Below are 72,089 nucleotides of genomic sequence, written 5' to 3'. Positions count from 1 at the left end.
CTGGGGCCAACCGTCACGCGGAAGGCTTAGCGGCAGGGGATTCGGTGGTCTGGTCCAGGGAGACGGCAGTGGCAGGCTTATGGGACTTACCACAAGATCCTCTTGAAGTGGTGGAGACTAGAGATGTGCACTTGAAATTTTTCGGGTTTTGTGTTTTGGTTTTGGGTTCGGTTCCGCGGCCGTGTTTTGGGTTCGACCGCGTTTTGGCAAAACCTCACCGAATTTTTTTTGTCGGATTCGGGTGTGTTTTGGATTCGGGTGTTTTTTTCAAAAAACACTAAAAAACAGCTTAAATCATAGAATTTGGGGGTTATTTTGATCCCAAAGTATTATTAACCTCAAAAACCATAATTTCCACTCATTTTCAGTCTATTCTGAATACCTCACACCTCACAATATTATTTTTAGTCCTAAAATTTGCACCGAGGTCGCTGGATGACTAAGCTAAGCGACCCTAGTGGCCGACACAAACACCGGGCCCATCTAGGAGTGGCACTGCAGTGTCACGCAGGATGGCCCTTCCAAAAAACACTCCCCAAACAGCACATGACGCAAAGAAAAAAAGAGGCGCAATGAGGTAGCTGTGTGAGTAAGATAAGCGACCCTAGTGGCCGACACAAACACCGGGCCCATCTAGGAGTGGCACTGCAGTGTCACGCAGGATGGCCCTTCCAAAAAACACTCCCCAAACAGCACATGACGCAAAGAAAAAAAGAGGCGCAATGAGGTAGCTGTGTGAGTAAGATAAGCGACCCTAGTGGCCGACACAAACACCTGGCCCATCTAGGAGTGGCACTGCAGTGTCACGCAGGATGGCCCTTCCAAAAAACACTCCCCAAACAGCACATGACGCAAAGAAAAATTAAAGAAAAAAGTGGTGCAAGATGGAATTGTCCTTGGGCCCTCCCACCCACCCTTATGTTGTATAAACAGGACATGCACACTTTAACCAACCCATCATTTCAGTGACAGGGTCTGCCACACGACTGTGACTGAAATGACGGGTTGGTTTGGACCCCCAGCAAAAAAGAAGCAATTAATCTCTCCTTGCACAAACTGGCTCTACAGAGGCAAGATGTCCACCTCATCATCATCCTCCGATATATCACCGTGTACATCCCCCTCCTCACAGATTATCAATTCGTCCCCACTGGAATCCACCATCTCAGCTCCCTGTGTACTTTGTGGAGGCAATTGCTGCTGGTCAATGTCTCCACGGAGGAATTGATTATAATTCATTTTAATGAACATCATCTTCTCCACATTTTCTGGAAGTAACCTCGTACGCCGATTGCTGACAAGGTGAGCGGCGGCACTAAACACTCTTTCGGAGTACACACTTGTGGGAGGGCAACTTAGGTAGAATAAAGCCAGTTTGTGCAAGGGCCTCCAAATTGCCTCTTTTTCCTGCCAGTATAAGTACGGACTGTGTGACGTGCCTACTTGGATGCGGTCACTCATATAATCCTCCACCATTCTTTCAATGGGGAGAGAATCATATGCAGTGACAGTAGACGACATGTCCGTAATCGTTGACAGGTCCTTCAGTCCGGACCAGATGTCAGCATCAGCAGTCGCTCCAGACTGCCCTGCATCACCGCCAGCGGGTGGGCTCGGAATTCTGAGCCTTTTCCTCGCACCCCCAGTTGCGGGAGAATGTGAAGGAGGAGATGTTGACAGGTCGCGTTCCGCTTGACTTGACAATTTTCTCACCAGCAGGTCTTTGAACCCCAGCAGACTTGTGTCTGCCGGAAAGAGAGATCCAAGGTAGGTTTTAAATCTAGGATCGAGCACGGTGGCCAAAATGTAGTGCTCTGATTTCAACAGATTGACCACCCGTGAATCCTTGTTAAGCGAATTAAGGGCTCCATCCACAAGTCCCACATGCCTAGCGGAATCGCTCCGTGTTAGCTCCTCCTTCAATGTCTCCAGCTTCTTCTGCAAAAGCCTGATGAGGGGAATGACCTGACTCAGGCTGGCAGTGTCTGAACTGACTTCACGTGTGGCAAGTTCAAAGGGCAGCAGAACCTTGCACAACGTTGAAATCATTCTCCACTGCGCTTGAGACAGGTGCATTCCACCTCCTATATCGTGCTGAATTGTATAGGCTTGAATGGCCTTTTGCTGCTCCTCCAACCTCTGAAGCATATATAGGGTTGAATTCCACCTCGTTACCACTTCTTGCTTCAGATGATGGCAGGGCAGGTTCAGGCGTTTTTGGTGTTGCTCCAGTCTTCTGTACGTGGTGCCTGTACGCCGAAAGTGTCCCGCAATTCTTCTGGCCACCGACAGCATCTCTTGCACGCCCCTGTCGTTTTTTAAAAAATTCTGCACCACCAAATTCAAGGTATGTGCAAAACATGGGACGTGCTGGAATTTGCCCAGATTTAATGCACACACAATATTGCTGGCGTTGTCCGATGCCACAAATCCACAGGAGTCCAATTGGGGTAAGCCATTCCGCGATGATCTTCCTCAGTTGCCGTAAGAGGTTTTCAGCTGTGTGCGTATTCTGGAAACCGGTGATACAAAGCGTAGCCTGCCTAGGAAAGAGTTGGCGTTTGCGAGATGCTGCTACTGGTGCCGCCGCTGCTGTTCTTGCGGCGGGAGTCCATACATCTACCCAGTGGGCTGTCAGTCATATAGTCCTGACCCTGCCCTGCTCCACTTGTCCACATGTCCGTGGTTAAGTGGACATTGGGTACAGCTGCATTTTTTAGGACACTGGTGACTCTTTTTCTGAGGTCTGTGTACATTTTCGGTATCGCCTGCCTAGAGAAATGGAACCTAGATGGTATTTGGTACCGGGGACACAGTACCTCCAACAAGTCTCTAGTTGGCTCTGCAGTAATGATGGATACCGGAACCACGTTTCTCACCACCCAGGATGCCAAGGCCTCAGTTATCCGCTTTGCAGCAGGATGACTGCTGTGATATTTCATCTTCCTCGCAAAGGACTGTTGGACAGTCAATTGCTTGGTGGAAGTAGTAAAAGTGGTCTTACGATTTCCCCTCTGGGATGACCATCGACTCCCAGCAGCAACAACAGCAGCGCCAGCAGCAGTAGGCGTTACACGCAAGGATGCATCGGAGGAATCCCAGGCAGGAGAGGAATCGTCAGAATTGCCAGTGACATGGCCTGCAGGACTATTGGCATTCCTGGGGAAGGAGGAAATTGACACTGAGGGAGTTGGTGGGGTGGTTTGCGTGAGCTTGGTTACAAGAGGAAGGGATTTACTGGTCAGTGGACTGCTTCCGCTGTCGCCCAAAGTTTTTGAACTTGTCACTGACTTATTATGAATGCGCTGCAGGTGACGTATAAGGGAGGATGTTCCGAGGTGGTTAACGTCCTTACCCCTACTTATTACAGCTTGACAAAGGCAACACACGGCTTGACAAATGTTGTCCGCATTTCTGTTGAAATACTTCCACACCGAAGAGCTGATTTTTTTTGTATTTTCACCAGGCATGTCAACGGCCATATTCCTCCCACGGACAACAGGTGTCTCCCCGGGTGCCTGACTTAAACAAACCACCTCACCATCAGAATCCTCCTTGTCAATTTCCTCCCCAGCGCCAGCAACACCCATATCCTCCTCATCCTGGTGTACTTCAACACTGACATCTTCAATCTGACTATCAGGAACTGGACTGCGGGTGCTCCTTCCAGCACTTGCAGGGGGCGTGCAAATGGTGGAAGGCGCATGCTCTTCACGTCCAGTGTTGGGAAGGTCAGGCATCGCAACCGACACAATTGGACTCTCCTTGTGGATTTGGGATTTCGAAGAACGCACAGTTCTTTGCGGTGCTTTTGCCAACTTGAGTCTTTTCATTTTTCTAGCGAGAGGCTGAGTGCTTCCATCCTCATGTGAAGCTGAACCACTAGCCATGAACATAGGCCAGGGCCTCAGCCGTTCCTTGCCACTCCGTGTGGTAAATGGCATATTGGCAAGTTTACGCTTCTCCTCCGACAATTTTATTTTAGATTTTGGAGTCCTTTTTTTACTGATATTTGGTGTTTTGGATTTTACATGCTCTGTACTATGACATTGGGCATCGGCCTTGGCAGACGACGTTGCTGGCATTTCATCGTCTCGGCCATGACTAGTGGCAGCAGCTTCAGCACGAGGTGGAAGTGGATCTTGATCTTTCCCTAATTTTGGAACCTCAACATTTTTGTTCTCCATATTTTAATAGGCACAACTAAAAGGCACCTCAGGTAAACAATGGAGATGGATGGATACTAGTATACTTATGGATGGACGAGCGACTGCCGACACAGAGGTAGCTACAGCCGTGGACTACCGTACTGTGTCTGCTGCTAATATAGACTGGATGATAATGAGATGAAATCAATATATATATATATATATATATATATATATATATATAATATCACACTAGTACTGCAGCCGGACAGGTAGATATATTTATTATGTAATGACTGATGACGGACCTGCTGGACACTGTCAGCTCAGCAGCACCGCAGACTGCTACAGTAAGCTACTATAGTAGTATGTATAAAGAAGAAAGAAAAAAAAAAAAACCACGGGTAGGTGGTATACAATTATGGATGGACGAGCGACTGCCGACACAGAGGTAGCTACAGCCGTGGACTACCGTACTGTGTCTGCTGCTAATATAGACTGGATGATAATGAGATGAAATCAATATATATATATATATATATATATAATATCACACTAGTACTGCAGCCGGACAGGTATATATATTTATTATGTAATGACTGATGACGGACCTGCTGGACACTGTCAGCTCAGCAGCACCGCAGTCTGCTACAGTAAGCTACTATAGTAGTATGTATAAAGAAGAAAAAAAAAAAAACCACGGGTAGGTGGTATACAATTATGGATGGACGAGCGACTGCCGACACAGAGGTAGCTACAGCCGTGGACTACCGTACTGTGTCTGCTGCTAATATAGACTGGATGATAATGAGATGAAATCAATATATATATATATATATATATATATATATATATATAATATCACTAGTACTGCAGCCGGACAGGTATATATATTTATTATGTAATGACTGATGACGGACCTGCTGGACACTGTCAGCTCAGCAGCACCGCAGACTGCTACAGTAAGCTACTATAGTAGTATGTATAAAGAAGAAGAAAGAAAAAAAAAAAAACGGGTAGGTGGTATACATTATATATATATATATATATATATATATATATATATATATATATATATATATAAAGCTGGTGGTGATTATTAAACTGGTGGTCAGGTCACTGGTCACACTATCAGCAACTTGCAAGTAGTACTCCTAAGCAGACAATCACAATATATATTATACTGGTGGTCAGTGTGGTCACAATGGCAGTGTGTCACTCTGGCAGCAAAAGTGTGCACTGTACGTTATATGTACTCCTGAGTCCAGCTCTCAGACTCTAACTGCTCCCCACTGTCAGTGTCTCCCCCACAAGTCAGATATACATTATACAGTCACACTATCTATCACTTCAGCAAGTAGTAGTACTCCTCCTAATGCTCCCCAAAATTACTACTGTGTCTCTCTCTACTCTAGTCTCACTCTCTTCTCTATAAACGGAGAGGACGCCAGCCACGTCCTCTCCCTATGATTCTCAATGCACGTGTGAAAATGGCGGCGACGCGCGGCTCCTTATATAGAATCCGAGTCTCGCGATAGAATCCGAGCCTCGCGAGAATCCGACAGCGGGATGATGACGTTCGGGCGCGCTCGGGTTAACCGAGCAAGGCGGGAAGATCCGAGTCGCTCGGCCCCGTGTAAAAAAAAAATGAAGTTCGGGCGGGTTCGGATTCCGAGGAACCGAACCCGCTCATCTCTAGTGGAGACCCCTCGGCCCCTGCCTCTGAACCTTGCCACACGAAAGGACTGCAAGGAGGGTCCTGTGTAAGAACGTCTAGCAGGTGGCGCAGTCAATGACAGATAGGTCGACTTACCCGCCGTTGCTTGGGAGATCCATTTATTTAGTCTACAAACAGGGCATCACCTGTAAAGGGAAGATTTCTACAACCTTTTTGGAATCAGCGTCTGCCGACCACCGATGTTACCACAGAGCTCTGCGCGCCGAAACAGCCATAGCAGAAGTGCGGCCATTTATCTTACACAACTCCTTAATAGCCTCACTTATAAAATTTGCAGCATCCTGTATATGTTGCAGCAGAGTAATGACCTCATCCCGGGGCAGAGAGTCTAAACCGTCAATAACAACATTAGACCACTTGACTACTGCCCTGGAAATCCACCCACAAACAATTGTGGGGCGTTGTGCTGCGCCAGCTGCCGTATAAATTGCCTTGAGTGTGGTCTCAATTTTACAGTCAGCTGGATCTTAAAGGGATATAGCCCATGGTACAGGCAGCACCAATTTCTTAGACAGTCTGGATACAGACGTATCGACTGACGGGGGTGGGGGGTTCCCATAACTTTCTGTCCTCAGCTGGGAGGGGAAAAGTAGTTAAAAACCTCTGAGGAATTTCAAATTTTTTATCATGGTTTAACCAAGCCTCCCTGGTCAGGGAGTTTAATTCTTTAGACACAGGAAACGTGGCTGAGGTTTTGGGCTTTACATTAAAGTACAACTCTTCATCGGGTTCTGCCTGATCCGGTATGTGAAGGACCTCTCTGACGGCAAAAATGAGAGCCTCCACCCCAGGGGACAGAGAGCTGTCCTCATCCATATCATCATCATCATCCACATCGGGCTAATCAGAATCAGACTGGAGCACCTGAGGAAGTGAGCGTTTATGTGAAACCACTAGAGGGGGCTGAAAAGCCTTTCTGGTATCTGCTGCTTTGGCCACACAATCAATATAGAGTGTCTCTCTTTTTTAGATGCAGCTAATTCTGTATTTACATTCTGAATCATGCTTTTTAAAACTATCCAGCCAGTCAGGTGCCTGTGAACTGTGTCCCTGTGGAGATAAGGAACATTGTTCACACACGAGTGACCCCACTGAAGACGGGGTTGAGTTACAATCAGCACACATAACCATGTCAGACATCTTATACAACTGTAATACAGCGCAGCCCACTGACCAACACCTCCACACAGACCCTAGAGAGCCCCTGGAGTGACACTGAGGAGAGGACACAAGCACACAGAACACAGCAGTAAAATGTGTAACGTACGTGTATGACCTGACAATAGTGCCGCTGGCGTGCTCCCCCCTTCTATGGCCCCCTGGTACCAGTACACAGTCTTGTAGCAGCGTGGGTCACCGGAGGAGCAGCGTACATGCAGCCTGAATGATCCGCAGCAGCAGGAAATGGCGCCTTCCCGCCTCAGGTCCCACTCCGGGAAGCTCTGTCTCCTGTAATGGCGCACGGTCCATGAGTAATAGATTATACTGGCCACGTTATTTACACATTAAAAAATGTATACAGTGCACACAAAGCCTTCAGTGACAGTGAGCACTGTGGACATCAGCCCTGAGCCAGTTTGTCCACGGCAGGCACCGCAGCTCCGGACCCGTGACCACCGCGTGACTTGCTGCCAAACTGCACCGGGGACCCACTTACCGCAACTTGAAACTTCGGCATCTGTTAGAGCGTGGCGGCTAGCTGCTGGTGTGGGCACACATACTAACGATGTGTGATCAGTACCTCAGGAGCTCAGTGTCCTGTCAGCTGGGATTACGAACCATTAACCCTCAGGAGGTTGGTTCGGCACCCCCTCTAAGTCCCACGAAGCAGGTAGCCTGTTTGCCAACCAGTACTACCTGAAAATACCAAAAATAAGATTTTACTTACCGGTAAATCTATTTCTCGTAGTCCGTAGTGGATGCTGGGGACTCCGTAAGGACCATGGGGAATAGACGGCTCTGCAGGAGACAGGGCACTTTAAGAAAGAATTAGGATACTGGTGTGCACTGGCTCCTCCCTCTATGTCCCTCCTCCAGACCTCAGTTAAGGAAACTGTGCCCGGAAGAGCTGACAGTACAAGGAAAGGATTTTGGAATCCAGGGTAAGACTCATACCAGCCACACCAATCACACCGTATAACTCGTGATAACCTTACCCAGTTAACAGTATGAACAACAACAGAGCATCAGATAACCCTGATGCAACCATAACATAACCCTTATTTAAGCAATAACTATATACAAGTATTGCAGAAGAAGTCCGCACTTGGGACGGGCGCCCAGCATCCACTACGGACTACGAGAAATAGATTTACCGGTAAGTAAAATCTTATTTTCTCTAACATCCTAGTGGATGCTGGGGACTCCGTAAGGACCATGGGGATTATACCAAAGCTCCCAAACGGGCGGGAGAGAGCGGATGACTCTGCAGCACCGAATGAGCAAACACAAGGTCCTCCTCAGCCAGGGTATCAAACTTGTAGAATTTTGCAAAAGTGTTTGAACCTGACCAAGCAGCTGCTCGGCAAAGCTGTAATGCCGAGACCCCTCGGGCAGCCGCCCGAGAAGAGCCCACCTTCCTTGTGGATTGGGCTTTTACTGATTTTGGAAGCAGCAATCCAGCCGCAGAATGAGCCTGCTGAATCGTGTTACAGATCCAGCGAGCAATAGTCTGCTTTGAAGCAGGAGCACCCAGCTTGTTGGATGCATACAGGATAAACAGCGACTCAGTTTTCAACTTTAGCCGTTCTGGCTACATAAACCTTCAAAGCCATGACTACATCTAGTAACTCGGAATCCTCCAAGTCACGAGTAGCCACAGGCACCACAATAGGTTGGTTCATATGAAAAGATGATACCACTTTTGGCAGAAATTGCGGACGAGTCCGCAATTCTGCCCTGTCCATATGGAAAACCAGATAGGGGCTTTTATGTGACAAAGCCGCCAATTCTGAAACACGCCTAGCCGAAGCCAAGGCTAATAGCATGACCACCTTCCACGTGAGATATTTTAACTCCACGGTTTTAAGTGGCTCAAACCAGTGTGATTTCAGGAAACTCAACACCACGTTAAGATCCCAAGGTGCCACTGGAGGCACAAACGGGGGCTGAATATGCAGCACTCCCTTCACAAACGTCTGAACTTCAGGAAGAGAAGCCAGTTCTTTTTGAAAGAAAATGGATAGGGCCGAAATCTGGACCTTAATGGACCCCAATTTTAGGCCCAAAGTCACTCCCGACTGTAGGAAGTGAAGGAAACGGCCCAGCTGGAATTCCTCTGTAGGGGCATTCCTGGCCTCACACCAAGCAACATATTTTCGCCATATACGGTGATAATGTTTAGCCGTCACGTCCTTCCTAGCCTTTATTAGCGTAGGAATAACCTCATCCGGAATGCCTTTTTCTGCTAGGATCCGGCGTTCAACCGCCATGCCGTCAAACGCAGCCGCGGTAAGTCTTGGAACAGACAGGGCCCCTGTGGCAACAGATCCTGTCTTAGAGGCAGAGGCCATGTGTCCTCTGTGAGCATTTCTTGCAGCTCTGGATACCAAGTCCTTCTTGGCCAATCCGGAACAATGAGTATTGTTCTCACTCCTCTTTTTCTTATGATTCTCAGCACCTTGGGTATGAGAGGAAGAGGAGGAAACACATAAACCGACTGGAACACCCACGGTGTCACCAGTGCGTCTACAGCTATCGCCTGAGGGTCTCTTGACCTGGCGCAATACCTCTGTAGCTTTTTGTTGAGGCGGGATGCCATCATGTCCACCTGTGGCAGTTCCCATCGCCTTGCAATCTGCGTGAAGACTTCCTGATGAAGTCCCCACTCTCCCGGGTGGAGGTCGTGCCTGCTGAGGAAGTCTGCTTCCCAGTTGTCCACTCCCGGAATGAACACTGCTGACAGTGCTCGTACGTGATTCTCCGCCCAGCGAAGAATTCTGGTGGCTTCCGCCATCGCCACCCTGCTCCTTGTGCTGCCTTGGCGGTTTACATGAGCCACTGCGGTGATGTTGTCCGATTGAATCAGCACCGATTGGTTGCGAAGCAGGGTTTCCGCTTGACTTAGGGCGTTGTATATGGCCCTTAGTTCCAGGATATTGATGTGAAGGCAAGTCTCCTGACTTGACCACAGACCCTGGAAATTTCTTCCCTGTGTGACTGCCCCCCACCCTCGGAGGCTTGCATCCGTGGTGACCAGGACCCAGTCCTGAATGCAGAATCTGCGGCCCTCGAGAAGGTGAGCACTCTGCAGCCACCACAGAAGAGACACCCTGGCCCTGGGGGATAGGGTGATCAGCCGATGCATCTGTAGATGCGATCCGGACCACTTGTCCAACAGATCCCATTGAAAGGTCCTCGCATGGAACCTGCCGAAGGGAATGGCCTCGTATGACGCCACCATCTTTCCCAGGACTCGCGTGCAGTGATGTACCGACACCTGTTTTGATTTTAAGAGATCTCTGACCAGTGTCATGAGTTCCTGAGCCATCTCCGTCGGGAGAAAAACCTTCTTCTGGTCTGTGTCCAGAATCATGCCCAGGAAGGGCAGACGCGTCGTAGGAATCAGCTGCGACTTCGGAATATTCAGAATCCAGCCGTGCTGTTGTAACACTTCCCGAGAGCGTGCTACGCTGATCAGCAACTGCTCTCTGGACCTCGCCTTTATGAGGAGATCGTCCAAGTATGGGATAATTGTGACTCCCTGCTTTCACAGGAGCACCATCATTTCTGCCATTACCTTGGTAAATATTCTCGGTGCCATGGACAGACCAAACGGCAACGTCTGGAATTGGTAATGACAATCCTGTACTTCAAATCTGAGGTACTCCTGAGGAGATGGATAAATGGGGACATGAAGGTAAGCATCCTTTATGTCCAGAGACACCATAAAATCCCCCTCCTCCAGGCTTGCGATGACCGCTCTGAGCGATTCCATCTTGAACTTGAACCTTTTCAGGTATATGTTCAGGGATTTTAAATTCAATATGGGTCTGACCGAACCGTCCGGTTTCGGTACCACAAACATTGTCGAATAGTAACCCCTTCCCTGTTGAAGGAGGGGAACCTTTACCACCACCTGCTGGAGATACAATTTGTGAATTGCAGCTAACACTATTTCCCTCTCTATGGGGGAAGCTGGCAGGGCCGATTTGAGGTAACGGTGAGTGGGCATCACTTCGAATTCCAGCTTGTATCCCTGAGACACAATCTCTATAGCCCAGGGATCCACCTGTGAGTGAACCCACTTGTGGCTGAAATTTCGGAGACGCGCCCCCACCGGGCCTGGCTCCGCCTGTGGAGCCCCAACGTCATGCGGTGGATTTTGTGGAAGCCGGGGAGGACTTCTGTTCCTGGGAACTAGCTGTATTGTGCAGCTTCTTTCCTCTACCCCTGCCTCTGGCAAGAAAGGACGCACCTCGGACTTTCTTGCCTTTTTGTGATCGAAAGGACTGCATTTGGTAATACGGTGCTTTCTTAGGTTGTGAGGGAATATATGGCAAAAAATTTGACTTTCCAGCCGTAGCTGTGGAGACCAAGTCCGAGACCGTCCCCAAACAATTCTTCACCCTTGTAAGGTAAAACCTCCATGTGCCTTTTTGAGTCGGCATCGCCTGTCCATTGCCGAGTCCACAGGACCCTTCTGGCAGAAATCGACATTGCATTTATTATAGAGCCCAGTAGGCTAATGTCTCTTTGGGCATCTCTCATATATAGGACAGCGTCTTTTATATGCCCCAGGGTCAGTATTATAGTATCCTTGTCCAAGGTATCAAGTTCCTCAGATAAGGCATCTGTCCATGCAGCTACAGCACTACACATCCAGGCCGACGCAATTGCCGGCCTTAGTAGGGTACCTGAACGTGTATAAATGGACTTCAGGATATCCGCAGCATCTTTTAGGGTGGCCGTATCCTGTGACGGCAGGGCTACCCTCTTGGATAAGCGTGTTAAAGCTTTGTCTACCCTAGGGGAGGATTACCAGCGTAACCTGTCCGTTGGCGGGAAAGGATACGCCATAAGCATCCGTTTAGAAATCTGCAGTTTCCTATCTGGAGATTAACGAGCCTTTTCACATAACTCATTTAACTCATGTGAAGGGGGAAAGGTCACCTCTTGCCTTTTTTCCCCATACATATAAACCCTCTGGTCAGGGACTGGGGTTTCCTCTGTGATGTGTAACACATCTTTCATTGCTATAATCATGTAGCGGATGGCTTTAGCCATTTTAGGCTGCAACTTTGCATCATCGCCGTCGACACTGGAGTCAGAATCCGTGTCGATGTGTCAACAATTTGGGATAGTGGGCGCTTCTGAGACCCTGACGGCCTCTGCGCTGTAGGATCAGGCATGGGTTGAGACCCTGACTGTCCCAAGGCTTCAGCTTTATCCAACCTTTTATGCAAGGAATTAACATTATCATTTAAAACCTTCCACATATCCATCCAATCGGGTGTCGGCGCCGTCCCCACATTCATTTGTACCCGCTCTGTTTCCACATAGCCTTCCTCGTCAAACATGCCGACACAAGTGTACCGACACACCACACACACAGGGGATGCTTTATTCGAAGACAGTTCCCCCATAATGCCTTTTGGAGAGACAGAGAGAGAGTATGCCAGCACACCCCCCCGCGCTATATGACCCAGGAATCACACAGTAACTTAGTGTTAACCCAGTAGCTGCTGTATATATTGTACTTGCGCCAAATTTATGTGCCCGCCCTCTCTTTTCACCCTCTTTCTACCGTGATTCTGCAGGGGAGAGCCTGGGGCGCTTCCTCTCAGCAGAGCTGTGGAGAGAAAATGGCGCTGGCGAGTGCTGAGGAAGAAGCCCCGCCCCCTCAGCAGCGGGCTTCTGTCCCGCGTTTTGTGTGTAAAATAATGGCGGGGGCTCATGCATATATACAGTGCCCAACTGTATATATGCTGCTTTTTGCCAAGAGGTTCCCAATTGCTGCCCAGGGCCCCCCCCCCCCCCTGAGCCCTGCACCCTACAGTGACCGGAGTGTGTGGGTTTAGTGTGGGAGCAATGGCGCACAGCTGCAGTGCTGTGCGCTACCCTCATATGAAGACTGGAGTCTTCTGCCGCCGATTTCGAAGTCTTCTTGCTTCTCACGCCGGCTTCTGTCTTCTGGCTCTGCGAGGGGGACGGTGGCGCGGCTCCGGGATCGGACGACCAAGGGTGCGTTCCTGTGTACGATCCCTCTGGAGCTAATGGTGTCCAGTAGCCTAAGAAGCAGGACCTATCTTCTAGTGAGTAGGGCTGCTTCTCTCCCCTCAGTCCCACGTAGCAGAGAGTCTGTTGCCAGCAGATCTCTCTGAAAATAAAAAATCCTAACAAAATACTTTCTTTTTTAGCAAGCTCAGGAGAGCTCACTAAGGTGCACCCAGCTCGTCCGGGCACAGATTCAAACTGAGGTCTGGAGGAGGGACATAGAGGGAGGAGCCAGTGCACACCAGTATCCTAATTCTTTCTTAAAGTGCCCTGTCTCCTGCGGAGCCAGTCTATTCCCCATGGTCCTTACGCAGTCCCCAGCATCCACTAGGACGTTAGAGAAATAAAGTAAAAATAAAGGAAACTCTCCGGAGCTCGAGAAATGCAACCGGCTCCTTGGACACATTTTATAAAAAACAGAGTCTGGTAGGAGGGGCATAGAGGGGAGGAGCCAGAACACACTAAAGGTTTTTAAAGTGCCAGGCTCCAGTGGACCCAATCTATATCCCATGGTACTAAAGTACAGAACCCCAGTATCCACTAGGACGTTCGAGAAAGATGGTTTTGTAACCTTTTCCAGCATGATGAACATCAGCAAATCTTCTTCAAGGTCCTCAGAAATCTCCTTTGCTCATGGCATGATACACTTGCACAAACATGTGTTGTGAAAAGACTTTTATACTGTAGCTACCTGCTCTTTTAAAAAGACAGGTTGTCCACTCACACCTGATTGTCATCCCACTGATTGAAAATACCTGACCTGAATTTAACCTCCAAAATATCTGCAAAGCTTAAAGGTTCAAATACTTCTGCTACTTCACAGATATGAGATATTGGATAATTTTTCCTCAATAAAAAAAAAAATGGCCATGTCTACTTTTTTTGTCTCATTTGTTTGATTTGGTTCTCTTTATCTACTTTAGACTTGTGTGAAAAGGTAGTTTTAGGCAAATTGCAGCAGAAATCTAGAAAATTCTGAAGGCTTCACAAACTTTCAAGCACCACTGTAGGTGAGATATCGGTCAAGGAAAGCGTTGGGGAGGAGCTTAGGGTTTAAAAGTTTTGTGGGAGGGGCAACTGGTGTGGACCAATCTAATAAAGAAAGGCTCTGTGTTAGTTTATTGCTAGAGGTGGAAAGTGGATGTTTATTTGAATTTGATCTTGATTTTTAAACGGAGGACAGAGATACCAGGAAACTTTCTGAGCATCATCTGCGAGGTGCCCAAGTCAAAGTCTATGGGGTATATAAGATTAGTGTTGAAAACTGACGTCTGTCGAAAAGACAGCAGTTTTCGACTTTTTAAGGTTGAATCGTGATTCGACCTATTCAATCCCTACAGTTTCTATTCGACAAGTCGTGGAATTCGACTTGTCGAATAGTACGTGAATTGGCGGTATAGCTGCCGATTCACGTACTTTAGAGTGAAACGGGGCCAAATTTGACCCCGTTTCTGACCATCTCAGTACGACATAAAAAGATGTCGGACTGAGATGTGGGACCCAGAGGAGAAGAGCCGTGAGCAGACAGGGGAGAGAAGCTACAGAACAGCAGCAGGATGTCTCGCAGCCGCGCCGCTCACGGCAGCGTCCACTCGGCTCAAGCAAGTGAGGTCACGCTTGCTGGAGCCGAGTGGACACTGCCATGAGGTCAGGCGGCTGTGAGACATCCTTCTGCAGCTCTGCTCTCCTTGGGCTGCCCGCGGCTGTCCCCGCTGGTCTCCCCCTCTCCGGTCCCTCATCTCAATTCAACTTTTTTAAAGTCGAATTTAGAGATTGAACAGGGGTGGTCTGATCCATTCGGACAAATGCATGTCGGAATGCATCCGTCCCTAATTGAATACACCCCTTATATTTGAAAATACATAACAGAATAAAGTTTTCACTCCACTGCTTCTGTACCAACAGTAATACAGCAATTACAAATTTAACAAATCCGGGTTTATCAGGTACAGCATTATATTACCACTCTTGCATAGACAGGCCTCTCTGGGACAACAACGTAAAAGCTATGAAACCCGATCGTATGCTAGGTTTTTTCGTTGCGCTGCGATCAGGTCAGAATTGCGCATGCACCGCAAAGCGCAGGCGCATCGTACGGGTACAAAGCAGATCGTTGCTGGGCGATGGATTTAACGAAGAATCCATTTGCAGGGGCGATCGCAAGGAGATTGACAGGAAGAAGGCGTTTGTGGGTGTCAACTGACAGTTTTCTGGAAGTGGTTGGAAAAACGCAGGCTTGTCCAAGCAGGGCTGGTGTCTGACGTCAACTCCGGGCCCGGACAGGCTGAAGTGATCGCAGCGGCTGAATAAGTTCTGGGCTACTCAGAAACTGCAAAAAACTTTTTTGTAGCGCTCGGCGGCACATGCGATCGTACACTTGCAAAGCTAAAATACACTCCCCTAGAGGCGGCGACTATCTGATCGCAGCGCTGCAAAAAATAGCTAGCGAGCGATCAGGTCTGAATTAGGCCCTATGTGGTGCCAAAGGAACCTCACTTTGCCATCCGCTGAGTAAGAGGAAGCAGAGATTAAACATTACTGTCAAGAAAAAAACCTGAAGATTCCCCCAGCACACTATAAAGATTTAGTAATGATATTTACATCCTATTTGATGATAGCAATGCAGAGATCTCCGTTAAATACATTTGTAAACAAATGGCTAGGCCATCAGCCACTTCAAGGCATCTGATATGATGGACTATGAAAATATTACCCACTTTGGGTCATACATTTATGTATTTCTACATGATAATGGCGCATACATTAATATATTTCTAAATATATTAAGAAAGGTCCTCTTAGATGAAACAGCAGCAGAGAAGCCACAAGATTTGTGAATGAATAATCAGAATCTTTTACAAACTAAAACAGCAGTAAGATTTTGTTTTTCTTTAATGATCATATTGTACTATTACTTATTAGGGTGCAGTGTGACAGATCTGCACAAACACTTAATAGTATATACACCAAGAGCAAAGTTAGGTGATGTGTGAGACATCAGAAATTAAACACTTCGTTGACGTCTGTAGACTGAAAAGTTCTAGTAAACCACACAGAAAGAAAAACCACCTCCCATCACTTCTTGCTGGAGATTACAGATTCTGATGTTGTTTCCGGATAAGACTATAAATTATAAAGGACACCCATCAAATTCCTCAGAGACACAAAATAATTTGGCAAAAGTAGTCTTATTTATTTACAAATGTGAATAGCCCGATTTTAAATAAAATCATGGTTATGAAACGCGACGTAACAAAAAGCAATGATTTATTGGTAATATTCTGACTGAAACATTAATTCTCTTGAAGACAACACTTGTCCCGGTGACCCAGAATGTCCCATCGTCTTTCCGAAATGAGCGCAGTCTTCTCAGTGGCTTTCTCCTTTCTTTCCTACAACCTATAGAGGCAAAGAAAGTGTTGTGAGTGTTTAGTTATGGCTATTTAAAAGAACAACAGTCTGCATTGAGGGGGAGAAGCTGATAGATCACAATTCAGCCAGAATGAAAGGCTATCCTACGTTCTACTGTGTCATTAATATCATTTTACATATAATGTAACTATGGGCCGCACCAATTCCAAAACTAGAGAATGCGATGTTTGGGTCAACCTTGTCTTATTGATGTCCATCTGTCTCATCATGATTGTAAATCGATCCTACAACGGCTCAATCACATCTTCTGTTTGCAACAGTGCACAGCACAGCTAAATAATTTAGGGGGGGGGGGGGGGGGGTTATTCAGTAAGGAATGCAAAATCTGCTAAAAAGCAGAATCTGCATGCTGGGGGCCACCCTGCTGAAGGCCTCCCTGCATGCAGAATGGCCTGGTCAGTGGCTGCGACCTCATTTTCATTGGGGCCGCAGCAATTGTGGACGACCCCTGCAGCTGCAGCTAGGCTACTTATGCAGGAGGTCTGCCACTATTTTTTTAGATCGGAGCGGCTGCGTGTGACGTCACTGAAAATGCTGCTGACCCGACCCCGCAACACTCTGTTGTCGCCAGCGCGCGCCCCTACCAGTCAATCAGGCAGAGGCATTCGCAGCCAATGCAATCACAATGTAGTTGGCAGCCACACACGTACAGGACGGTACATGCACGTGCGCACTTCCGCCGCCGGGGTTATTGCGTGTATGTGGAAAGACCTGGGCTCAGCTAAACTCTTGGGGGCATGAACACTCAAGTTATTTTTGTATCTTGGATCTAGATTTACGAAGGTGCATCTCGGCCGGCTGAAGTTTGAAATATGAATAGGCAGTGATTTAAGGGCGAAACGCGCCATTTTTTTTTTTGCACTAATTTTAGTACCACTTCAAATTCCGAGCTCAAATCCAAGATGCCCTTTGATCTTATTCTTATGGTCTATCTGAGATATGTACCATGACCCGAGTGTAACCTGCCAGTCAGTTTGCGGGGTTCAACAAAACCCGGGGACCAGGTCACCATAGCGACCAGATTTTGCTGCCTGGCCCGACATTATGCCAGGTACGCGGTAAGGAGGGCGTCGGGCAGCCATGAATATAGACAGCGCTGGTTCGGAATTTCAAATGTCAGCCAATCAGAGCTCACGGACCGGCAGCTAATTAGGAGCAGTGGCTCCTGATTGGCAGCTTAGCCGAGCGCTCCCAACTAGTTTGCGAGCCGGAGCCACATTTAAAATGGAGGCTGTCCTGTCCCTGGCCACCCACCGCTCTATCCAGCTGTCTCCATCCCGTCTATACCCTGCTGCTGGGTCCCCGTCCGGTAGCTGTTCCGCAGCACGTCTGTCTGGGAGCTGCACTCCATGCATCTCCCCTGTGAATGGGCTGGTTTTTAGAATTAAGAGTGTCTCTCGCTGCATCATCCACGGTGAAGTACCATCATAACAAGTCCGCAGCCCACAGTGAGTACCAGTACTGCACAACCTCTGTCAATGTTTTTTTTTTTTTTTGTGGACCTGGCTTTTTCAGTGTTTTATTTTTATTTTTTATAATGAGTTGCTCAGTAGTGTGTGTGTGTGTGTGTGTGTGTGTGTGTGTGTGTGTGTGGGGGGGGGGTTGTTTGATTGCCCGGGAGGAATAGTAGCTGCACAGCAATGTGGGTGGTGGGATGTTACAGCTTTGTGTGTTTTTTTTATTTTATTTTTGGGAATGGTGCCTGGCCCCAACACTTTCATCCTGGCCCCTGGATTTTAGAAAAAGTTGTCAAGCTCTGCTCTAGAAGTATCAGTTCTTGTATATAACATTAACGAAGAGCAGATAAATTAAAAACCTAAAATTAGTGTTTCCTTGTCTCAAAAACTCCTTTGTTCACCTCTTAAGCAAAACTATTTGTCAAGTACTTTATGGTGGTTGTACTTGGCCAACAGGAGTATAATGCAATGGTAATAAAGTAACCTAGTACTGGAGATAAGAGGGGAGACACTATTGTGAATATTGAATAATCCAAGATGTTGGGAAGCGGTGTGCGACAAAGTAAAATGAGCAATGTACCAGCATTCCGACTGCACATTGTAAGATAAGTGAACTGTCCTCTAAGAGATGGAAGGACACAGAAGACTGAGGAAGCGTTCAGAGTTGGGAAAGACAGCGATGAGGGTGCAAATGAGTAAGGGGGTTGGGTGATCAGATTAAATGAAAGTGCGGACACAATATAGTATTGAGGGGGATGGTAATAAATATGGAGAACATATAGAAGGTGACATGAACTGAAAGGGGCGACACAACGGGCTTATATAACAGCAGTTCCCCCATACTTACTCTCTTGAAGTCGTTCATATTTGTAGCCTGTACCGGGGTCCCAATAAAAGTAAAGTATGAGATTCTTGTAGCCTCCTCATCACCCTGATTGGACTGGACAAATAGCTGAAAGATAAATGATTAACAGCCAGTTAGGAAGACACTGGGGGATAAATATGATAAATATGGTGTGAACACACTTTTGTGGGATCAGGTGGCCGAGCAATAAAAGACATAATTGAATTAGTTGGAATATAAATTAGCCAAACAGATTTCACGGATCTCGCAAATTGAAACTGTCCTCGCAATGTCATTCTGGACCGGCCACCTGTGTGCAGCTAGCCAGAATGGGTTATTTAAAGGCTGCTGGATATTAAAAAGCTGCACAAGGAGAATTGGAACTTGCAAATAATTTGTCTATGAGATCCTGGGAAATGAAGCCAGCTAATGACACACTGCGCATCACCAGGGGGGGGAGAAAGTATTAGAAATTAAAACCTTCAAACACTAGATTTTACTGTTTAGGATTTTTTTTTTTTTTTATTAACCCCTCTATACCGGGTATGTGTTATCCATTCTTTTCTAAGCAAATATTCATAAAAATTTAATCCAACTTTATTATTATTATATTGGGAGAAAAAAGAAACTGTCCCAGGTTTTGTTATTTTCATAGAGTTTGTGCAATCAATATGACTTAAAGGACATTTGGAAACGCTAATGTTTGTAGGAATATAGGGGAGAGTAACCTGGTAAATCATGGGGGTAATTCAATTGTTATCGCCCCGATCCCCAGCATTAACGTGCTGATCATGCCTATTAGTGTTGGGTTCAACTGCGTAAAGCGGCTAAACCCAACTAAACGAATAGTCGCGATCGGGAAAAGTGCCGTCTGGCACTCGGCACAGATTACCGTTCGATTTGGGCGTTGGGCGCCCAAATGGGTCACTTTTCATACATTTGAGCTCGCCACCCCTGGCAGGTGAGTTGAAATATAGACGCCATCCGCTGATCGCGCCTAAATGGAGCTACAATTGAATAACTCCACTGGGCGCCATCTAGTGGCTGCCGTCCAGAAAAACATTTGGGTTTCGCCCAAAGTGTCTAAAACATGGCGGGTAAGACTGAAAATGGTTCTCCCAGCCCATGTAAAGCCCACCATGCGTTACACTCACTGCGAGTGCAGTTTCAGGCTAGTTATGTAGAACTTTATAAAGTCAAGTGGTGCACAATACACAAGGTTTTCTTTTCTAGGCCAGATTCTTAAAATTGCTAACCTTCCTGTATTTCATTTTGGTAACATAAAGTGTTCCACTCCAGCTAATGACAACTGTATGTAACATGTATCTGCCCTCCAGCGGTGCAGTTAGTATCACAGTTGTGTAACCGCTCAAAGATGATACACTACTGCTATCCTGTTTTCGTAGAGTAAGGCCGGCTACACATCAGAACGATGCGTAGCCGGGGATCCGGTCTGAAGATTGACACTGTTTAGGTCGACCACTATAGGTCGGCAGTCACTAGGTCGACAGGGTTGGAAGGTCGACGGTTTCTAGGTCGACAGGTCGGAAGGTCGGAAGGTCGACGGTTTCTAGGTCGACAGGTCAAAAGGTCGACATGAGTTTTTCACATTTTTTCTTTTCTTTGAACTTTTTCATATTTAACGATCCACGAGGACTACGCTTGGAATGGTAATCTGTGCTGAGCGAACCGGTAGCGGAGCAAAGCACTTGGCCCGCAGCATGGCGAGCGAACACGGTGCACTAAGTCAGCTTCCCGGTCACTATACGCAGAAAACGACACAAAACCCCTCAAACAAAACACTTATGTCGACCTAGCACATGTCGACCTACAAACCCTTTCGACCTACTGTCGACATAAACATGGTCGACCTAGACCTGTCGATTTGATGATCCACACCAGTGTAGCCGACCAAACCGGCGGGTGTCGGGACCCTGCATCGGCAAGTGCATACACACTTACCAATGCAGGGAGACGACAGAATGACGGAGCACGCCACATGCATCGCTAGCGATGTCTTCTGATTGAACTTGCAGCAGGGCCAACCAGAACACATCGCTAACAGCAGCGGAAATCACGGGTACACACTACACGAGCCGGCTGGAAACGACATATCGGGCAGAGATTGCCCTAGTGTGTACCCGGCCTTATATAGATGTTTGAGAATACTAGGGTGAATTTCTGGCAAAACTCAAATAACATTCTGTACTCACCAGAACAAAGCGAAAACTATATAAGGCTGAAATGCATTTTACTGTAAGACTGGATTTTTGTATTTAACGTTAAATGCTTTTATTGCAGGTCAGTTGGGAGATACTGGAATAGCATGGAAGTTTATCACAAAGTTTGAACCGGTCTCCCCTCATTACCTCACTGGCTGTCAGGGAGCTGCAGTTTACTCTTATGAAGCCCCAGAGGACAATCCAGGAGTATAGAGCGAGGGGGAAAACAAAAATAACATTCTCAAAGGGAAAACTCCTAATGAGAACAACAGTAAATTATACAATGAACAATAACTAAAAAACACAAGCAAAGACCAGCGTTCACAAATGGAATACGAAAAAGGATTTAACACATGTACAAATATCCCATTACCCCTTTTATCCACTGGGGACACTGAATTCTCTAAATATATCCAGAGAATGAAGAGAGCCCACTCCTTCTGGAGACTTATCTGGGGCTAAACAAAGATCACAAAGGACTAATTCAGATGGAACTTAAGAGACCACCTTTGGCTGAAAGATCTAACAACTTAATGGAAATTAAGTAAAGACAAAAAGAGAGAGACCTCAGCTCCACAATTTTCATAGCGGAGGAGAGAGCTAACATACCAGATAAGGAAGGTCTACGCCAGAGGTTCTCAAACTCGGTCCTCAGGACCCCACACAGTGCATGTTTTGCAGGTAACCCAGCAGGTGCACAGGTGTATTAATTACTCACTGACACATTTTAAAAGGTCCACAGGTGGAGCTAATTAATTCACTTGCGATTCTGTGAGGAGACCTGCAAAACATGCACTGTGTGGTCCCCCGAGGACAATGTTTGAGAACCTCTGGTCTACGCCACTGAACCCAACACACCGAAAGAAGGTTGCTGCTATGCCATTGGCACCAGATTGAGATCCCATGGAGCTGTTGAGTGCATAGGTAAGGGAGTATGGACGCTGCACTTGCAGCACTCTGTAAGATGTTTGCACTTCAGGTAAGAGAACCACCATTTAATTGTAAACGACAGCAATTGGATCATTTGAAAAGGAGAGATAGGAAACCCCTAAACTCACAACAGGCAATGTAAATCTTCTAAACACTGTAGTAATTCTTGGCCAAAAAAGGCTTTCGAGCCTCGAGCGTGGTCTGAACTAAATAAACCGGTAATGAATGGGCCTTCACTTACAAGATCGGGTTTTAGAGCCAGAGGCCACACCAGGCCTTTTCTCATGCTTAGAATGTCGGTGTACACATCGCTTGGTGCCAAGTTCATTGCTACCAGAATTACTATTTTTTCCTTTTTGAGGACACATGGAATCATTGCTACAGGAGAATACACGAAATTCAAACCAAAGCAGAAATGCCTACGGATCCCTGAGCACAGAATCACGCCTTGTGGTTTAACCAGGATGCTACCATGTGAACATTTAGTTGTCCGCACTAATCCACCAGCTCTTGAGACAATTCTGGATGGAGGGACAATTCCCTGGGGTGAAGGATCTGTGTGCTGAGAAAGTCACCTTCCCAAAATTATAGTAAAGAGATACAAACCACTGTGGCAGCTGGAAAGTTCTGCTCCACCTAACATATGATCCTGCAGGTTCCCCTCATGGTGGTCCTTGATGAGTTATGTAAGCAACATTAGTGGCATTGTCACTACGGCCCTTTCTCACAAGAATTGCTGTCCGCTGACCAGCGCAATAAAAACAGCTCTGAGCTCCAGTAGGTTCATTGAGAGCTTTTACTCATCTGGAGTCTAAAGACCTATAACAGACATAAGAATGATGGTCCAATAGCCTTACAGGCTGGCCTCAGTCATCAGGATCATTCAGTCTCACATGGAGACAACCACTGTTGAGACGGTTGCCTGTCAGTCACCAGCTGAGCGCAAGATGCACCTCTGGGGATAGTCTCAAGATCTAAGACACCCAGAACCAAAACTGCATCTTTCTCAGGACCTTAATGCAAAGTCAAATTCATGCATGGCTGTGATCCCAACAGGGACCTCACTAGTTCCTGCAGCGAGTAAATAGTCTCCTCCAGTAAGATGGATGTTGAACAGACAGAATGAAGTCAGGTTGCTTTGCATTGGTGCTATAACTTGCAAACAGGAAACAGGGGAAGGACAATTGCTGCTCCACTTCAATGGGCACTGGCAAACTGCGTGATAACTTGGGTCATAAATTTGACCAAGGCTGGGTCCGCCACTTCAGGGGGTGCAAGGACACTGGCCGGCCCCTTCACAGATAGAACACACACTGGTCATCCACCCTAGACTAGGCATGAGTGAATTTAAAATGGCATCTGGAGCTGGGAAAATGCCCCATTCCAGACAGAAAAGAGATGGAAGGAATGGATAGGACAGGCGCAGCTGAACAATCCAGTAAGATACTGAGTTGCAAAAGACAGGCCAGAGCCCACCACAAACCTAACATCCAAACACAAATTACCACTTACTTGTAAGGCAGAAGGGAAGGAGAAGCTGTTGCTGTTGACTGCTCCCAGAAAACAACTGTGATGTATGTTGTGATGGGCTTGCCAAGTGGGAAGCCATACCAGGGAGATGTGACCTCATACCAGGGCCCAATACAGCAATTCAAAGAATGGTCCCTCAAACCATCTCCATCCTACATTACCACACCCTAACCCTGCCTCATATCTACCTATCTCCACCATGAATGAGCTGAGCGTTGCCTACAAAACCCAGCTCCCCGGTCCTCCACTTAACTTGCGGGTGGAATTCCGGGGCCAGCCTGATGCATGTTGAGTATCCCATATCCAAAATGCTTGGGACCAGCAGTATTTTGGATATCGGATATTTCCGTATTTTGGAAGTCTAAGCACAGAATGCATTTATGGTTCATATACACCTTATACACACAGCCTGAAGGTAAGTTTAGCCAATATTTTTCATAACTTTGTGCATTAAACAAAGTTTGTGTACATTCACACAATTCATTTATGTTTCATATACACCTTAAACACACACAGCCTGAAAGTCAATTAATACAATATTTTTAATAACTTTGTGTATTAAATAAAGTTTGTGTACACTGAGCCATCAGAAAACAAAGGTTTCACTATCTCAGTCTCACTCCAAAAATTCTGTATTTCAGAATATTCCGTATTTCGGAATATTTGGATATGGGATACTCAACCTGTAACTGGATTGGTGTGGGGCGACTGGGCATTATTTATGGAGTAGGTAACTAATACTTTCCCTTAACCCCCAGTAGGTAATCTCATTGCAGGAGCTGGCTGCCAGCAAGAGGTGCCGATCGCTGCACCTAAGGAGCTAGCCCCAATCATCTGCAGCTATGGCTGAGGAATGCCAGTGGAAAAACCAAAGGACATCTCGCACAATTTTTATTTGTACGTAGTTCGTATTTAGAGAACCAACAAAATTGCATACAAGTCCCCTAATTTCATGTGGGGCAAAATGTCTGGTAGGTGGTGCTCCCTAGAGTCAGAATATAGTATTGCAAAATGTGAAGAAAAAAAAAAAGACTGAGACTCTCTAAATTGTAAATGCGTGTGTATATATGAAAATATACTTTTTAATAAAGGCTTTAAAATATTGTGTCTCAGACTATCATTTTGTCTACCCTCCTGAGAACACTCCTAATAACAACAATTACACATGTAATAGTACAGTAAGACTTACATAGATAGCTCTCTTGTACTGGCAACGAAACATGAAACAAATGGAGATGTATTCACTCTCCAAATACTATGTCAGTATCAATGTAAAAGAATGGATGGCGAAAATGGGAGAAGTATAATTTACAGACGGATGGGATCCCGGTGCTCGAAATATCGGAGCCGGGACCGATAGGGGTGTTCTCCCCTCTGCCCAACCCTCCCTCCCTCCCTCCCCGCAGCCTAACACTAACCTCCCCCCGTAGTTCCTTAAACCTACCCCCCCCACCCCTTGCCTAAACCTAACACTCCCCCCGCTGCCCTCCCCTCCCCACAGACTGCCCTTAAACCTCCCCACCGCAGCTTAAATCTAACTCCTTCCAAACCCCCCCGCGGGGCTTACCTACATGTGTTAATCACCCATAAATAAAGTATACTGCTACAAGAGTAGTAGTGTGAAACAAGGTATTTTGAATTCAATACAACATATAATAACCTGCAATAAAATCAACATCTCTTAGAAGATATAATCAACCTTTAAACACTCATCACCAGTGTCTTATCTCTATACTCTTAATATATAGTAATAAGGATTATGTGAGCATGGTGAGTATGGCATAAAGAATTATATATCAGAATCCATACAGCTGCCGCCACACTTCTGCTTTTCATATGTGTGCTACTGAAAGCAGTGAACATCTGAGTGAGTGTGCAGGGGAAAACCGCCAGATTCTAATGAAAAATAGAGAAAGAGATTTATACTAAAAAGGGCAACAGGTGTGGTATACAGTATCCCTGCAAAAGCAGATCCAATCTCTTTCCTTATTTTTCATCAGAATCTGGCCATCTTTCTCTGCACTCTCACTCAGATGTTCACTGCTTTCAATAGCTCCAAGGGGCACTTCACAAAATCAAAAGTTCCCCACTGCCTAAAGGGTATACACAGGGGTAGGTTTTTAAGCTTTGTTCATTTACATTTAAAGTGCATAAGCTCCCTGCACTGCACCCAGTCGGATATCATAAAACTTATGCCTTAGCTGGTAGCCGGCACCCTAATTTAAAGGAACTCACCGTTACACTGTTTACATTCTGAAACTTTACATAGCGTAGCTGTATAATGCTCTCCTCTTTAATATCATCTGCTGTCAATTCAAAGGCTTGAGTGGGTTCACTCCTCATTGCTTCATCAAAGTCCATCGACCGAGGGAGGTTTATGAAGATTTTTACATACTTTGGACCTTGCCCTGTACAGAGAAACAAGACGTTTTTAATGAATATCCTTACACTCTACCAGTCTGTTGTCAAGTTGAAACCTCCCAACCACTTGCATGAAACCAGACCCGGGTCAGCCATTCCTAACTATGCAATGCAGAGAGAACACAATGTTTATCAAGGTTAGACGCAAGCAGATAAAATACATTAAAAGACAAACTATACACTCAGCACTCAGAATGAAAACACTTCAATGTACTTCCAAGTAAGCAGCGACAAAGGATTACAAGGTCTAAGTGCAGCCAGCATGGAGGAGACTGAGACTGAACGTGGCGTTACAGGGACAAACAGCGCAGGGAATTATAAAGGGCTCTCCCCTTGGCTTTGTTTATGCAATTAAATTTTTTAAACGATTCAAAGGGAATGTCATGCTTTGATGCAGGATGAAAGCAAAAAAAAAATAGCTTGCACATCTTTAATGAAATGAACATGCAGTGAGAGGCGCTCCGTGTCTTTTATACAGAAGTTGGCATAAAACACGCAATGGGTGTTAATGTCTGAGTCTATGGAAGCGGTCGTGCCCTACTTCTCCAGGTGCCACGTGAGCAGTCACCTGGATACTTGGGGTTTTGGAGTTACCCTGTCCTCATCTGCACAGATTCCTGGTTCTGGTATCTTATCACGCCACAATTGTAGAGGGATCGGTATGAAATACCTCCAATCAAAATGCCAACACCAATTGACAGATGGTCAAAATCCCGACGTGGACAAAATACCAACATTTAAAATACCGACAAGGTCAAAATACCGACATGTAAAATGCCGACAGGTCAAAATACAGACATGCGGTTTTTGTGTGTGTATGTCGACATAAGTCAACATGGACACCATATAAAGTGTACAGCGTCCCCTCGCATGGGTCGCTGCGCTCGGCACACTATTATATTCCTCCTCCAGGTCCACTGGGATGGTAAAGTCTAAACAAGTCGGTTTCAATGAAAAAAAATCATGAAAAACTCATGTCGGTATTTTGACCTGTCGGCATTTTACATGTCGGTATTTTGACCTTGTCTGTATTTTAAATGTCGGTATTTTGTCCATGTCGGTATTTTGACCTTGTCGGGATTTTGACCATCGGTAATTGGTGTCGGGAGTTTGAACGTCGGGATTTTGATTGGAGGTAAACTGACTGCATCCCATTGTAGATGCTAAACTGCCGACCAGCACATCTAGGGGGAGATGTGTAAACATTGGAGAGAGAAAGTACCAGCCAATCAGCTTTTACATGTTATTTTTCAAACACAGTCTGTAGCTTGGATGTTAAGAGCTGATTGGTTGGTACTTTCTCTCTCTCCAAGGTTTGATACATCCCCCCCCCTTTAGAATGTGCTAATCCTTGTAGGGTTGTCCCTGTCTGATGTTCCCTGGGTGTAGCATTTTGGGGGGAAATTTAGTGTAACTGTTCTTCACAGGAATATTGAAAGGACTCGTTAAAAAAATACTTAAATCAGCTGAGACTTATGTTCTCTAAGGGGGTATATTTACTAAAGTGCGGGTTTATAGAAGTGGAGTTGTTGCGCTTAGCAACCAGATTCTAGCTATTATCTTCTAGAAGGTGCTAGATAAATAAGCAAAATCTGAGTGGTTGCTATGGGCAACTTCTCCATGTTTATAAACCCGCACTTTAGTAAAATAAGAATTTACTTACCGATAATTCTATTTCTCGGAGTCCGTAGTGGATGCTGGGGACTCCGAAAGGACCATGGGGAATAGCGGCTCCGCAGGAGACTGGGCACAAAGTAAAAGCTTTAGGACTAGCTGGTGTGCACTGGCTCCTCCCCCTATGACCCTCCTCCAAGCCTCAGTTAGGATACTGTGCCCGGACGAGCGTACACAATAAGGAAGGATTTTGAATCCCGGGTAAGACTCATACCAGCCACACCAATCACACCGTACAACTTGTGATCTGAACCCAGTTAACAGCATGATAACAGAAGGAGCCTCTGAAAAGATGGCTCACAACAACAATAACCCGATTTTTGTAACAATAACTATGTACAAGTAATGCAGACAATCCGCACTTGGGATGGGCGCCCAGCATCCACTACGGACTATGAGAAATAGAATTATCGGTAAGTAAATTCTTATTTTCTCTAACGTCCTAGTGGATGCTGGGGACTCCGAAAGGACCATGGGGATTATACCAAAGCTCCCAAACGGGCGGGAGAGTGCGGATGACTCTGCAGCACCGAATGAGAGAACTCCAGGTCCTCCTCAGCCAGGGTATCAAATTTGTAGAATTTAGCAAACGTGTTTGCCCCTGACCAAGTAGCTGCTCGGCAAAGTTGTAAAGCCGAGACCCCTCGGGCAGCCGCCCAAGATGAGCCCACTTTCCGTGTGGAATGGGCTTTTACAGATTTTGGCTGTGGCAGGCCTGCCACAGAATGTGCAAGCTGAATTGTACTACAAATCCAACGAGCAATCGTCTGCTTAGAAGCAGGAGCACCCAGCTTGTTGGGTGCATACAGGATAAACAGCGAATCAGATTTTCTGACTCCAGTCGTCCTGGAAACATATATTTTCAGGGCCCTGACTACGTCCAGCAACTTGGAATCCTCCAAGTCCCTAGTAGCCGCAGGCACCACAATAGGCTGGTTTAAGTGAAATGCTGAAACCACCTTAGGAAGAAATTGAGGACGAGTCCTCAATTCTGCCCTGTCCGTATGAAAAATTAGGTAAGGGCTTTTATAGGATAAAGCCGCCAATTCTGAGACACGCCTGGCTGAAGCCAGGGCTAACAGCATTACCACTTTCCATGTGAGATATTTTAAGTCCACAGTGGTGAGTGGTTCAAACCAATGTGATTTTAGGAATCCCAAAACTACATTGAGATCCCAAGGTGCCACTGGAGGCACAAAAGGAGGCTGTATATGCAGTACTCCCTTGACAAACGTCTGAACTTCAGGAACAGAAGCCAGTTCTTTTTGGAAGAATATTGACAGGGCCGAAATTTGAACCTTAATGGACCCTAATTTGAGGCCCATAGACAGTCCTGTTTGCAGGAAATGCAGGAAACGACCCAGTTGAAATTCCTCTGTAGGGGCCTTCCTGGCCTCGCACCACGCAACATATTTACGCCAAATACGGTGATAATGTTGTACGGTTACATCCTTCCTGGCTTTGATCAGGGTAGGGATGACTTCATCCGGAATGCCTTTTTCCTTCAGGATCCGGCGTTCAACCGCCATGCCGTCAAACGCAGCCGCGGTAAGTCTTGGAACAGACATGGTCCCTGCTGGAGCAGGTCCTTTCTTAGAGGTAGAGGCCACGGGTCTTCCGTAAGCATCTCTTGAATTTCCGGGTACCAAGTCCTTCTTGGCCAATCCGGAGCCACGAGTATAGTCTTTACTCCTCTCCTTCTTATGATTCTCAGTACTTTTGGTATGAGAGGAAGAGGAGGGAACACATACACTGACTGGTACACCCACGGTGTTACCAGAGCGTCCACAGCTATTGCCTGAGGGTCCCTTGACCTGGCGCAATATCTGTCCAGTTTTTTGTTGAGGCGGGACGCCATCATGTCCACCTTTGGTTTTTCCCAACGGTTCACAATCATGTGGAAGACTTCTGGGTGAAGTCCCCACTCCCCCGGGTGAAGATCGTGTCTGCTGAGGAAGTCTGCTTCCCAGTTGTCCACTCCCGGAATGAACACTGCTGACAGTGCTATCACATGATTTTCCGCCCAGCGAAGAATCCTTTCCACTTCCATCATTGCCCTCCTGCTTCTTGTGCCGCCCTGTCTGTTTACGTGGGCGACTGCCGTTATGTTGTCCGACTGGATCAACACCGGCTGACCCTGAAGCAGAGGTCTTGCCTGACTTAGGGCATTGTAAATGGCCCTTAGTTCCAGGATATTTATGTGAAGTGACGTTTCCATGCTTGACCACAAGCCCTGGAAATTTCTTCCCTGTGTGACTGCTCCCCAGCCTCTCAGGCTGGCATCCGTGGTCACCAGGACCCAATCCTGAATGCCGAATCTGCGGCCCTCTAGGAGATGAGCACTCTGTAACCACCACAGGAGAGACACCCTTGTCCTTGGAGACAGGGTTATCCGCTGATGCATTTGAAGATGCGATCCGGACCATTTGTCCAGCAGATCCCACTGAAAAGTTCTTGCGTGGAATCTGCCGAATGGAATCGCTTCGTAAGAAGCCACCATCTTTCCCAGGACCCTTGTGCATTGATGTACTGACACTTGGCCTGGTCTTAGGAGGTACCTGACTAGGTCGGATAACTCCTTGGCTTTCTCCTCCGGGAGAAACACCTTTTTCTGTACTGTGTCCAGAATCATCCCTAGGAACAGCAGACGTGTCGTCGGAATCAGCTGCGATTTTGGAATATTTAGAATCCATCCGTGCTGTCGTAGTACTACTTGAGATAGTGCTACTCCGACCTCTAACTGTTCTCTGGACCTTGCCCTTATCAGGAGATCGTCCAAGTAAGGGATAATTAAGACGCCTTTTCTTCGAAGAAGAATCATCATTTCGGCCATTACCTTGGTAAAGACCCGGGGTGCCGTGGACAATCCAAACGGCAGCGTCTGAAACTGATAGTGACAGTTCTGTACCACAAACATGAGGTACCCTTGGTGAGAAGGGCAAATTGGGACATGGAGGTAAGCATCCTTGATGTCCAGAGACACCATATAGTCCCCTTCTTCCAGGTTCGCTATCACTGCTCTGAGTGACTCCATCTTGAACTTGAACCTTTTTATGTAAGTGTTCAAGGATTTCAGATTTAAAATGGGTCTCACCGAGCCGTCCGGCTTCGGTACCACAAACAGCGTGGAATAATACCCCTTTCCCTGTTGTAGGAGGGGTACCTTGATTATCACCTGCTGGGAATACAGCTTGTGAATGGCTTCCAATACCGCCTCCCTGTCGGGGGGAGACGTTGGTAAAGCAGACTTCAGGAACCGGCGAGGGGGAGACGTCTCGAATTCCAATTTGTACCCCTGAGATACTACCTGCAGGATCCAGGGGTCCACTTGCGAGTGAGCCCACTGCGCGCTGAAATTCTTGAGACGGGCCCCCACCGTGCCTGAGTCCGCTTGTAAGGCCCCAGCGTCATGCTGAGGACTTGGCAGAAGCGGGGGAGGGCTTCTGTTCGTGGGAAGAGGCTGTCTGCTGCAGTCTTTTTCCCCTTCCTCTGCCCCGGGGCAGATATGAGTGGCCTTTTGCCCGCTTGCCCTTATGGGGACGAAAGGACTGAGCCTGAAAAGACGGTATCTTTTTCTGCTGCGAGGTGACTTGGGGTAAAAAGGTGGATTTTCCAGCCGTTGCCGTGGCCACCAGGTCCGATAGACCGACCCCAAATAACTCCTCCCCTTTATACGGCAATACTTCCATATGCCGTTTGGAATCCGCATCCCCTGACCACTGTCGCGTCCATAATCCTCTTCTGGCAGAAATGGACATCGCACTTACTCTTGATGCCAGAGTGCAAATATCCCTCTGTGCATCTCGCATATATAGAAATGCATCCTTTAAATGCTCTATAGTCAATAATATATTGTCCCTGTCCAGGGTATCAATATTTTCAGTCAGGGAATCCGACCAAACCACCCCAGCACTGCACATCCAGGCTGAGGCGATTGCTGGTCGCAGTATAATACCAGTATGTGTGTATATACTTTTAAGGATATTTTCCAGCTTCCTATCAGCTGGTTCCTTGAGGGCGGCCGTATCAGGAGACGGTAACGCCACTTGTTTTGATAAGCGTGTGAGCGCCTTATCTACGCTAGGGGGTGTTTCCCAACGCGCCCTAACCTCTGGCGGGAAAGGGTATAATGCCAATAATTTTTTAGAAATTAGCAGTTTTTTATCGGGGGAAACCCACGCTTCATCACACACCTCATTTAATTCATCTGATTCAGGAAAAACTACGGGTAGTTTTTTCACACCCCACATAATACCCTTTTTTGTGGTACTTGTAGTATCAGAAATGTTCAAAACCTCCTTCATTGCCGTGATCATGTAACGTGTGGCCCTACTGGAAAATACGTTTGTTTCCTCACCGTCGACACTGGAGTCAGTGTCCGTGTCAGTGTCTGTATCGACCTGAGGTAACGGGCGTTTTATAGCCCCTGACGGTGTTTGAGACGCCTGTACAGGTATTAACTGATTTGCCGGCTGTCTCATGTCGTCAATAGTCTTTTGTAAAGTGCCGACACTATCACGTAATTCTTTCCATAAGACCATCCAGTCAGGTGTCGACTCCCTAGGGGGTGACATCACTAACACAGGCAATTGCTCCGCCTCCACACCATTTTCCTCCTCATACATGTCGACACAGCGTACCGACACACAGCACACACACAGGGAATGCTCTGATAGAGGACAGGACCCCACTAGCCCTTTGGGGAGACAGAGGGAGAGTTTGCCAGCACACACCAGAGCGCTATATATATACAGGGATAACCTAAGTGTTTTTCCCTAATATAGCTGCTGTATATATTAATATGCCAATTTAGTGCCCCCCCCCTCTCTTGTTTTACCCTGTTTCTGTAGTGCAGGACTGCAGGGGAGAGTCAGGGAGCCTTCCTCCAACGGAGCTGTGAGGAAAAAATGGCGCTTGTGTGCTGAGGAGATAGGCTCCGCCCCTTTTTCGGCGGCCTTTCTCCCGCTTTTTTGTGGAAAACTGTCAGGGGTTAAATACATCCATATAGCCCAGGAGCTATATGTGATGTATTTTTAGCCATTTAAGGTATTTTCATTGCGTCCCAGGGCGTCCCCCCCCAGGCGCCCTGCACCCTCAGTGACCGGAGTGTGAAGTGTGCTGAGAGCAATGGCGCACAGCTGCGGTGCTGTGCGCTACCTTATTGAAGACAGGACGTCTTCTGCCGCCGATTTTCCGGACCTCTTCACTCTTCTGGCTCTGTAAGGGGGCCGGCGGCGCGGCTCCGGGACCCATCCATGGCTGGGCCTGTGATCGTCCCTCTGGAGCTAATGTCCAGTAGCCTAAGAAGCCCAATCCACTCTGCACGCAGGTGAGTTCGCTTCTTCTCCCCTTAGTCCCTCGATGCAGTGAGCCTGTTGCCAGCAGGTCTCACTGAAAATAAAAAAAAACCTATTTAAACTTTTACTCTAAGCAGCTCAGGAGAGCCACCTAGATTGCACCCTTCTCGTTCGGGCACAAAATCTTAACTGAGGCTTGGAGGAGGGTCATAGGGGGAGGAGCCAGTGCACACCAGCTAGTCCTAAAGCTTTTACTTTGTGCCCAGTCTCCTGCGGAGCCGCTATTCCCCATGGTCCTTTCGGAGTCCCCAGCATCCACTAGGACGTTAGAGAAATATAAACCTAAGTCTTTGTTCCTGTAAGGACAGTGCCCCTTGCTGTACCCAGACACCCCCCACCCTACCCCCTGATGTATTGATTGTTCCGGAGGCAGTGTTGGACCTCTCCGACTCTAGGATGGCTGTTGTATTGAGGGTTGGACAGGCTCAGCCGATTGGCTCTGGCACCCATATAGGAGATATGTGCAAATTCAGTTACATTCTCCTGTACAGGAAAGCCTGGTCATTCTAAATTATATTAAAACAGTTAGTGTAAACCACTGCTCTGATAAATACCCAGCACCAATATCTAGTCACAGCGTGTATAATACTGGTGATATTGGGAAAATGATGGCAATGGAGGAAAAGACCACAGACCTTGTTCCGCTGTAGTTCTAATGGCTTTCCCATATAACCCATAGACAGAGAAGATGTTAGATACCCTAATTGTACACAAATAAAACTTACCGTCTTAAAAAATAATTTGACACAAACTTTTAATTCTTAATATATAAGAGAGAAGCTCAGTATATATGTAAACAGCTAAATGAATATATGTAAAATATCTTAAAATCTGTTCTGATGCGGCTAGCCATCGGGTATCCCTGGTACTGGGAGAGTCGGTAATGAGGTCCCTGCAGATGTTACATTTGCTGTTATATCCCGGCTGGAATGTACGGTTATAAGGGAAGGGAAGAACACTTTGAAGCCAGTCCTATTTATTTCACCTCAGCAACTTATTACCTGAACAGCAGCACAAGGCCTACAGTATCAGGGGTGAATATGAGAAAGAACTCAGGGGTCAACCAGTCAAATCTCTTATAAAGTCTAAAACCAGTGTGGAACCCCCTGGTGCGCTGCAGCACCACTGAAGGGTATAAGTGCATTGCAGGTTGGCCATGGCTATTTGGTAATGCTCTACTACGTGGCAGAGTTTCACCTTCAGGTAGCACAGGGGTGGGGAGTGGAGGTATGTCAGTGCACTGCTGCTACTGGAACATCCTTCAGATCTAGCTCCATGACTGGAGATGGCTAGACCTGCTTCCGGTCACAAGATGGGCAGAGAAGAACTTCATATGAGCACGGATTCTGCTACGTGATCCCAGTGGGGCTGAGTCGTACCGCTAGGGCAGGGGAGGCCTGATCTGTGTCTGCACCAGATCGCATAATAACAGACAGAAGGGTAGTGACATTGCCGAGGGAGACGCAGAGCCTAATTCAACCTCCATGCACCTCTGTAGCACCCCCTGTACACATACACACAAAACAATAGAGATAATAGAAAACAAATGTCTGTCACAACCTCATTTTGCATAGGTATCATGTCCTGCTGTGATTATATTGTGCAGAACATGTCTCCTCAAAGCAACAAAATTCATAGAGCTTTACATTTTACCTGTATTCTAATAGTATGACTTCTAAAGTAAGAACATTTTTAATCCAATGCCAGTATGGGGGTCGTCTCGCAGTGACTAGTGGAGCAACAGAACAGCCATGAAGATAGAAAATATCTTGGCCAGGGCTTTCCAAATGCACAAAGACTCATGACTGTGAAAGAACAGGGACAACCAAGGTCACAGTAGAGAGGATTATAGCCCTCTGATTACTGACAATCCCAGGAAGATTATCCGCAGTGAAGGTGTAAAGTTGTCTGTCTACTGTATTTAAGACCCCCCCCCAAAGGTATATTCTTTATTCAGACCAAGTGGCCAATGTGAGCCCCTCCTTAATCAATCGATTGTGGAGGAATGGAGAAGTCATCCCATGGACCAGAAAAGGACAGACACAGGGCCAAATGTTATAGAGTGAGAGTTTCAAAAAGTGAGAGATTTGGTAAGGTTTTGCAGGTTTTTTTTTAAAGTGGCAATCATTTACACTGCATGATCAACCTGGTTTTGCAGTGTAAATGATTGCCACTTTAAAAAATAAAAAAAAAATAAAAAAAATTATGAAAAACCCTACCAAATCTCTCACTTTCTGAAACTCTCACTCTATTACATTTGGCCCACAGTCTCAATTATTGTAAACACTCAAGGAGTTCTAGACAGGCTGAAAAACAGAGCTCAGAACTGAACATTAAATCTGAAGAGGCACTGTGGTATCTCCCTGGAACCAGCCAGAAGTGATGTCGAGGCACACCCTGATCTTGTGCTGTTTCATGGAGTCAAATTCAAAGGGGAATCTGACTCTGAAATCTCATGCTTCCAGATTGTGGGAAGCATGAGATTTCTGGTAGCAATCTGGAAGCATGAGATTTCAGAGTCAGAATGGGTAAAAGAGAAGCCATCTCTAGTCATCACAAAGGAAGGAAATGCCTTGATGGAGATTTAGGAGAACTATGACGGTTCGCTAACCAGGTCTTCTCACCCAAGCATCTGTGGTGGAACTGACCAACCACACCCAAAAGAGAAGCAGACAGGCTCACTGTATGGGGTATCCGGTGTGGGCGACAGGCCAGTCAATAAGAATTTTCCGCTGAGGCCTTGGGAGCTGGACAGACAGTAGCAAAAATCTGCAGTAATACTAGTTTTCGACAATGTGCAAACACAGATAGTGTCACACATACCCAATAATACAGATATTCAGATGATCACGCTTCACTGTTTGGTAATTCTTCTAGTTATGAATATAGAGCTTCCAGGTGGTTCAAAATATGGTAAAAAAAACAAAGTAATCACAGTGCTTAATTTATCTAGCCGCCAGTGGGTGAAGTGCTGTTGCAACGGTGTGGAAATACCAGCAACACACAAACTCACCCCACCCCAACGGATTTTGTATGCATCTGCGCACAAAAATCTGCAAGTTGGGGGCAATCGTAAGTGTGGCGTATGGGCATACTTAAAGGCAGGGGGGGCCGACTCGCAGATAATTTAATGGACCCCCATAGTGTAGTCAGCAGGTAAAACGCTGTGCACATACTGTTGATTGCACGCTATCAAATAAATATTGGAGCTTCAAAATCCCAATTCCAATGTCAGCCTGAAGGAATCAACTCCCGTCAATGTGTTCTTCAAATAAATCCGCAAAAAGAATCAAACATAGTCTAAAGCCGGGTACACACTAGACGACATTTGAAACAAATTTTTGGATAAAGACCATTTGTTTACAAGAGGTTCTTACAATGGTCCAGTGTGTAGCCACTACATCACTAGCGATGCGCGCTCCCGCTGCTCGCTAGTGACATCCACCGTCATCTCTACATGCAGCCCAATCTGGGGATGTCGCTAGTGATGTCACGCTGGCGAATGCAGCACAGCCCTGTTCCTGGCATTGGCAAGTGTTACCAATATCCCACGTTGCTAGTGATCCATCGCAGCAAAGGTCCAGAGGAAGAATGGGTCAGTCCGTTCTGCCCTGAGGATCTAACTCCGCTTGGATCGTTATTGAGACAGAAATTGCAATTTTCTCAATCCTGCTTCTGCTAAAAATCGCATGTGAAGATCCGCCCAGAAAGGTAAGACGCCCACCGATGCAATTGCAAAATTGCGGATGCAATCACAGGAATCGAGTACCATCAACAATTGCGCTTGACCCAGGTCTACGCAGAATAATGAGGATGCAGTCACCGAAGCCATATTTTTAGACGCAATCCACTGCAATTGACGTCAGATACATACCCCAAAAACGGCCATGATCCGCCTGCGTTTTTTTTCAACCACTCCCCACAAATGCCACGTTAACACCCGCCTGTCAATCAAATTGCGATTGCAATTCACTAAATTGCAATCGCAGTGTTGCCTACACGCAATGTGTTCGCAGCACATACGCAGTTTGCCGATAATCGCCTGATTTGCAATGTTGCAACTGAAGCTGCATAAGGCCCTGAAACGGCACTGAGATTGTGTAACAGGGATATAACACGGATTTGCAGTACACACAAACTTACTCACCATTATCTGGACCATGGAGTTTCATGGAGTACAACTTAACGGGCTGGTTAAAAGCTACAGTGATCAGGAGCTGTAAGAAATATATATAAAACCATTATTTGCCATTTTAATAATACGCGTAAAAATACACATTTAAAAGAGAAAGACGTCACTGAAAGTAAACGGCGTATCCATAGACCGTAAGACGACGCTACACACAGGACACACCACCAAATTGTTTGTGCACTTTTTCAGTATTACCAAACACCTTTACAATGAGTACAGTAGTGTACTGAGGTTTACAATGAGCCACTGTATACATTTATATTTACTAACAATTGCCAACACTGGCTGCAACCTCGCTTCTCTAGAGACAGAACACAGATAACACAGGCAATACCATGTGCTAGACTGCCAAAGCTCCAATCAGCACACAGGCAGACAGCGGCATTGTCAATGTGAAGCTTTAATCCTGACATGTACAATAGCTGACGTTCTATCATATTGTTGGACCTTTAAGGTTTAGGAGCACTGAAACCTGGCCGGAAATATAAGAATAATGCATAATGGCTAACCTTATTCAGGCTAGATCCACCCCCTGCCCCTTACTCAGGCATCTTGATGTAATCTGCCAGTAGCAATAAGTCACCGCTACCCCAACTCCTCAATATGTAATGTATAGTGAGTGATGCTAGTGACTTCTACCGGATGGACATCTACAAGGGTGGATTGGCCCGCCGGGACACATTGCCTGTGGGTTGGTCCCATTGTCACTTCAATGGCTGCTTGTCACTCCTCCGCAGGCCGGTTGGCTGCCACCATCGGAGCTCAGCTCTGATCGGGCGGTGTTCGCAGACCGCTTCTGCATATAAGCTCACCGTCGCAGAATAGAGATGGCCAATAGGGGAACCTGCTGCGCATGTCCAGCCGCGGCAACTCATCCCATAATCCTTTGCGGAGCCAGTCAGACATCACTGACGGGTTCGCCTTCAGGTCCTCCTCCAGTACAGACAGTTAAAAAAAGGCAGTATCTGCAGTGGCAGCAAAGAACAGGAGCCAGCGTCTCCTGACTGGCAGAGCCACCTCTATGGACATCTAGCCCAACCAGCCACTGTAATATTGTACTGGGACACGCTTCATGTTGGCGAGTACCCTGACTGTCTCACCTGCTGTTTCCGCCTGGGCCAGGTATTGTCCCTGATCAGGGACTGATCAGTATGTGGGTGCTGCTAGAGGTGGGCATGGTGTGGGTGTAGGGGCTTCTGGCTGCATGGCATGGATGGGTACTGCATCTACCCTGTCTGAGTAATGCCCTGGGAGCCCAGCCTGGACCTTTGCCCTACAATAGGTGCATTTGTGCTCAGTCAGTGATCAGGGCTGGGAGGAGGAGGAACAGAGTGTGGTGGTGGCGCTCCTCTCTCTGTCTATGGCAGAGGCTTTATCACCATGTGACCCTCTTATCTGCTATCGCTGGCTGTATTACATGGGGCGAGGTGCAGTGCATGTGCTTTCTCCTCACATCCTGCATGCAGCAGCTGAGCATTATTACTGGGGTTAGATGTGCAGCCTTTATCCTACTGCTGCTGGCATTCTGCCTGTGCCCTGTAGCTTTCTGTTCTTGGATGTGCAGGGGTTAATGAAGTCAGCTGAGGGGGCCATACTATAAATGTGCACCTATTAGGGCCCACCAGTTGTTGTACTTTGGCTCAAACTCAAGCTGCCCCTTCCATGTCACCTCATGCTGCTGTGGAATGCCCTACCACGCAACAAGACTCGCCTCTAGTCTCCAAACCTTCAAACATTCCCTGAAAACTCACCTCTTAGGCAAGCGTATCAAATTCCAGAACCGCCCACATAACTTTCATAAACCTTCCTATCAAATTGCATCCACTCTGCACAGTCCACACATATCCTCACGTCTTCTCACCCTTCCTCTCGACCCCGGTTCATCATTGCTGTGTGACCATATCATTCAGCCCACCAAGAACATTTGGAATCTGGTGGACAACTATGATCTAGATAGCACCTTTCCTTGTGTATCAATGCCTATTTCCCTATAGATTATAAGCTTGCAAGCAGGGCCTTCCTACCTCTATGTCTGTCTGTTTTTACCCAGTTTTGTTATATCATTGTTATTTCCAATTGTAAAGTGCAATGGAATTTGCTGCGCTATAGAAGAAACGTAATAAATAAATTCAGGCCCAAACGCAGCTGCATGTACGCACGCATTGGCTGCATTCCATGGGTCTGCGCACGCGCACCGGCAGCAGTGAGCATACACAACCCTTCTCCTAGCGGCCACATCCTGGATGGATGCCGACATAAGGTGATTGACAGAGGCGAGCATTTGGGGTGGCAGAGTTTCGATGTTGTGGGGGTGTGGTGAGCCAAACAAGGGCATGTCAGGAGCGTTTCTGGGGCAGCTGTGTGATGTCACACGCAGCTGCTCAGATTAAAAACATGACGTCGGACCACACTCATAGTACACCCACCTGGGCCAGAACATTGGATGATAGAACACAATTCCTCACGCTCAAACAGCATCCCACCTATATACAGACTCTCTCTTTTCGGAATTCATTACTACTGATTAGAGGTTCCTACATGGGGTGTGACCCTGTATTATGCTGTAAGCTATTTTGATGTGAATTTTTAAAGCATTTACAAAATATGGGTTATTGATCTCTGTAGTTCTTTTTCCCGTGTTGACCAACGGGACTTTACCCGGGCATCACCCACTCTGTGGAATGCCCTCCCACGCACAATAAGACTCTCCTCTAGTCGCCAAACCTTTAAACGTTCCCTGAAAACTCATCTCTTCATACAAGCCTACCAAATTCCTGACCCACACACATAACCTTCAGTGCTTCCCTATCCAGTTACATCCCCTCTGTACAGTCCACAACCTCACATTTTGTCTTCCAACATTGCTGGGTGATCATATCATACAACCCACTAAGAACCTAGCAATCTGGGGAACCATTATGTAACTGGTAGCATCTATTCTTTTGTATCAATGCCTATTTCCCTATAGATTGTAAGCTTGCGAGCAAGGCCCTCCTACCTCTGTGTCTGTCTGTCTTTGCCCAGTTTTGTTCTATAACTGTTGTCCTAATTGTAAAGCGCAACGGAATATGCTGCGCTATATAAGAAACTGCTAATAAATAAATAAATGTGTTTGCGGGGGCCAAAGTGTTTTATTTTTTTTGCTTGTGCAATGTGTTTAGTCTGCGCACGCATCTAAGTTGTCCCAATGGTGTTTATACAGAGTTGCAGAGCTGATTCAGACAGATGCACCAAGAAGTGTATTAGACAAGTGTTGTGCGTTCCTAAGCGGTTACAGGGCGTCTTGCATATTGGGATGCATGGAGGTACACCAGGGAAATGCACTGCAGCGGCATTAAAATAAAGCTGTAGATGCAACTGCAGCAAAAGACGCTAGGGCCGCAATTGTGCCCAACTCAAAATAAGGCCCTATAAGGAGGGATCTTGACCTCCCCCTCCCCAGAGTCCGCCTCCTCAACAGACCCCACCCCCATTAGGGCTGCTTTCATGAATTTCCCAGGCTGGCATTTCTATCCCAATCCACCCCTGGACATCTATTAATGCTATCAGGGCAGAAATAACTGAAAGACCAGTGAATACCCAGAAATTGACAATTCAAAGGTGCAGCAAATAAGGGGAAAATATTTTGGTAAATATTCTTAAAGAGAAAAACATATGCCATTGTGTAACGGGAGCAACACAATTTAGGATCTAGTTAAGCAACATAAATTTTAAATGAAGGATCCAATTTTTTAAAACTTATTTTAAAATCCCACATAGCTGTACATGTGTTTTTGTACGGTGCGCGTGAATTGAGAAGACACTGATAAAATAATATGAAGCGCGGCGTACCTGCTCATCACAGTCTGATTCTAGGTACGTCGTATCTTTCCGTAAACAGTTTTCAAATCCGTTGTCATCGCTTTCATTAAGACATTCACATCCAGCTTTGTTTACAAACGGCATTAAATCCATCTGTGAGCGTAAATGTAAGAGAGGTCAGGAAATGCATTGTGCTACCATAGAAAGCAGAGTATAATCTAGAACTGTGTACGCCAGCAGGTACCATCCCCATCAGGAAGAATCTTTCCCTTTATCCAAAGACTAGTTGAGAACACAGTCAGTGTATGCAGTGCTAAAAAGGGTATTCAGATAGAAAATGTAATGTTATATTACAAAAACCAAACCCTCTTCTACAGCAACCAATGAGAGAGATAGAGGCCTCAAGACATGAATCGTTAACTGGAGATTTTGAATTTTCAAGTGCAACTACTAATAAATATGATTTTATTATATTATCATCTACATCAATCATCAAGCACATTATACAGTTTCATATTATTAAGATGTGTGTCACAGGGGAAAAAAAATGTATATTGCTTACCCAATATAAAAGACTGAAGACATCAGTTTAGTTCAATGTGAGACTAGCTGTTCAATGGTTACATTTTGGAATTTTATTTCATTAAGTTGTTCACACACATTGCCATATTTCTGTGAATGTATGGCTTACGAGCAAACTCTGACAGAGAACCGCCCTTAAGCACCGGTTCCTATGGTTTATCCTTTAATCTCAGGTGTGTGTGTGTGTGTGTGTGTGTGTGTGTGTGTGTGTGTGTGTGTGTGTGTGTGTGTGTGTGTGTGTGTGTGTGTGTGTATACACATAGTACAGTCAATTTTATGGTTATAACAGCTTTCAATCAATAAAATCAGAACCTGTAGAACTGATAAGTCTTTTTTTTTTTATGGAGTGTTAAATATCAAATAAATTTAATGGTTTTATGCAAGAGGAGAAATGGATCAGATACAGTAGATGAAATGATGTATGCTGACTCTGTTTAAAAACGGAATTTTGGTACTTACCAGTAAATTCATTTCTCCGATTTCACAGGGGACACTGGAGGATCATTAGGGTGGGGTATAGATGGCGGTCAAGTGGAGCCGAACACTTTAAAATCTTTAGAATTGTGACTGGCTCCTCCCCTCTATGCCCCTCCCTACAGACCAGTTTTGAAAACTGAGCCCGAGAGGAGACGGCTCGATACAAACGACAGAGGAGGAGGACAAAGAAATAGTACAGCTCTATATATAGATATATGTGCTATATATATTAAAACCAAACAAGAACAAAGGTCATTGTCACCAGTCAACCTAAACGCTAAAGAACTTTAAACAAATCTCCAAACTGGAGAACTAAACAAAAAGTGTCCCCTGTGGAATCGGAGAAATTGATTTACCGGTAAATACCAAAATAACGTTTTCTCCTAGGGGACACTGGAGGATCATTATGGTGGGTACGTCCCAGAGCTCCCATCACGGCTGGGAAAGCGCTGAGAGTCTTGTAGTACCGCTCGGACAAACTGAGAAGCCGAGGCCGCAAAAATATAACATTTGTAGAACTTGATAAATGTATGTTTTCCAGACCACGTTGCTGCTCTACACAACTGCGTCAAGGAAACCCCTCTAGCAACCGCCCAGGAAGAGCCAACCAACGAGTTGAATGGGCAGACACTGATGTAAGTGGAAGTAGAGGGGCAGCAAGATACGCCTGTCTAATGGTAAATCTGATCCAACGAGCCAATGTTTGTTTAGAAGCTGGCCAGCCAGGTTTTGCGGCATCATAGAGAACAAAAAGAGCATCCGACTTGCGTAATTCAGCTGTTCTCTCCACATAAATACATAGGACTCGAACAACATCCAGAGATGTTGAAGAGGGAGAATCGCCTGAGAACTGGAACCACAATGTGTTGATTAATGTGAAATGCTGAAACCACCTTAGGTAAAAAAGACCTGCGAGTGCGGAGCTCTGCTCTGTCCTCATGGAAAAATAAGATTTTAAACCTACCGGTAAATCTTTTTCTCGTAGTCCGTAGAGGATGCTGGGGACTCCGTAAGGACCATGGGGATAGACGGGCTCCGCAGGAGACATGGGCACTTTAAGAAAGACTTTAGATCTGGTGTGCACTGGCTCCTCCCTCTATGCCCCTCCTCCAGACCTCAGTTAGAGAAACTGTGCCCAGAGGAGACGGACAGTACGAGGAAAGGATTTTTGTTAATCCAAGGGCAAGATTCATACCAGCCACACCAATCCCACCGTATAACTTGTGATATACCATCCAGTTAACAGTATGAAAACGACATAGCATCAGTCCAAGACCGATGAGACTATAACATAACCCTTATTTAAGCAATAACTATATACAAGTCTTGCAGAAGTAGTCCGCACTTGGGACGGGGGCCCAGCATCCTCTACGGACTACGAGAAAAAGATTTACCGGTAGGTTTAAAATCTTATTTTCTCTTACGTCCTAGAGGATGCTGGGGACTCCGTAAGGACCATGGGGATTATACCAAAGCTCCCAAACGGGCGGGAGAGTGCGGATAACTCTGCAGCACCGATTGAGCAAACAGGAGCTCCTCCTCAGCCAGGGTATCATACTTATAGAACTTTGCAAAGGAATTTGAACCCGACCAAGCAGTAGCTTTAGCGCCGAGACCACTCTGGCAGCCGCCCAAGAAGAGCCCACCTTCCTAGTGGAATGGGCCTTGACCGATTTAGGTAACGGCAATCCCGCCGTAGAATGCGCCTGCTGAATCGTGTTACAGATCCAGCGAGCAATAGTCTACTTTGAAGCAGGGGCACCAATCTTGTTGGTTGCATACATGACAAACAGTGCTTCTGTTTTTCTGACTGTAGCCGATCTGGCCACGTAAATTTTCAAAGCCCTGACCACATCAAGGGACTCGGGATCTTCCAAGTCACGCGTAGCCACAGGCACCACAATAGTTCATATGAAAGGATGAAACCATTTTTTTTTGGCAGGAATTGAGGACGGGTCCGCAATTCCGCTCTATCCATATGGAAAACCAGATAGGGGCTTTTATGTGATAAAGCCGCTAATTCCGACACTCGCCTAGCCGAAGCCAAGGCTAATAACATGACCACCTTCCAAGTGAGATTTTTCAACTCCACCGTTTTAAGTGGTTCAAACCAGTGTGACTTAATGAAACTTAACACCACGTTAAGGTCCCAAGGCGTCACCGGAGGTACAAAAGGAGGCTGAATATGCAGTACTCCCTTCACAAAAGTTTGTACTTCAGGGAGAGGCCAATTCATTTTGAAAGAAAATGGATAAGGCTGAAATCTGAACCGTAATAGATCTTAATTTTAGGCCGAAATTCACTCCAGTTTGCAGGAAGTGAAGGAAACGGCCCAGATGGAATTCTTCCATAGGAGCATTCCTGGCCTCACACCAAGAAACATATTTTCGCCATATACGGTGATAATGTTTAGATGTCATGTCCTTCCTAGCCTTTATTAGCGTAGGAATGACCTCATCCGGAATACCCTTATCCGCTAGGATCCGGCGTTCAACCGCCATGCCGTCCAAAGCAGCCGCGGTAAATCTTGGAATAGACATGGCCCCTGTTGCAATCGGTCCTGTCTTAGAGGAAGAGGCCACGGATCTTCTGTGAGCATTTCCTGCAGATCCGGATACCAGGTCCTTCGTGGCCAATCTGGAACAATGAGGCATGTTCTCATTCCTCTCCCTCTTACCATTCTCAACACCTTGGGTATGAGAGGAAGAGGGGGAAATACATAGACCGACTGGAACACCCACGGTGTCACTAGGGCATCTACAGCTACTGCCTGAGGGTCTCATGACCTGGTGCAATACCTCTGTAGCTTCTTGTTGAGGCGGGACGCCATCATGTCTATATGTGGCAGTTCCCACTGACTTGCAATCTGTGAGAAGGCTTCCTAAAGAAGTCCTCTCTTGGATGCAGGTCGTATTTGCTGAGGAAGTCTGCTTCTCAATTGTCCACTCCCGGAATGAATTGCTGAAAATAAGCTTACATGATTTTCCGCCCAGCGGAGAATCCTGGTGGCTTCTGCCATTTCCACTCTGCTCTTTGTGCCGACCTTGGCAGTTTACATGACCCACTGCGGTGATGTTGTCTGACTGGATCAGAACCGGTAGGTCGCGAAGCAATGTTTCCGCTTGCCGAAGGGCGTTGTATATGGCCCTCAGCTCCAGGATGTTGATTTGAATACAAGTTTTTTAACTTGACCCAAAGACCTTGGAAGTTTCTTCCCTGTGTGACTGCTCCCCCACCTCGGAGGCTCGCGTCCGTGGCTACCAGAATCCAGTCCTGGATGGCGAACCTGCGACCCTGCAGAAGGTGAGCACTTTGCAGCCACCATAGGAGAGACACCCTGGCCCTAGGGGACATGGTGATTAACTGATGCATCTGTAGATGTGATCCGGACCACTTGTTCCGTAGATCCCATTGGAAAGTCTTCGCATGGAACCTGCCGAAGGGAATGGCCCCGTAAGATGCCACCATCTTTGCCAGGACCCGAGTGCAGTGATGCACTGACACCCGTTTTGGCTTTAATAGGTTTTTTACCAGAGTCATTAGTTCCTGGGCCTTCTCTATCGGAAGATAAACCCATTTCTGGTCCGTATTAAGAATCATACCCAAGAAGGGTAGACGAGTCATAGGAACCAACTGTGACTTCGGGATATTGGGAATCCAGCCGAGTTGCTGTGACACCTTCAGCGAAAAGTGACACGCTGTTCAACAACTGCTCTTTTGATCTCGCCCTTATTAGGAGATCGTCCAAGTATGGGATAATTGTGACTCCTTGCTTGCGTAGGAGCACCATCAATTCCGCCAATTACCCTGAAATTGGTAATGGCAATACTGTACCATAATTCTCAGGTACGCCTGATGGGGTGGATAAATGGGAACATGAAGGTATGCAGCCTTTATTTCTAGATACACCATAAAATCCCCCCCCTTCCAGGCTGGCGATGATCGCTCTGAGCGATTCCACTTTGAATTTGAACCTTTTCAAGTATAGGTTCAGAGATTTTAATTTTAAAATAGGTCTGACCAAACCGTCCGGTTTCGGGACTACAGCCAAGTTTGAGTAATATCCCCTTCCTTGTTGAAGGAGGGGAACCTTGAGCACCACCTGTTGGAGATACAATGTGTGAATTGTATTTATTATCTCCCTTTCTGGGGGAGAAGCCGGTAGGGCCGATAAGGAAAACAGGCGAGGAGGCACCTCTTCGAATTCCAGCTTGTAACCCTGAGAAACAATTTCTATTGCTCAGGGATCCACTTGTGAGTGAACTCAGATGTGGCTGAAGAGTCGAAGACGTGCTCCCACTGGGGCGTACTCCCTTAGCGGAGCCCCAGCGTCATGCGGTGGATTTAGTAGAGGCCGGGGAGGACTTCTCTTCCTGGGAACTAGCTGTGCCCTTACCTCTGGTAAGAAAGGACGCTCCTCGTACTTTCTTGTTTTTCTGTGACCGAAAGGACTGCATTTGATAATGTTGTGCTTTCTTAGGCTGTGAGGGAATATAAGGCAAAAGATCAGATTTACCAGCTATAGCTGTGGAGACCAGGTCCGAGAGCCCTTCTCCACACAATTCCTCACCCTTGTAAGGTAAAACCTCCATATGCCTCTTTTAGTCGGCATCACCTGTCCAGTGCATGTTCCACAGGACACGTCTAGCAGAAATCGACATAGCGTTGACTCTAGAACCCAGTAGACCAATGTCTCTTTGAGCATGTCTTATATATAAGACAGCATCTTTTATATATCCTAGGGTCAATAACATGGTATCCTTATCTAAGGTTTCAATCTCAGCTAATAAGGTATCTGTCCACGCTGCTACAGCGCTATAAACCCCTGCCGACACAATCGCCGGTCTGAGTAGTGTACCAGAATGTGTGTAAATGGACTTCAAAGTACTTTTCTGCATGCTATCTGCAGGATCCCTGAGGGTAGCTGTATCTTGGTATGTCAGCGCTACCTTTTGGGGAAACGTGTCAACGCCTTGTCCACCCTAGGGGAGGATTCCCATCGTATCCTGGCCCTAGCAGGGAAAGGATACGCCATGAGAATTCTTTTGGGAAACTGCAGTTTCTTGTCTGGAGATTCCCGCTCTTTTTCACACAATTCATTTGGTTCATGAGAGGGGGAAATGTTATCTCAGCTTTCTTCCCCTTAAACATGTGTACCCTCGTGTCAGGGACAGATGGGTCATCAGTGATATGCAAAACACCTTTTATTACAATAATCATATATTGAATACTTTTCTGCCAGTTTTGGCTGTAACATTGCATCATCGTAGTCGACACTGGAGTCAGACACCGTGTCGGTATCAGTGTCTATTATGTTGGATAGTGGGCGTTTTGAGACTCTGAAGGTCCCTGCGACATAGGGACAGACATGGGTAGATTTCCTGTCTGTTCTCTAATCTTTTGTGCAATAAATTTACCTCAGCACTTAATTCCACATATCCAGTCAGGTGTCGGAGTTGTCGACGGAGACACCACACACACACATTTGCTCCATCTCCTCCTTAGAAGAGCCTTTTACCTCAGACATGTCGACACACACGTACCGACACACCACACACTCAGGGGAATCCTCTTATCTGAAGACAGTTCCCCCACAAGGCCCTTTGGAGAGACAGAGAGAGAGTATGCCAGCACACACCCAGCGCTAATACCCCAGGAAAAACACACAATGTGTTTACCCAGTAGCGCTGTAATACTATTATTTGCTGCCAATTATGTGCCCCCCCCCCCCCCCCCCCTCCTCTTCTCTGAAACCCCCTTTAACCGTGGATAAGCAGGGGAGAGTCCGGGGAGCTTCCTCTCAGCTGTGCTGTGGAGAAAATGGCGCTGGCGAGTGCTGAGGGAGAAGCCCCGCCCCCTTGGCGGCGGGCTTCTGTCCCGCTTCAATACATTAAAAACTGGCGGGGGCTCTTTATATATACAGTGCCTAGCTGTATATATATCTCTTTTGCCAGAAATGAGGTTTATATTGCTGCCCAGGGCACCCCCCCTGCGCCCTGCACCCTTACAGTAACTGCCGTGTGTGAGAGCAATGGCGCACAGCTGCACTGCTGTGCGTTACCTCAGTGAAGATCATGAAGTCTTCTGCCGCCTCTGAAGTCTTCTTTTCTTCTCATACTCACCCGGCTTCTATCTTCCGGCTCTGTGAGGTGGACGGCGGCGCGGATCCGGGACGAACTCCAGGGTGAGACCTGTGTTCCGACTCCCTGGAGCTAATGGTGTCCAGTAGCCTAAGAAGCAGAGCCTTGAAACTCACAGAAGTAGGTCTGCTTCTCTCCCCTCAGTCCCTCGATGCAGGGAGTCAGTTGCCAGCAGGCTCCCTGAAAATAAAAAACCTAACAAATATACTTTCTGTCACAAAGCTCAGAAGAGCTCTCTGAAAAGCACCCAGTCTCCACTGGGCACAGTATCAAACTGAGTCTGGAGGAGGGGCATAGAGGGAGGAGCCAGTGCACACCAGATCTAAAGTCTTTCTTAAAGTGCCCATGTCTCCTGCGGAGCCCGACTATCCCCATGGTCCTTACGGAGTCCCCAGCATCCTCTAGGACGTAAGAGAAATTAAATATGGAGGACGGCATGAAGAGCTCCTTCCATGTAAGAAATTTGAGTTCTACCGATTCCAGAGGTACAAACAAGGGTAATTGTAAAAATGAAAGCACTGTATCTAGATTCCAAGGAGCTGTGGGAGGAACGAATGGTGGCTTAAGGCGTATAACGCCCTGAAGGAAAGTCTGTACTTCAGGCAAACCTGAACCTTCAGGGCGGAAACCTGAACCTTTATAGACCCTACGCTCAAACCCGTCAAGAAACCCGCTTGGAGGAAAAGTAGAAGCATGGACAATTTAAAGAAAGTAGCTGAGACCTGACGCTGCTCACACCATATGTATGATCTCCAGATGCAATAACAGTGTTTGGAAGTGACCTCCTTTCTAGCACTCATCATAGTAGGAATTACTGGTGCTGGGATGCCCTTTTGTCGTAAAAGTTCCCTCTGAAAAATCACGCCGTCAAACGTAGCCGCTGTAAGTTTGGATAAACGAAAGGACCTTGTAACAGCAAATCCTGTCTCCGAGGTAGTGGAAACGGGTCGTCTATGAGTAACTGAAGTAGGTCGCTGTACCACATTCTTCGAGGCCAGTCGGGAGCCACGAGTAGAACCCTGACGGTCTCCCGTTTGATTTTTTTGAGAATGCGCGGTAATAGGGGAAACGGAGGAAAAAGGTACACGAACTGGAAAGGCCAAGGAATTGTTAAAGCGTCCACCGCCTCCGAATCTCTGGTGCGAGAGCAATACTGAGGAAGCTTGTGGTTCCGCCTGGACGCCATGAGATCTATCTGCGGAAGTCCCCATCGGTGTACCAATTGTTGAAAAACTTGTGGATGCAATTCCCACTCACCTGGATGTATATCCTGATAACTTAAGTAGTCGGTCTCCCAGTTCTCCACTCCTGGTATGAACACTGCCGATATGTCTACTGCATATCTTTCTGCCCAAAGAAAGATCTTGGCGACCTCCTTCATAGCGGCTCTGCTGCGGGTTCCCCCTTGCCTATTTATGTACGCCACTGCCGTGGCATGGTCTGACTGTACCCGTGTTGCACGTCCCCGTAGGTGATGACTTGCCAACAGAAGAGCGTTGTACACAGCCCGAAATTCCAGTATATTGATGGGTAGAATCTGTTCCTGTGGAGTCCAGAGTCCCTGGAATTGACAATCCAGAGTCACCGCTCCCCATCAGTGGAGGCAGGCATCCGTTGTGAGAAGTACCCAATCCTTAAGAGCAAAGTCCTTGCCCTTGGACAGATACATCGTGTTCAGCCACCAGAGCAATGACAGACGCGTCCTGAGGAGTAGTTGAACCAGCTGATGCATAAAAAGATGTGAACCTGACCATTTTGAAAAAAGATCTAGTTGAAACGGCCTGGAGTGGAATCTTCCGTACTGTACCGCCTCGAACGCTGCTACCATCTTCCCCAGAAGACAAATGCAAAGATGAATTGACACTCTGTGATGCTGTAAAACTAGTCGAACCAACTCTTGAATGAACTGAATTTTGTCCTGAGGGAGAATTATCCTCTATAGCACAGTGTCCATAATCAGTCCGAAGAATTGAATTCGCTGTGTCGGTTGCAACTGAGACTTCTGGACATTTATGATCCATCCGTGTCTCATGAGAAAATCCCGGGTTGTCCTCATATGGGTCACTAACTTCTCCTCTGACTGGGCCTTTAGGAGGAGATCATCTAAGTAGGGAACAATGTTGATCCCCTGCGAGCGCAATTGCGCATCATCACTGCCATTACCTTTGTGAAAACTCTCGGACCTTAAGAAAGACTGAAAGGTAAGGCTTGGAATTGAAAATGTAAGTCTTTGACCGCAAAACGGAGAAAGCTCTGATGAGGAGGCCAAATCGGAATATGGAGGTAGGCATCCTTGATGTCTATTGACACCAAAAAGTCTTCTGCTTCTAGACCATTTATCACTGAGCGCAGGGATTCCATCTTGAATTTGAATGTTCGTAAAAAAGGATTGAGACTTTTCAAATTCAGAATAAAATCCTTGTTTTTTCTGGTGTAAATGTACTGGAACCATGTCTCCCTTCTCCTGGAGTGTTTGTATTGCATGGAGAAGAGAATCCTGACGCTGCTGTGAAACTGGTAAACCTGTTGTAAAATATCTCGTCGGAGGGTTGAACTGAAAATCGAGTTTGTATCCCTGTGCAATGATGTCTCTTACCCAGGCGTCTGTGCAAGTTTTCAACCAAACTTGACTGAAATTCAGCAACTGAGCTCCCACCCTGGGATCCCCCAGGAGGGAGGGAAGCCCGTCATGCTGCGTGCTTAGTGGCAGGTTTAGGGTCCGTTTGTAAGGTAGATGTGCTTCCGGCACGACCGCGGCCTCTGCCACCTCGGAAAGAGGTGGCTCCCCCTCTGGTACGTCCTGTGAATTTTGACGGAACACAAAAGGACCGGAAGGACGGTCCAGAATAAGTCTGCCTAGGAGGTGGAGCTGCAGAGGGAAGAAACGTCGACCAGCTGTGGAGATTAGAGTATCCAGTTCCTGCCCAAACAGGAACTCACAATTAAATGGTATTGCTTCTACCGCCTTTTTGGAGTCCGCATCCGCTTGCCATTGTCTGAGCCAGAGTGCACGGCATGCTGAAATCGACAAGGCCGATATCCTGGATGCGATGGTTCCGGCATCCTTGGATGCATCCCCTAAGTATACAACAGACTCTCTGATATGTTCTGCCAGTGTAATCAATTGATCTGTAGAGAGACCAGATTGTAAACCTGTCACCAATTGTTCTGCCCAGGCCTCTATGGCCTTGCTAACCCACATACCGACCAGAGTAGGGCGAAGCAGTACCCCTGCTGCTGAGTAAATAGACTTTAAGGTATTTTTCAACCTACGGTCTGCTTGTTCTTTTAATGAGGTTGCGCTAGCTACCGGTAAGATAGTCTTTTTTGACAATCTAGATGGGGAGGAGTCTACCAGGTTTTCCCACTTTGCTCTATTTTCTTCTGGAAACGGATAGGCCAGTAACAGTTTCCGTGTAACCTGAACTTTCCTATCAGGATGTTTCCACGCTAGTGCAAAGTGATCATCTATCTCCGCAGAAACAGGAAAGGAGATTGCACTCCATTGCATCTTAGCAAATAAGGAAGGCTGCGGAGGAGTCCGATCTGAATCTGCAACACCCGTCGCACTGCCAGTATGAGAGCATCTAAGCCCTCCGATTCAATCTCCGCGTCATCCTGAAATATTTCAGTATCTGATTCCTGGGGAACCTCTCCCTCCTCTAAAGGAGACATATCTTCACTGTCTGAGTCATCCGACTGTAAAACCATGGGTAATGGTCTCTTCTTAAGAGACTGCATGTGTAGTAAAGGAGATGGGGGATCTAGATGCTCCCATAGATTTGCGTACCTCCTCCAATTACCTGGCTAAACAGTGTGCCCACTCTGGTTCGGGCAGGGAAGCCTGAGATCTGGATATTTCTCTGTCTTTACGAGAAGCAGCCAGCTCTGTTGGCAGATCTGACATGACCCCAGATAAGTGAGCTAGCCAAGTTGGAGTAGTATCCTGTAAAGCTGCAGGATTCTCTGCTGGGGTAGATGTATCACAATTTGCACAATATAATGAATTTTCGTTGTGTTGTGTGAATTTTGCAGAACACTTCTTACAAGCATACAGCTTCTGATAAGCTTTAGAAGAAGTGCCTCTGCCAGTCATATTGTCCGTGTCAGAAAAATAAAATAACAGTTGCAGCAGTAACTAAAATAGATCTAGCCAGAAAACAATAGAGAAAAGGGGGAGAATAAGGGAGAGGACTAGTCCCAGACGCCCTATATAGCTAGTTACAACTCACTGTAACCCTAAAGAGGCGTTTATGATAAATGAATCACTAAATATGACTCTAGGCACTCCCCCTCTCTATACTCTCGGTATCCTACGATCCAGATCATCGCTGAGCCTCCAAGGTCTGTTGAGAGCACTTCCACTGTAGAGACGCACTCTTCAGTAGCCTCCAGCAGCGTCTTTAATGGCGACGACCAGCCTGGATAAAGACGCAGCCGCCCGGAGCTTAGCTCCGCCCCCCACCTCTGGCGCCCTGCTCTAAGCTGGAAATTTGAAAGTGCTCCTCCATCAGCAGCAGGCGCTTAAGTACCGCCGCTGTACAGAGCGGCTCTGGTACTCAGCGTGAGAGATAAGGAAGCCACTACTCGATCACCGCTCTGGATCCTAGCTCCGCCCCCCGCGCTAAGCGGGAATTTCAAAAGTGATCTGTTTCCAAGCGGCCAGCGCTGAAGTACCCCCGCAGTATAGAGCGGCTCCGGTACTCAGCGCGGGGAGACACAGTGCCCTGCAGGAAACTTTGCCGGAGACTCTGCTAGTCAGAGCTCCGTGAAATACTCACCCACTGCCTTGCTGGCCGGCTGGCTGTGGGAACCCTAGCAGTCACTGCACGCAGTGCTGTACAAGTACTACCGTGACGGATGTCCCTGTAGCCAGGACAATAGGTGCAGTTTAAAGAAACTGTGCCAAAGTCCCACCGGCAGCTCCCACGTAGCAGACAGGCAGGGGCAGTAGGCTGCCTGTCTATCCTCAGTCTAAGAATAGAAAATATCTCTGGAGAAGCCGAGAGAGAGGACCGGCTCCCTCGCGAACATTTTCAAAACTGGTCTGTGGGGGGGCACAGAGGGGAGGAGCCAGTCACAATTCTGAAGAATTTAAAGTGCCCGGCTCCATTTGACCACCATCTATACCCCACCGTAATGATCCTCCAGTGTCCCCTAGTGGATGAAGGAGAAATAACTGTAAAGTTAAACTGTTTCACAACAAACAAAACACTATTTAAAACGTACGTAGCCTTTTGGAATATCGTTGTCCTCGTTGTTCCCTGGATCGTTCTCTAAGTGTTGTTTGATTTTCTCTTCTAATCCAGCAGCGTCGGCTCCTTGGTACTGATCAATTTTTACTTTATTTCGGAAGAATAAAAACGTGGGAGTCGCAGATATATTGTTGGCAGCAGCTGTTGCCTAGGGTGGAAAAATAACATTTAAATACAAAAATACAGACATTTACCAGGACCAGCTTTAGTAAATACATAACAACTTAATATACATTTCTAAGGGGCCAATTAAATACGCCACACTTACGGTACCGCCGGACTCACAGATTTTTGTTCAAGCTCCATAGGGCTGCGTACAAAAATCCTCGAGTCCGGGCCGTGTACAATATCCATGACTCCTGAGCGAGAGCAGGCGAGCTGCGGGGCCGCTGGGGGCGTTTCCACACCATTACAACAGCAACTTGCCCTCTCTGCATCTAACTGAAACAACCCTAAATGAAAATCCTATATAATAAAAGACTAACGCTGCTCATCACTTCTACAGTGGGAAATAAAGTGTATTTCGTGACGGTGGCCGCTAGATGGTGCCGATGGAGCAATTTGAGTGTTGCTCCGTTCGGGCGCGCACAGCTGACATCACTGTTATGTTGTGCCGTCATTTTGATGGGCTGGTAACATACCATATAGAAGAAAAGTAAAATGTAAAAAGAGAAAAGGTAAAGCAGTACTAGAACTGCAATATTTGATGTGAGAGAATCCTGTCAACATGCGGTTCCCCTGCCGCAGAGGTTCCTATTTCAGCAGTCAGCGTCGCAGCCGATTTCCTGTAGCTGGAGAGCTGTCTCTCCTCCATCTAGATTCCCCCCTTTCTGCTTTGAGATCCTGCTCTTGAGTGAACAGAACTCAAAGACTGCCAACCCTGGATATTGGCACAGGACTGCCAATGGTATTGGGCAGATGTCTACAGTAAGCCATCCAAATCAGTCATTGTTCCCCTCCCTACCCTTGGGCTTAATGTGCAAACTCAAGTTCGCACATGTACACTAGCACTGACGAGTCAGACTTTGCAGTGCCAAGTGTCACCGCTACTAAAGTAGTGGCGATAGGGATCGCATGAACAGCTGATTCTCGGATCAGCCACCTCCGCACCCCAACAAGGTATGCGGTCAGCATATCAATGGACAGGATCCTTGCTGTCGTAATACCGCCGCTGGGATCCCGCCAGTGGCACCATAACGCCGCCGGAATACCAGCAAGGTAGGTGATTCCCCACGACACCCATAGAGGGAGAATCACCGAGCCCGCAATGGGCTTCTTTGCGCTCGCCACCCCTGCTGACATTCTAATGGCCGGGATCCCGACGTCGGTATAATGACCGCCGGGATCACATACTGATCCCCCCCAGCAATGTTGAAGTGTCCCGGTGTTTTAGTATCCACCGTTGCTACTCGCAGTGAGCTGGATACTAAAGTATCTCTGCTCACATTTTTCATATAATGAATAGACCCCCTATATCACTGGCATTGCAGAACAGCATAATCAAAATGACCAGATGTTTGTTATATAAATACATATTTGCAGTTTGGATACAAATGTCCTACACTGGTGTCTATGGAGACTCTTATGTAGCACAGGAGCCATAAAGCGTGGGATCCAGTTGCTACGTGTCAAAACACCTAGGAGGATATTCAATTGTTTGAAAAGTCAGTTGGGTGTCTAATAGACAGGAAAAAACAGACACCCAATCGATTTTTCAAACTTCTGAATTCCCCCCTACTGTATAAAAAATATAATATACACAGATAGGTCCCTATATATTTGGACACTCAAAATTTTTCATATTTTAGTGGTTTATGAAAACATATTTCAGTTACATTTATGTAGTGAATACAGTGCAGACTATTAGCTTTAATTTGAGGGTATTCACGTCCTAACTGGAGACAGGGTTTAGGAATTACAGCTGTTTAATAGGTAGCCCCCTCTTTTTCAATCGACCAAAAGTAATTGGAAAATGGACTCAAAAGCTGCGCAATGGACAGGTCGGGGGTATTCCTTTGTTAGTTCTTTATTAATTAAGCAGGCAAAAGCTCCAGTTGTGTGACATTAGCATTTGTGAACCCACAATATGGGAGGAAAGGAGCTCTCTATTATTATAGGTTATTTATAAGGCGCCACAAGTGTTTCGCAGCGCCGTACAAAGGACAGTACAGGGAGACAAAACTTAGCATTACAGTAAATAAATAACAGAAATAGAGTACAGGTAACAGAGCAGCACAATTCTCATACATAATACAGCTAAGATGTAAGTAGCGAGGGAGTGATCATTGTACTACTTGGGGCTGGCGGCCATAGATGGAGATGAGCCTTTACCAGCAGGAGAAAAAGAGGGGTAAAGATGGTCGCTGAGCAGGAGAGAGCTGCGAGTGAAATGTGTCAAGAAGAGGGCTTAGAAAACAAGAGGAAAGAGGGCCCTGCTCTGAAGAGCTAACAATCTAGTGGGAAGGTCGACAGACAGATGACATGAGGTGCAAGCAAGCGTGATGTAGCCTGATGGCAGGATGTAAGGAAAGCAGAGATGTTCAGGGCACGAGGCAGGGGGATGGAGGAGCAGCCTCAGGACTAGGTTATGCGTCGGGAAGGTATGCATTGATGAATAGGTGGGTTTTTAGTGCCCGTTTGAAGCTTTGCAAGGTCCGGGAGAGTGTAATGGAGCGGGGGAGTGCGTTCCACTGAAGGGGTGCAGCACGGGCATAGTCTTGAACTCAAGTATGTGAAGCAGTGACCAGGGCGGTGGAGAGGCGACGGTCATTGGTCGACCGTAGGGGGCAGGAGAGAGTATGAAGGGAGAGGAGGCTGGAGATGTAGGGAGCAGTGGAATTAGAGATGGCCTTGTATGTGAGGGGTTTAAAGAGGATTCTGTAGGGGAATGGGAGCCAGTGTAGATTTTATCGAAGGGGAGTGGCAGATGTGGAGCGGCGGGAGAGGAAGATGAGCGTAACTGCGGAGTTCAGGACAGATTGGAGGGGAGCAATCGAGACCAGTGAGGAGAACATTGCAGTAGTCGAGCCGTGAGATGACCAGTGAGTGGATGATAAGTTTAGTTGCACTCTGGGAGAGAAATGGCCTGATGCAAGCAATGTTGCGTAGCTGGAAACAACAGGATTGTGCCAGAGCTTGGATGTGGGGTGCAAAGGAGAGGGAGGAGTCAAGAGTGACGACCAAGCAGCGGAATTGAGGAACGATGGAGATGATGGTGGTGTTGTCAACAGTGATAGAGATATTGGTATCCTTATGCTGCAAAATAATGCCATCAAAATAATTCCTGCAAAATGCCATCCTTATGCTGCAAAAACCAAAAAATCCATCAGAGAAATAGCTGGAACCTTAGGAGTGGCTAAATCAACAGTTTGGCACATTCTGAGAAAAACAAGAACACACTGGTGAGCTCAGCAACATATAAAGGTCCGGACATCGATGGAAGACAACAGTGGTGGATGATTGCAGGATCCTTTTCATGGTAAAGAAGAACCTCTTCACAACATCCAGCCAAAGTGAAGAACACTCTCCAGGAGATAGGCAGATCATTATACAAGTCTACCATAAAGAGAAGATACAGACTACTTCTCCTATATTGTCTTGAACTTTAAGTCACTGTTTTGCTTACTTGTTCATGTACTCTGTAATTTGGAGCTGTGGATCACTTGTGGCGCCATATAAATAAAGGATAATATACAATACAGAGATTTCACCACAAAGTTAAAACCATTCATAAGCCATAAGAACAGAAGGTCTGATTAGACTTTGCCAAAAACCACCTAAAAAAGCCAGCTCAGTTCTGGAACAGCATTCTTTGGATAGATTAAATTAAGATCAACCTGTATCAGAATGACTGGAAGAAAAAGTATGGAGATGGTCTGGAATAGCTCATGTTCCGAAGCATGCCACATAATCTGTAAGACGCAGTGGAAGCAGTGTGATGGCATGGACATGCATGGCTTCCAATGGCATGGGATCACTAGTGTTTATTGATGGGAAAGAAGCAGCCGGATGAATTCTGAAGCGTATAGGGATAAACGGTCTACTTAGATTCTGCCGAATTTGACTGGACAGTGAACCACAGTACTGAAGAACAATGACACAAAACATACTGTGATAGCAATCCTGGAGTTTAAGGGAAAGAAGTGGAATATTCTGCAATAGGTGAGTCACCTGATCTCAACCCGAATAAGCATGCATTTAACTTGCTGAAGTCAATACTAAAGGCAGAAAGACCCACGAACAAAAAACTAAAGACAATTACAAAGCATAACAAAAGGAGGAAACACAGCATTTGGAGCTGCCCATGGGTTCCGGGGGGGGAAGAGCGCTGCATTGGGTCTAATAGGATAGCCCCCAGCGATACAATTACTTGCAGTCATTGACCGCGGGTAACTGGATACATTTTATTTTGATTATGTTAATTCATCCAATTACACTTGAGCACCTGAAGATAGTGGACTGTGTATAAAATTTATTTAAATTCCTAAACGTTTCATACAATATTTTTGTTTAACCCTTTGAATTAAAGCTGAAAGGCTGCATCTCCGTTGTTTCATTTCAAATCCACAGTGGTGGCGTACAGAGCCCAAATTAAAGAAATTGTGTCAGTTGTCCAAATAAATACATGGACCTAATTGTAGTAGGACAGCGCCACTTAGTGGTTGTACAGTCACTGAACAGAGAACTGCTCCGCTATGCGTTTTAATTGTTTTGTGGAAAGCGAAGATTCATACAAAACATTTTTTAATGATTATCAGAAAATACACTTTACAAATATTTTATGTGCTTCCTACTGGGTTCCATGTCATGCTTGAAGGGACCACACTGGCAATATTGAGCCACCCTGTGACAAGTGGCAGTGGGCATGAATTAGGAAACAGAGTATGAGGCACAGGAATGAAACATACCCCTGACTTACTTGGCACACGTGGACATCTACTTCCAGAAAGACGGCTTGTGGGTACTTATTACTCAGAGACGTGAACACCGCAGCTATCCTCACACATGGGGCACACCTGTGAACAGGAATATACTAGAGTGAGTTGAATCTCACAGGTTTAGTACCAGAGTATGGGGCAGATGTACTAAGCCGTGGAGAGAAACAAAGTGGAAATAGATAAAGTTCCAACCAATCAGCTCCCATGTTACAGGCTGTGTTTGACAAATGACAGTTAGGAGCTGATTGGCTGGTACTTTCTATCCCCTTTATCATTCTCCAAGGCTTAGTACATTTGCCCCTAAGAGCAGTATTCAATTAGTGTCGGATCCGTATTCAATTTGTGCGTTTGACAGGTTTAGCCCGTTTTCGGCAATGCCGATCCGACTTTTTTCTTTTCAAGTCGAATCGGCAATGTCAAAAACGGGCCAAAAACCTGTCGAAAAAGCCAGAAATTCGACAAAATATGTGGATCCGCAGCTAATCCACCAATACACGTATTTTCCAACAAGTCGGAAAACGGCAACAGACTTGAATAGGTCGAATCCAGATTCGACCTTAAAAAAGTCGGAAAATGCTGTTTTTACGACTTGTCGGATTAATTGAATAGACCCCAAAAATTTTTGTAAATTCTAAATGTGCAGAAATGGTGGAATCACAATTTGAACTAGTGACTGGTTTAATGGAATCAATTTGCTTAATAAAAATTATACTAAACCAGAAAATGTAAAGCTTGCTACACTAAAGTAATATTCCTAGTGATCTGAAAAACAAGTTGACTTTTCTGCCAACAGAATTAACAGATATCGTCGCTGCACACTAATAATATATATATATATATATATATATATATATATATATATATATATATATATATATATATATACACACACACACACACTGCTCAAAAAAATAAAGGGAACACTAAAATAACACATCCTAGATCTGAATGAATGAAATATTCTTATTAAATACTTTGTTCTTTACATAGTTGAATGTGCTGACAACAAAATCACACAAAAATTATCAATGGAAATCAAATTTATTAACCCATGGAGGTCTGGATTTGGAGTCACACTCAAAATTAAAGTGAAAAAAAAAACACTACAGGCTGATCCAACTTTGATGTAATGTCCTTAAAACAAGTCAAAATGAGGCTCAGTAGTGTGTGTGGCCTCCACATGCCTGTATGACCTCCCTACAATGCCTGGGCATGCTCCTGATGAGGTGGCAGATGGTCTCCTGAGGGATCTCCTCCCAGACCTGGACTAAGGCATCCGCCAACTCCTGGACAGTCTGTGGTGCAATGTGGCGTTGGTGGATGGAGCGAGACATGATGTCCCAGATGTGCTCAATTGGATTCAGGTCTGGGGAACGGCCGGGCCAGTCCATAGCATCAATGCCTTCGTCTTGCAGGAACTGCTGACACACTCCAGCCACATGAGGTCTAGCATTGTCTTGCATTAGGAGGAACCCAGGGCCAACTGCACCAGCATATGGTCTCACAAGGGGTCTGAGGATCTCATTTCGGCACCTAATGGCATTCAGGCTACCTCTGGCGAGCACATGGAGGGCTGTGCGGCCCCCCAAAAGAAATGCCACCCCACACCATTACTGACCCACTGCCAAACCGGTCATGCTGGAGGATGTTGCAGGCAGCAGAACATTCTCCTTGGCGTCTCCAGACTCTGTCATGTCTGTCACATGTGCTCAGCGAGAACCTGCTTTCATCTGTGAAGAGCACAGGGCGTCAGTGGCGAATTTGACAATCTTGGTGTTCTCTGGCAAATGGCAAACGTCCTGCACGGTATTGGGTTGTAAGCACAACCCCCACCTGTGGACGGCGGGCCCTCATACCACCCTCGTGGAGTCTGTTTCTGATCGTTTGAGTAGACACATGCACATTTGTGGCTTGCTGGAGGTCATTTTGCAGGGCTCTGGCAGTGCTCCTCCTGTTCCTCCTTGCACAAAGGTGGAGGTAGCGGTCCTGCTGCTGAGTTGTTGCCCTCCTACGGCCTCCTCCACGTCTCCTGATGTACTGGCCTGTCTCCTGGTAGCGCCTCCATGCTCTAGACACTACGCTGACAGACACAGCAAACCTTCTTGCCACAGCTCGCATTGATGTGCCATCCTGGATGAGCTGCACTACCTGAGCCACTTGTGTGGGTAGTAGACTCCGTCTCATGCTACCAGTAGAGTGAAAGCACCGCCAGCTTTCAAAAGTGACCAAAACATCAGCCATAAAGCATTGAGCTGAGAAGTGGTCTGTGGTCACCACCTGCATAACAACTCCTTTATTGGGGGTGTCTTGCTAATTGCCTATAATTTCCACCTGTTGTCTATTCCATTTGCACAACAGCATGTGAAATTGATAGTCAATCAGTGTTGCTTCCTAAGTGGACAGTTTTATTTCACAGAAGTGTGACTGACTTGGAGTTACATTGTGTTGTTTAAGTGTTCCCTTTATTTTTTTGAGCAGTGTGTATATATATAATCCACCCTCACACCTCCCCTACTCCCACCTATACTTCCCACACTAATACACCCTCACACGTACCCTACTGCCACCTATACTACTCACACTAATACACCCTCACACCTACCCTACTCCCACCTATACTACACACGCTAATACACCCTCACACCTACCCTACTCCCACCTATACTTCCCACACTAACACACCCTCACACCTACCCTACTCCCACCTATACTTCCCACACTAACACACCCTCACACCTAACCTACTCCCACCTATACTACCCACACTAATACACCCTCACACCTATCCTACTCCCACCTATACTTCCCACACTAACACACCCTCCCACCTATACCACTAACACCTACCCTACTCCCAACTATAGCATAGTTCACTGTGTAGTGTGAACAGAAGCCGTGTCGATGCGACACGGCTCCCGTTCACAGTGAATGGAAGGGCGGCGCTGGGAGATCATGTGATCTCCCAGCGCCGCCCCTGCCACGTCAGCAGCAGCCAGGTTGGTGAGCGTTGTAGGAAAGGGGGCTGTTGCACGGGTCGCAGCCGTGTCAGGCTCCTGGCTGCGACCAGTGCTAGAGGTGGAAAAGGGGTATAACACACCCTAACACCTCCCATACTCCCACATATACTGCCCATACTAACACACCCTCACACCTATACTTGTCACACTAATGCACCCTGCCAAACTACCCTACTCCCACCTATACTTCCCACACCAAAGCACCCTCACCCTTTGTTTTCATATCTGCAGTTACTTTCTCTACCTTGTATACCTCTGATTTATGTATGCTCGATTTTTTTTTTCAAGATTAAAGTTTTATTAGTTTTCACAAAAAATGGGGGGGGGGGGGGGGGGGGAGGATTACAGAAAGAAAAAAGGAAGGGGAGAGGGAGCAGACATTGCATCATGACAATACAAACGAGTAGAGTTCTTAGCAATAATTTGATACTTCGTGTCAGTCTACACCACAAGAGGCAATTGGGTACAATAAACAACGGATATCATCTCCTAAAGGAGATCCCTTATCCGGGAGTAACAAAGGTTAACTGTCCCAAAATTGGCGAATCCAATAGTCTATATTCTAAGGGGCCTCTCTGAAGTGTCATTTTACTATAAACAAGGGTTGTATGACCCGAGATTTACAACTTCCAGATTGGAAGTAGACTATCAAGGCCAGGTAGGTGGTTCAAGGGGGCCGTGTCTTCCTATAGTCACACCACGGCGCCCATTTTGCGGTTAGCTTGGCGTTTCCTGACGTAAAAGTTACGCCCGTCATCTCAAACTCAAAGTGAGACTGAACTGTGGCTTCAATAGCAGAGACCGTAGGTATCACTGGGGAGCGCCAATTGGTGCCAATAGCGACTTTGTGGTGGATAGAATGTGGCCCAAGACATATCTAGTGTGAGGGGGGATATACCTGGGAAAGAGGTGTAGTAGGGCTAATGTAGGTTGGGGAGATATTGGAAAGCCTACAATCTTAGAGATAAGATCAAAAACATGATACCAAAGGGCCGAAACCGAAGGGCATAACCAAAACACGTGCATGAGCGTCCCAACGTTACCACATGAACGCCAGCAATCATTAGAGGTAGTTGGCCATATGGAATGGAGGAGGGCTGGTGTGAAATATTGGCGATGTATTAATTTATAAAACTGTTCTATGGGGTCGATTCTATGCGGCAACTTAAGAATATCGCCGGGAATTAGCTCCCGACGCTATTCAATTCAGCTGCTAGTGACCCACAATTGTCGGGAATTCTTCTCTCATCCCCGGGGGATGAGAGAAGAAACCCGACAAAAGTGCTGCCTCGCGGCCGGCGCGAGGCTGATTCTGCCGGGAATCAGCATCGCCGCGGGTAGTTAAGTCGGAGAATGCCCGTTCTCCCGACAAAACTACCTGTTAAGTCGGCGAGAACGGGACATCGCCGACTTAACTGGAGCTGAATTGAATAGCGTCGGGAGCTAATTCCCGGCGCTATTCTTAAGTTGCCGAATAGAATCGACCCCTATGTGTGATACACATTTAGACAAACGAAAACAGGAGTCAAATATCAGACGCCATTCATCCTCTGTCAGGACACTATTCAGATCAGATTCCCACTTCACCTGACACTTAAATTTAGTCTGGGAGGGGGGGAAGTTGAGTAGGGCATACCATCTGGAGACTGTACCTTTGCGGTCGGTTCTCACAATCAGGGAGTGAACATATTTGGGAATCGGTAGTAATCTGCCATGTGGCATGGGTACACTCTGCAACCAGTGTCGGAGCTGAAGATATTTAAAGAAATCACCCCTGGGAGGGAGAATTTAGATTGTAGTTGGGCATAGGACATTAAATTACCCCCTTCCATCACATCTTGAAGAGTCCTAATCCCCTGGGAAACCCATAAGCGAAATGATAAATCCGGAACTAGACCCGCCACTCCGTCCAGTGGGAAGTCTGGCGGGGGAGAGAGATTTCCGGTAACATCCCTACCAAAGTCAGCCAAGATTTACGTGCGGATTGCACCACAGCCAATCCTGAAAATAGATTTGGCCTCTCAATAGCGGGCATTCCTAAAACACTAGATAAAGGGAGAGGTGATAAGAGGCCCTTTCCAAGGAGACCCATATTCTAGGAGCATCCGTCTCATACCACGCCCCTAATGGGGCCAAAATGCACGCTATCTGGTATAAATGTAAATCGGGAAAAGCTAAACCACCCCTCGATTTTGGTAAGGATAAAATTTTACGGGCCAGTCTTGGTTTTTTGCCTCTCCACACATATCAGGTTAGTACAGAGTTAAATTTGATTAATAAGGCATTAGATAATAGGATGGGGATAGTCCTAAATAGATAAAGCAGTTTGGGGAGCAGGACCATCTTCAAAGCTGCTATGCGGCCCAGCCACGATATATTACATAACATCCAGTCTTTCGTCAATATTGTTAGTTTAGTCAAAAATGTATGCTCTATTTTCACCACTGTCCTGTGACGACTTATGGGCCCTACACACTGGCCATCACTGCACGATATGAACGAGATAACGTTCATATCGTGCAGTGTGGAGGCACCAGCGATGAGCGGCCCCGCGCTCGTTCATCGCTGGTGCCATGTCGGCTGTGCATGCAGGCCAATATGGACGAGATCGTCCATATTTGCCTGCAAGTCTACGGAGCCGGGTGACGGGGGGAGTGAAGAAACTTCACTCCCCCCGTCACTGCCCCCCCCCCCCGCCGGCCGTATCGACCGTTGGGCACCTCGGCGGCACATCGCGTAATGTGTAGGGCCTATTAGAGATAAACACTAATAATGACAGGTTGAATAATGCACCACTTTAGGCACCCAATGCTTGCATCATCCTGACATCTATACAACTATATTAAATACAACAGTTCCAACTACAAAGCTGAACACAAAAAACCCATACAAAGAAGGCATTGTACTATAGAGGTCATTATTTCAGCACCATGGACAATACAGGGCTATGTACAAGTGAGAGCCTTTTAAATATCCTCTGTATCAAGGTTTTTGACAGGTGAATGGAGGAGGGGAGGACCATCACCTTGATACTGAATCAGAGGGGCGAGGGTTCTACAGTCCCTCATCCACTACTGTAATACAACATATAACCAGTCTCTCTCTAAAGCAAAGTGACTTCTGCAATGACAGCTGCTCTCATTCAATTTTTTTTGTATTATTTTTAACAGAGGGCAGATGCAGGGCCGGATTATGTTGTTATATCACATCCACGACGCTTAAGGAACTTGGGAGCCGCTCTATGTGATAAGCATTCTGCTCCGTCCAGAAGCAAGGAAATCAGCAGTAGCCTACCACAAAAGGTAAGTACTCTGGGGTTCTGTGTGGCGCACTGGGGGAACACTGTGGGATAACATTAATAATGGCAGGCAATGTGTGGCACAATGTTTATACTGTGGGCACGGTGCAGCATAATGTGTATACCGTGGGCACTGTGCAGCATAATGTGTATACCGTGGGCACTGTGCAGCATAATGTGTATACCGTGGGCACGGTGCAGCATAATGTGTATACTGTGGGCACTGTGCGGTATAATGCAACTGTAGTCCACTGAATCCGGCAGGAAATTTCATCCCTTAGGACGGTAAATGTATAAACAGAAACGTTATATGCTGTGGGTTTGATCAACCCCGTGGTTTACCAGTGGAAGGGGGAGGCTGAAACGATTCTGGGGCCTGGCCAACCTGTGGCTCTCTAGCTGTTGTGAAACTACAATTCCCAGAATGTTCTGCCACAGTTTTGCTATTAGGGAATACTAAACCTGTGGCAGGGCATGCTGGGATGTGTAGTTTCACAATAGTTGTGTCCACAAACCTTATAATTAGATTACTCTGGGCCTGCTCACTATGCTCATATAATCAGCCACGCCAAATGTTACATGTATGGACTGTGCAGGCACCACAGGATCACCGCTGTCAGATCAGACCGCCCAACAACCTACAGGGGGTACGGACTGTGCAGTGTGAAGGCACCACAGCTGTTACAGGATCACCGCTGTCAGACCGTGCAGCAGCCTACAGGGGGTACGGACTGTGCAGGGTACAGGTGATACAGGATCACCGATGGCAGATCAGACCGCGCAGCAGCCTACAGGGGGTACGGACTGTGCAGGGTACAGGTGATACAGGATCACCGATGGCAGATCAGACCGCGCTGCAGCCTACAGGAGGTACGGACTGTTCAGGTACCACAGGTGTTACAGAATCAGTCTACAGGGGGTACGGACTGTTCAGGTACCACAGGTGTTACAGAATCAGTCTACAGGGGGTACGGACTGTGCAGGGTACAGGTGATACAGGATCACCGATGGCAGATAAGACCGCGCTGCAGCCTACAGGAGGTACGGACTGTTCAGGTACCACAGGTGTTACAGAATCAGTCTACAGGGGGTACGGACTGTGCAGGGTACAGGTGATACAGGATCACCGATGGCAGATAAGACCGCGCTGCAGCCTACAGGAGGTACGGACTGTTCAGGTACCACAGGTGTTACAGAATCAGTCTACAGGGGGTACGGACTGTTCAGGTACCACAGGTGTTACAGAATCAGTCTACAGGGGGTACGGACTGTTCAGGTACCACAGGTGTTACAGAATCAGTCTACAGGAGGTACGGACTGTTCAGGTACCACAGGTGTTACAGGATCACCGCTGTCAGATCAGACCGTGCAGCAGCCTACAGGGGGTATACTTACCCTTTATGGACAGGACAACCCCACACCTGTTGTACTATATAAGCGGAATATACACAGCAATAAGAACATTTACATGAGCTGCCAGCACAAATCACAGTCACACAGGGTACACTGTTCCTGAGTCTGCTAGGAGAGAATAATGAGGGACCACACTGGGGGATGTGGCTATAAGACATCTGATTTAGATTGTCAGCTCTTGGGGCGAGGACCCTGTGTGAAAGGACTGGCACCCCTCCCCTGTGCAGTGGATCCACTCCCTCTGTTGTACAGCGCCCCGGACGCCGCCGGCGCTACAGGGGGAGCCACACTCATTGATTCCCTCACTCACCCTCTCATGGTGAACTTGACCACACATAGCCGGGAGCCGGCAGCGCTCAGCTCAGGCTGGAAGTCGGCGTCGGCCCCGATCACCTTCACTCCCACCATGTTCAGCAGCTCCGTGTAGCGCTCAGTCTCTCACACACCGGCGGCTGCTGCTGCTGTTTCTGCCGCGTCACGGCCGGGCCCTGGCTGCTGCTGCTGCTCCCCCCACAATGCACCGCGGCGGAATGCCGGCACGCGTGACTCTGCGCGCGCGGCGGCCATCTCACTTCCTGGCAAAGCGCTCTGACCCGCTGGGCTCTCTGCACGGCCGGAAGTGACGTCAACAGTGACTAGGACAATCTCAGGGTTGCGTCTAGATTCTCTTCGTGCAGAGGACCTTTCCCATAACCCCCTGGCTGGGTCCATGTCACAATCTATTTGGAATAGAAAAGTGTGGCGAGCGAAGCGAGACACCGAGCCCGATGCGTGGCGAGCGTCCAATGTTGCATAGAAAAAAAACAATACCCCAAACGATCGGAGAACGAAGAAAACATTTAGGAGCTGTAAGGGCGGAAGTTGGCTCCTGCCCACTCGTTTTGTCACGTCCAGGTCCTTAGCACGAAGGCAACATAGACACAACCGCAATCTCAGGTCTCCTTGTAATACATTAACATTGTCATTATAACAGTTTATCGCAATTAACTCCTGTATATTCCCCTCTGTGTAGATATATTATTAAAATGAATATATATATAAAAACATATGCATTCCTGCTGAAGTCCCAGCATCAGAATTGCCCATACCGTCCAAATTTTGTAGTAAGAAGTATCCTATAGTGGGAATTCTCTTGCGCAGAAGGGCGCAAAGGCCATACCGCCTGGTGTCTGACACTCACTCATCACTCTCTGGGTGAGACCAGCGCTCCGGCAGCTGTTGCACCGCACTTAGCCCACGTCCTTCATTCCGCGCAGGACACTGTGACCCGCTGGTGGGACGGCAAGACAGTTTTAAAATAGTGGGGCTGTCCAGCAAAAATCAGGACGGTTGGGAGGTATGGAATTATAAATACAAAACAATGGAGAGCGGTCCTCAAGCGCTGCTAGATGGTCCAAATAATTCTTGATGACCTGTATATTGTTGATATGGGTGGAAGAGTACAATCAATCAATAGGTGAACACTGTACTGTAATCACTGTACAGGAACCTTTAAACTCACCATAACTTAGTGAGATGCGTTCGCATAAAGGTTTCTTTGATTGGTCGTTGTTTATCTTCCACCAATAGCCATATATAAACACATATGAAATGACACTCACCTGGGCTAAAAAGCCCTATATGCACCAAAAGGTTTCTTTTATCCACGTATTTTCACCAAGCAGACGTGACCAAAAGTTCATAAAAACAATTTATTTTTCCATAAAAAAATAGTCCATAAAAACATACAAGTAAAGTAATTCTTCCTGATTTGGCTGAAAGATGTTTTGTTCCACTCTAAACCCCAAAGGTTTATAGAAGACTTTTTTAGGAGACAACACTCCTCACCATACCATTCCCGGGACACGTATATGATGAAGTGTTTCTCCAAGATGTTTAGCAAAAAAGCTTCAACCCGATAGGGTAAATAAGAATGGACACCAGCAATCAGGGGATCTCCAGAACACCAACGCGTTTCGGAATGCCTTCCTTCCTCAGGGTGTAGAGTCAAACAAAACACTGGGGTTTTTATACCCTATAACCTTGGTCACATGATCTCATCTGCCAATTTTATAATTAATCCCTTTAAACAGCCTCAATTCCTATAAAATATGTTCCTCTATACAATATTTGCTAAACCAATATTACAAATATTCAGATTTTATACATTAATTGATAAAACAAGTGATATATCTATAGTTTTGTTCATTTTAATTTCTAAATTGGTTATATGTAAAACTTGTTAGGTATCATGAACTCCATTGCTTTCTCTATTCGTTCCATTATCAACAAACCCATTCCATCTTATCCTATTCTCCACAACTTTAAATTTACTTCATACCCATAACCCTTAGCAATACATTGTTAAAACATTGGTTGCTCGGTTGTCATAGCAACCGCACGTTCACCGCTCCTTATATAGTTCTTAAACGTAATTCGTTAAACAACTCCGGATAGGATGTTTGCGATCTGTGATCCCACTTCCGGATTCTCGCGATACTTCACTTCCTGGTTGTGAACCGCAAACACCGCGGCACATCCTAGCGACGTATGGATCCTTCCTAAACCAGAGTAGACGCGGCTGTTTTCTCTCACGATACGTCACTTCCTGGTTATGAACCGCAAGCCGGAAGGGATTGTGATAACGTGTGGAGAATAGATCACCTCATTTTCACATCATTGTTTTTATAGATTCCAATTTTCTAAAGGGTATACACTCTCGGTTTGTATGCAGTGTTCACCATAAAAGACATGATAAAAGAACTCATATTAGTACATATATAAAAACATACTAGTGCCAAATTATAACATATTAGTAAATCACCATTTACAACATAATAAGTACATATTATTTCAGCTATTAGCTATCAAAAGTACCACACGAATTAGATTCATAAGAACCATTTGGTTTCAAACTCGACATTTAAACCTTTAGGGGCCAGAGTACTAATTTCATAAATGCTCCTCATCTCCTCCTTAGCTAGGGTTTCCTCCTTATTATTTGTTCTCCAATTAGGTTGCACTGCTTTTATTCCACAGAAACTCTTCATATGTCGGATGTTACATTCATGTTTATCTTTAAAGTGCAGTGACACATTATGCGTCTCCAATCCCTTTTTTATGTTTCTCACATGTTCAGCTAACCGGACTTTGAGCATGCGGGATGTCCTACCTATGTATTGCTTTTTACATTCACATTCCAACAGGTATATTACGTCCTTTGTATTGCACGTAATGAAATCTTTAATCGCATATGTTTTTCCTGTCTGTGTGGACACATATTCTGTAATCTTACTTGATTCACTAGTGCATACACGGCACATCTGACACATTCCACATCTAAAGAAACCCTTAGATTTGTTCCTGGTCATCATCCTTGGTGCAGATAGGGCACTTTTAACGATGTTATCCTTTAGATTACGTGCCTTCCGATACACAAACCGCGGGCGGTCTGAAACATAGGGTTGCAATAAGGGGTCGTTTTTCAAAATCCCCCAATGTTTTTTGATAATGCCTTCTATCTGTCTATACTGGCTATTATACCCCGTGATAAATGGGATATTAGTGTTACTCTTAAATCTGTCCTTCTTTTTTCCACCTTTTAACATATGATCTCTATCTAATATCAGTACATCGCCTCTTGCTTTGTCAATCATTTCTTTGTTGTAACCCTTAGCTATGAACTGATTGCTAAGAGTTTCAGCTTGTTCCTCAAAATTATTGAGGTCCGTACAATTCCTTCTAATACGTTGAAATTGGCTTGTGGGAATACCACAAAGCCAATTCCGGTGGTGGTTACTACTATAGTCGATAAATGAGTTACAATCCGTAGGTTTAATAAAGTTCTTAGTCTTGATTCTCCCCTCCTCTATATATATATTTAGATCAAGAAACTCCACTTGATTGGGGCTGATATTGAAAGTGAGAACAATATTATCACTGTTTGAATTCAAGTGGTCACAGAATTGGTCCAAAGAGTGTCTATCACCCTTCCATACGAACAAGATATCATCTATGTAACGGCTCCAGGCCACCAGACTGGCGCCGAGCTCATGGCCACTCCACACAAACTGCTCTTCCCAATAGGCCATAAATAAGTTAGCATAACTCGGCGCCAGTCTGGTGCCCATGGCCGTGCCCCTAAGTTGGAGATAAAATTCATCACTAAACCAGAAGAAATTATTTTTAAGGATGAGGGAAATACCTTCCAATATAAATTGGATTTTATCCTCTACCATCTCACTTCTCCTAAGGAAAGCTTCTACAGATTTCAGACCCGTCTCATGGTTTATAATAGTATACAAAGACGACACGTCCGCTGTAACTAGAAAATAATTCTCTCCCCACTGAATGTCATTAATCTTATTAATGGTATCTATGGTGTCTTTCAAATAGGAGGGGGTAGATTTTACATAAGGTTGTAAGGAATGATCGATATATAAAGATAAGTTGGATAAACAGGAGTTTGTACCAGCTACTATCGGCCGACCTGGGGGGTTTTCTTTACATTTATGCATTTTGGGTAACACATAAATGACCGGAATGGATGGATTCTCAATGTATATAAATAGACGTTCCTCATCAGTTATAATCCTTTTGGAGGTATACATAGCCAAAAAGGTATCTAATTTTTTCATGATGTTAGTGTTGGGGTTACCTTTTAATTTCTTATATGTTGTTTTGTCCATTAGTTGTCTTACAATTTCTTCATTATAATCCTCTGCATTCATCACTACCACCCCTCCCCCCTTGTCAGCAGGTTTTATTACGATATCCTTATTATTACTCAAGGATTTAATAGCCTCCTGTTCCTTTCTAGTTAAATTCACTTTTTTATTAGGTTTAAGGTCAATAGATTCTAAATCCTCCTTTATTGCCCTTTCAAATGATTCCACAAAGCAACCCCTTTTATACCTTGGATAAAAGGAAGATTTTCTTTTAAATTTGACACCCACTGGTTCCTCACTAATATTGTTGTTACTGGGGTTTTCTTCAAAGAATCTTTTTAAAGTTAATCTTCTGATAAATTTTTCGATGTCAACAAAGACATCGAATTTGTTACATTTATTGGAGGGGGCAAATTTTAGGCCTCTCTCCAATACATTACTCTCTTGTTCAGTTAATGAATGATTACTCAAATTGTATATTTTTGTTTTATGCTCACCAGAAATATTTTCTTCTGTTTGTTCTGTGGGTAATATGTTTTTATCCTTATGTTTCCTCTGTCTTCTTTCTTTATTTAAACATCTGTTCTTACCTCCCCTCTTACCCCTGGTTTTCTTCTTGCGTTGTGAGGTTATATTGGTGAGTGTGACCTTCTGGTACAGTTCCCTAAAAAATGTTCCTGTTCTTCCAACACTCTAAATCTATTGGTCCCATGGAATCTGGAGTAGTTCTCTCTTTCCTCTCTAGATCTTACTCTCTCTTCTCCATACTTAGGTTTCTGATACCACCTATGTTGGTCCTCAAAATTTCTATATGTCCCATGGAACCTCCCATATTCGTTATTTCTGAAACGCCCCCTATGTGTAAATCTATCAGGGGTTTGATTATATTGTGTTCTCCTCCTATCAAATCCTCTCTCTCTCGGTACTTGTTCCCTCTTACTATACCGGGGATTTTCATCCCTGTATTGTCTTTCCCTTCCTTCGATTTTACCCTCCCCAATATTTTCTGTATTTATAACTTTATCTCCCCCTTGATATTTCAGGGAATACGGGGTACCTGTAGCGTAATCATTTTTATCTCTTGTGTATTTCTTATGTTTCTTTAACTTAAGTTCTTTTTCATTCCTTTCTACTTTTCTTATAACCTCTTCCTCCATTATATGGTATTCTTCTAACTTTGAAAAAGGTTCCATCAAAGATTTAAGCATTTCAATCTCACTTTCTAAGCTTCGTAATTCCTTATTCCTCTCTTTAATAATAAAGGACATTAATGAGAGTGAGCAGGTATCCAATATATTACACCATCCTTCCTTAAAATCTTTAGATATATTTTCAAATGTGGGCATTTTATTAATACGTAATC

The 72,089-nt window shown here is 46.2% G+C and overlaps 1 protein-coding gene across 1 annotated transcript; it reads right to left on the bottom strand.

The window, feature by feature from the left end:
- Window positions 1–16,270: 16,270 nt before the first annotated feature.
- TXNL1 (thioredoxin like 1) lies at window positions 16,271–66,650 on the bottom strand. The gene is made up of 8 exons (XM_063959769.1): window positions 66,391–66,650; window positions 58,334–58,430; window positions 53,390–53,563; window positions 40,992–41,114; window positions 37,116–37,185; window positions 25,752–25,924; window positions 18,838–18,942; window positions 16,271–16,500 (listed from the first exon to the last, which is right to left on the bottom strand). The coding sequence occupies exons 1-8, from the start codon at window positions 66,486–66,488 to the stop codon at window positions 16,471–16,473; spliced, it is 870 nt and encodes a 289-aa protein (XP_063815839.1). The 5' UTR covers window positions 66,489–66,650; the 3' UTR covers window positions 16,271–16,470.
- Window positions 66,651–72,089: the final 5,439 nt, after the last annotated feature.

Source organism: Pseudophryne corroboree, chromosome 1 (genome assembly GCF_028390025.1).
Source record: "Pseudophryne corroboree isolate aPseCor3 chromosome 1, aPseCor3.hap2, whole genome shotgun sequence".
Classification (NCBI taxonomy): Eukaryota; Metazoa; Chordata; class Amphibia; order Anura; family Myobatrachidae; genus Pseudophryne; species Pseudophryne corroboree.
This window is presented reverse-complemented; position numbering and strand designations above follow the sequence as displayed.

Coding starts and splice junctions, on each gene's coding strand:
- TXNL1 (XM_063959769.1), bottom strand. CDS start 66,488: ATGGTGGGAGTGAAGGTGATCGGGGCCGACGCCGACTTCCAGCCTGAG. Junction 37,186..40,991: donor AATCAGACTGTGATGAGCAG/GTACGCCGCGCT, acceptor TATTTCTTACAG/CTCCTGATCACTGTAGCTTT. Junction 25,925..37,115: donor ACTCCATGGTCCAGATAATG/GTGAGTAAGTTT, acceptor TTCTCTGTACAG/GGCAAGGTCCAAAGTATGTA.